The sequence below is a fragment of the Helianthus annuus genome, chromosome 4 (assembly GCF_002127325.2).
Source record: "Helianthus annuus cultivar XRQ/B chromosome 4, HanXRQr2.0-SUNRISE, whole genome shotgun sequence".
NCBI lineage: Eukaryota > Viridiplantae > Streptophyta > Magnoliopsida > Asterales > Asteraceae > Helianthus > Helianthus annuus.
In genome coordinates this window covers 81,507,646-81,579,734 of record NC_035436.2, presented here as the reverse complement: position 1 = coordinate 81,579,734, position 72,089 = coordinate 81,507,646, and the positions used below count along the sequence as shown (strand labels likewise).

At 37.4% G+C, this 72,089-nt stretch overlaps 3 protein-coding genes and 1 long non-coding RNA gene across 4 annotated transcripts; 1 reads left to right on the top strand and 3 right to left on the bottom strand.

Annotated features, from left to right (window-relative positions):
• Positions 1–49,484: 49,484 nt before the first annotated feature.
• LOC110939179 (coiled-coil domain-containing protein 1-like) lies at positions 49,485–50,522 on the bottom strand. The gene is made up of 4 exons (XM_035989366.1): positions 50,488–50,522; positions 49,931–50,191; positions 49,721–49,791; positions 49,485–49,640 (listed from the first exon to the last, which is right to left on the bottom strand). The coding sequence occupies exons 1-3, from the start codon at positions 50,520–50,522 to the stop codon at positions 49,788–49,790; spliced, it is 300 nt and encodes a 99-aa protein (XP_035845259.1). The 3' UTR covers positions 49,485–49,640; positions 49,721–49,787.
• Positions 50,523–50,530: 8 nt separating this feature from the next.
• Positions 50,531–50,965, bottom strand: LOC110939178. The gene is made up of 3 exons (XR_002592040.2): positions 50,919–50,965; positions 50,744–50,837; positions 50,531–50,658 (listed from the first exon to the last, which is right to left on the bottom strand). It is a non-coding gene; the product is annotated as an uncharacterized LOC110939178 (long non-coding RNA).
• A 54-nt stretch (positions 50,966–51,019) lies between these two features.
• LOC110943638 lies at positions 51,020–53,691 on the bottom strand. Its single transcript, XM_035989365.1, has 2 exons — positions 53,572–53,691; positions 51,020–53,470 (listed from the first exon to the last, which is right to left on the bottom strand). Exons 1-2 carry the CDS (start codon positions 53,689–53,691, stop codon positions 51,020–51,022), a joined length of 2,571 nt encoding a protein of 856 aa, XP_035845258.1.
• A 1,554-nt stretch (positions 53,692–55,245) lies between these two features.
• On the top strand, positions 55,246–59,694 carry LOC110933832. Its single transcript, XM_022177036.2, has 7 exons — positions 55,246–55,505; positions 56,603–56,766; positions 57,082–57,344; positions 57,428–57,649; positions 57,827–57,919; positions 58,117–58,221; positions 59,124–59,694. Exons 1-7 carry the CDS (start codon positions 55,246–55,248, stop codon positions 59,538–59,540), a joined length of 1,524 nt encoding a protein of 507 aa, XP_022032728.1. The 3' UTR covers positions 59,541–59,694.
• The last annotated feature ends 12,395 nt before the right edge of the window (positions 59,695–72,089 follow it).

Here is a 72,089-nt window from a genome sequence, read left to right as displayed (position 1 = left end):
TCAACACTAACCTGTTGGAAATCAAAGAGAGAGGGACGATGATCTTCTGTGCCTTGTGCCGTCGGGTTCCAAGCAAACGAGAGAGAGAAAAGTCTAGGGTTCTTGGTGTGTGTTCTTGTGTTGTGTAACAAATGAGAAAAGACCAAGTCCCTAAGGTGTTTACACGGTATAGAGGGGTGGGCCGGCCCCTTAGCTCGGGCTGCCCTTGAGTCCGTTTACAAGTGATATGGCCCAATGGCCTTGTGCGGTCGAGTGGATGTGTGATGTTGTGCGATCGGGTTAATACATACATACATACGTTACATCATGCACTAATAACAAAACATTCATTAATACACATGTCACATAACGTTCAATAATTATTCGCTTAATCAATCAAGTTCACATAGTCGTGCCATAAACGTTACACAAAAATAGATTCAGAATTTCGAGTTGTCACAAAACATCAAAGTGTTATTCAAGTTAAGAAATCCGAGTTATGCAATAATATTTGATATGTAAGGTTTAACAAAACTAATTAATTAGTTAATAGCAAACCACCTAATAGCGTAGATCGAACTAAGGTAGTGTCACTAGTATGCCCACAGTGTCGCTAGTGTCAGCAAAGTTACGAACTTTTAATGTCACCGATCCAATAATGAGCCGACATGAATGAACCAACATGAGAGTCAATTGCTGACTATGTGTTAGCAAACATGATTGTTTCCTAACACAATGCCGACTAACATAAGTGTCGTATGACAACTGATGTTGTTGACTTTAATTATCGACTAATTTGCCTAATTTTGCATTTAGGACTTTAGGAGAAATTCGCCACTACATATTTTTAACACAAACAATTTTTTCTAAACTTAAGGGATTACAAATGCATCTATTTAAAATTTTTTTGGGGTTTTTAGATACATCCAAGATCTTTAAAGATTTCGAAAATTAATTAACGTAATTATATAATTGAAACTTGCAGATAAGGTTACTCAAATAAGGAAAACAAATTTTCATCCAGATTCATCACCTAATTATATGATTTTCATTAGTTTTATGCTGAAGATCATCAAGAATACGAAGAACAATTTCATGAACATTCAAATTGTTCTTGATTTATTTTATCAGATTTTTGTCTCAAATTGAAATCTAAAACCATGGTTATTTCCAGATTTCGAAAAGATCAAACAGCTTTTAATCACATCTAATAATCCATGAAAAGTAAACCATGACACCGGTTCCGAAAACAAACATATTTTTTTGTTGGGATTTCAACAAAACTCCTTGTTTCTAATTTTTAATTCCAGATTTAGGTAAACATAACATAATTGATTTATGAACATATGCTCCAATACCACATGCTAATCAATTCTTTAGTTAACATGAATGAAAGAAGAAGGTGGCACATATGTATTTGTTAATCCAGATATCGTAGAGATGAATGTAGACATGTTCTTAATTGATCGAGTTCCTGTTTAGGGTGTATGGCAAGGATGGCTTAGACGATCTTTGATGATCATGTTTTAGAGAGAGAGAGAGAGAGAGTAGGGGTCGAAATTGGTGATGTTATGATGTGTGTAACCCTTTAACCTCCCTAGTAATCTCTTTATATATACACCGAGGGGAAACCATATGCTTATCTAGTAAGGGTAAATGCGTCTATTGAATAATTATCAGTTATAGAATAATTATCAGCTAATGATATAGGGGTAATAAAGTCAAGGATCACTACACTAAATTAATTTTAATAATGGCCATATATAATATATTTAATAAATACATTCTTACATCTATATCAAACATATATTTTATCTAGAACTATTATTTAGGACTCGCGCTATGCAGTGGGATTGTTTATTCGAACAAAAAGTAGACGTAACAACGTTGAACTAGGCATGCGCATTGCGACTTGTTGACTCACAAAAATTAGACTAAAACATAAAATAAAGAAAACAATAACTTAGTTGACTTAGAACCCGCGCTTTGCAACGAGATCGTTAAACAACAAAAAAAAGACATAAAAACGTTGAACCAAACATGCGCGTAGCGTGTTATGTCGGCGGACCATCTTTTCCGATCTTGTGCGGTGGCTACGGAGGTGTGGCATCTTGTCAGCCGGTGGTGTAAAATAAGCCCGATTTTCGCTTTTTCGTTAGAGGATTTGTTGGAAGTTCATGAATTCTCACGTTTGGGCGGCATATCGAAGAATATTTTAAAAGGTATCATCATGGTGGGCTGGTGGTGTATTTGGAAAGCGAGGAATGATTGTAGATTTTCTAATAAGCAAGTTTCGGCCGCTAGAATTGTTCAAGATATTAAAGCGCTAGGTTACTTGTGGTATAGAAATAGGTCTAAGGATAGGAAGGTCTCATGGGAGAATTGGATCTCTTTTTCTTTTTTGTAATCGGTTCTGTTTTGGTTGTGCCTGCCCTTGTTTTTAGGGGTGTGTCGGTGTCAATAATAGTTACCTTTACAAAAAAAAATGAAATGATAAAGAGAATGTATTGTGGTTTTAAAAGAACAAAAGGAACACATGAGAAAAAGAATATAATAAAAAGGAAATGAAGGAGAAAAGGATTTCAAAAAGTTATAAATCTAATTCTAAACACTTAGGGTCTGTTTGGTATGGGGTAATGGAATAGATGAAGGAATAGAATTGACGAGGTAATGGAATGGACGGGGGAATGCAATGGATCATTACCATTCCATGTCTTGTTTGGTTACCATGTGAATGGAATGAATTATTATTGTGTATTGTTCGGTAGGTAAGAAAAACGGAGTAATAAAATCAGCGGTGAGTGGTGGTGGTGGTGGTGGGTTGTGGCAAAGGTGGTGGGTTATGGTGTTGTTGATGAATGGTGCAAGAGGGGATGGAATGGAAAAAAAACATGGGGGGTGGAAGGAATGATTTTGAGGGAATGGAATGCCTTTTGGAATGGGTGATTCCATTCCATTGACCAACCAAACACTCTTTTCTTTATTCCCTCGTAATCAATCATTCCATTCCACCTCTCATTCTTGCATACCAAACACTACCTTATTGATCTGCCATTTAGTCGGATGTTTACATGAAAATTTGCTCTATCTAGCTAGATATTTTTGTCGCTAAATTTGCTCTATCTAATTAGATATCAATGAAATGCATCCTAGTTGTTTGTCAGAAATCAGAATATATTTAGTCATATAGAATCCAATTTCCTACTTCGAGTTGGGTTCATTTAACAAAACTGGGACCTCTTTTTTTTTAACCGCAAATTTCTTTTATTTTTGTCGTCTGTGTGACTTAAACCCAAGACCTCCCTCTCTCAAGGTGTTTAAAGGTTTTGTCTTTGCCAATGGACCACCACCCCATTGGTGACTGGGACCTCTTACTTGATTGAACGGATTGAACCGCTAAAAATGTTATATAACCCATTTTAGGAATACTTAATTTATGCTTTTATAGTAAGTAATACTGTTAATTTTTGTTTAGCATTAAATGTTTAATACAAACTACGTACACAATAAAAAGTGAAATTAGAAGTTCTATGTTGGTACACATGTTGCTTTCATACAGTGCTCCAGCAAAAAAAGAAATTATGTCTAGGTACATTCAATCATGGAGTTCATGACTTTATCCCAGTTCCACAAACTATCTTACGTACAAGAGATACTGCATAGGACGTTTCGTTTTCTGGTTGGTTAATAACTAGGAAAAGACCAAGGCAACCAATCGAGCAACGAAACATATACGTATAAATATTATACCACTTCTAGCACAACGAAGCGTTGGTGAATTGTGGTATGTTATCAACAGTAACGTAGAAAGCACCATATATTGCAATAACTTTTGTGAGTTATGGTGCGTATGATTGTTATATTGAACACTGCAGATGTTGATGAATGAATAGAAAACTAATTAAGTGTGTCCCATGTCTAAAGTATCAACAAAGGTTTGAAATGAATTATGCGTATTACACCTTTAGTCCATGTGTTTTATGAAAAGTAACTACCATACATGCTAATAGTTTAAAGTAACAATCTGAGTTTTTAACTTTTAATTTTGTAACGTCCTAGGGTCTTAAGGCTAACGGGTGTTAAATACTAACTGAAAACTTAGGATATTTTTGTCAATTAAAAACTTAGCACCCAACCTTGTTACTTTGGAGAAACCACAGGAACTAACCCCGTAACTAACTTTGATAGTATTTAAAACACAAATTTTATTTTTTCTCATTTTCTTTAACTAAGTTTTTTTATTATTTAACTAAAAAATATAAAAAATGAGGACAAACCAAAGGACGATAATTTATAAAATTCAAAATGGTCAATATGAGTTATAAAAAAACTTCTCGAAACTATGGAATAAGTCACTTTTAATTTTAAGTTTTTTTACACATAATTCAATTTTAGTAAAAAAGAAAATTAAAGTTTATATCTATCAATAACTAAATACAACTTTATTAAAAACGCTGCACATGGTTGACCAATATGAAGTGTAGTTTGAAGGTGGTCATCAAACAATAAAGGAAATATGAAGTTTATATCTATCATATACCCATCCATTCATCACACTTTAGTTTGAACTAAATTTCTATAAAGTTTAGCATATCTTTATTCTCATCCATTTATAACTTTATATCCATCAAGAACTAAATTCTCATGTACATGGTGTTCACCAACAAATGGTTTGATGGTTCCACGGCACGATGTCGATGGTGGTTCCAACATGGTGTCGATGGAGGTTCTACGGTACGGTGGTGGTCCGGCATGATGATGCGACAGTGTTGGGTAGTGCAACAATTCGGTGGTGCGACGGTTGGATGCTACGTTGGGTGACGATTGGGTGGTGCGATGGTTCGATGGCATGGTGGTGGCTCAATGGTTAGGTGGTGGTGCGACAGTACTAAATGATCACAATGTTTATCAATTTTTTATTTGATTAACTTTATTTTTCTCTTTTATTAAATAAATTATATCAACATATTTAATAAGTTAAAATAAATGTCACATAAGATAGTTTATCTCCCATTCAGGTTAATTATATAGGATTATAAAATGAAATAAAATTTAATGTGTTAATTAGAACAATTTTTTTATGAGTGACCTAATTGAAACACTCTGAAAACTTGGTTATGGTTTTGTGAAATATTCTCGTTAATTTACTTGTAAGCTAATTACTGAAGTGGCTTCAAATTAGTTTTAATATGTCAATTACGTATAATTATTTAAAGAGTAAATTACAAAAATTGTCCTTTATGTTTACACCATATTGCAAACTATGTCCTTTATCTTCAATATATACAAGAAACGTACTCGATGTTTGCAAATCCTTGTATGTTATGTCCTTTAGCCCTAACTCATTTAGTTTTCATTGTTAAATCTGACCAAATGAACCCCACATAAGGGTATTTTGGTCACTTTACCCTAAATGCTAAAATAAATAATCATAATCTAATCTAAAAACAAAAAATAAAAACAATTGTGTTTATAAATATACATACACAGACAAAACAACCCCAAACTCTCTCTCCATCTCTATCTACCCTACCACCACCACCACCACCACCACCACCGGTCTAATCATCTCCAAGACAGAAATCCTCCGATTTTTCCTTTCTACATCGGCCACCAACACTCACCTCTCTCAAGACCTCCGTCAAATCGCTTCATCTCTATCTCACAATCACTCTTCTGTGCCCTACTAGATGTGTTTTGTTTTGCTGTACATTGTGCATTACTACTTGTACCATCTTTGAGTGTGTCAAACTCCGGCGACCAAGAATCGCCGCCGTAGGCTTATGCGGTGGAACCCTAGCTCGCACCCTCCACTGCCGGTGACCCTCGATCTCCACCTTCTGGTTCATATCGCCACCCTCCATCTGGATCTGGAAGAACAATGGCTTGGAACTGCAGAACAACGGCTTGGATGTGGTATCTTCGACGACGGCTTGGATGTGGTGTTTTCAAGCATCCAAAGCAATGACTGAATGTATATTCAGTACCAAAATTAAAGGGTCGAGTTCGTTTTTAGGGTTTCTTTGACGGTAACCTTTGTTGTACAACCAAGTTTTTTTTTAGGGTGTGGTTGTAATTGGTGTCGTCGGATCTTAAGATAAAAGGGTGTGGGGTAGGGGTAGTGTTTAGTGGTGATGGGTAGAGGATAACTGGTGCTTGATGGTGATGGGTTGAAGATAACACAGAGGGGGTGAAAGGTCATACATATATGAGTTTGGGTGGAAATAGACATTTTTGCTCTCACATGGAGGCCACATGACCTGATTTAACAATGAAAATAAACAAGGTTTAGGCTAAAGGATATAACATGCAAGGATTTGCAAACATCGAGTACGTTTCTTGTATATATTGAAGATAAAGGACATAGTTTGCAATATGGTGTAAACATAAAGGACGATTTTTGTAATTTACTCTTATTTAAAAAATGGTTTACATACATAATTAAAAAGGTTTAATTAAATAATAAGAAAAAAAAAAGAAAAGTTGTGTTTTATATATTACAAGAGTTAATTTTATGGTTAGTCCCTGTGGTTTCTCCAAATTCAAGGTTGGGTACTAAGTTCTCAGTTAGTTTTTAACGGGCGTTAGCCTTAAGGGCCTATGATGTTGCAAAATCAAAAGTTGAAACCTTAGATTGTTACTTCGAACTTTTAGTACTGATGTGTCGCGAGCGTACGGATTTTTCGATACATTTACAAGTACTTTTTACTCTTTTTATCAAGCTTTAAACTTATATAACACGATATAAACTATTACTCTCTACAACACGTTAAGGCAAGTGCACCCATCGTTGGCGTAGTGTAGTGATGGTAAGATACCAAGGTCGTCCAAGGACACAAGAGCTTTTAATACCGGTTTATCGTCAACGTTTAATCGACCCAAATTTTTAGAAAAGGTTTTAAACATGTAAAATAAAGAAAGAAACTAAAATAAATAAAAGAAACAATTGACAAGAAAGAATCACTTGCTTCTGGCTCATCTTTTAAGTATCATTTGATGATTTCCGCACTTTGGGTTTTTTAAGAGATTATCTTAGTTTTAGGGGCATGTCCCTCTTTTGGAGGTAACGCTACCCTTGGCCATATTGGTCTGAGTCAGCAGGGATACAATCCTGCAAGGCCGGATTATTGAAAGATAATTAAGTATGTTATTAATGCAAAATGTAACATGTCCCTATTTTAGAGGCAACGCTACCCTCTGCCATATTGGTCTGAGTCAGCAGGGATACAATCCCGCAAGGCCGGTTTAAAGTTTTAATAGTAGTTTATTTATAAGGGATTACAAGCTGTTCTTACTTCCTCCGATTTGATATTTTCTGCCTTAAAGGAAGTCCTAATAAGCTTGAATCAAGTTCTCGCAAGATTTATACAATGAACGAGGCAATAACTTTATCCAAACCACCCTTCTAACCCCCTTCCAGGCAGTTAACGTGCTTTGTATAGACCGTAAAGACACGGATGAGTGAATCAACAAAACATGAAGAATGATAGAGTAAAAATTCACTTTCAGTATAAAAAACTAATTATTAAAGTTATAAATACATACCCAAATAAAAAGTAACCAAAGGTTGGAAATCAAAAGTAATACATAAAAGATTTCGTCTTCACCAAGTGATGTAAGAGTTTAGCCAAGCATGGCCATAGTTTGACAAATGCTCTTGTAGGATCGTTTTCTGACCCAAACGAGTCGTTCAGAAGAGTTTTTGCTCAATACGAGAGGCGGAAACAAACGTATCAAGTTGATTCAGCTTGCAATTCACTTTAAATGTCTTGTTTATTGATTTGACAAAGATTTACAGCGAGTAGACACTTCGGCAGCAGTTCGGCACTGAAACCGGAAAGTTACAAATGATAAGGCATGACAGGTACTTATAGGCAGAGCTATTTCATGCGAAATCAACTCACACGAAATATCATTTCGTGCGGAATGACCCAAGGCTCTATTTCGTATGAAATGACTATGTCATTTCGTGCGAAATGCTTATAAACACAACTTTGACATTTTTCTCGTATGACGTGCCCTGATCTATCTAATACAATACAAGACAAGACTCGATACAAGATGAAGTTAACAGACATATGCACCAACAGACTCCCCCTTGGATGTTGACGAAGTCTTCAGTGTCGAGTCTTCAATCTTCAATTTTATCAGTCTTCTCGTTCTCTCCCGAAGTATCTGACAATGTAAAGCATCCTCAATCCTTTCTCTTCTCTCTATCAACTAATCTCCCCCTTGGATGTTGATCTATTATCTTCACAGTCTTTGAATCTGAATCTTGAGCTTTCTAATTTTCTTGATCAGATCTCTTGATTCCTTAAGTTCATCAGCATCAGCAACTAGCATGGACTTCAGTTCCAGGATCAGAACTTAGCTCTCACAGAATCAGGAATGTAACCTGGCTCTTTATGACTCTCAGAATCAGGAACCCGGCTAATCCTGTACAAACTCTACATCAAAATAAATTTTCACTAATTTAAAATTTGACAAATTTATATACCACTTGCAGATATTAATCAAGAAATGATTTTACAATGTTAATCTCTGATGAACCACTTGTAGAAATAACATTTTTCTTTTCAAACAATTTTCATCTCAAACAAACTTTCCCAAACCTTTTGTTCATCATATTTAGCACTTGAAATTTTGAACATCAGTTGTCAAAAATAAGATGAAATAAAATATTTTTGGATTTTTCAAAATTTTATGCTAAAACACAATTTTTTTGGATATTTGATTTAATGAAAATCAGTAAAGAAATATTTACAGATATATTTTTGTTTGTGAGTTTGTGTAAGAGGATCATATCAGTTTATGAGAGAAATCACTAACACCGTTAAGCTTTAAACATTTTAAGTTCTAAACAATTCAGTTAGATTGTCAGTATACTGATCCACTTAAATTTTCACACAAAGTTCAACTGTTCCGAGATACGAGATTAGTGTTTTAAGTACTTTAAACTTATTCGAGTTTCCCACATCAGAATACACTCCCGTATCCAGATTTCTATATTCAGTCTTACAGGTGAATGTACACTAATGATATCTGTAGACGGGTCATGCGAGACCATGAGAGCTCAGGTTAGAACTTCTGTTCAGACAAAGAGATGATGGCTCGTCTTTAGGTGTGTCCCGTTTGGGGATCTTTTCTTCAACAACACATGATTAGCATTTTTCAATATTTCATCATTTTTGTACTGAGGGTTGGCTTTAAGATTAAAGCATATGCAAAGTATTATACGAGGACTAGGCTATTGCTCCCGCAAAATCAGAAGTCTTGGTATAATATCCCAGATATCACCACGCACAAAGACCTAGTATGTCAGAAATAGAAAATCTTTCAAACAAGATTTCGGGGGTTACCCATATATCCGAGAGATGTTCCCCACGAGATAAGTAAGTATATTGTATTTAGGTTTATATCTCAAAAACAATCTATTGAATGTGTAAAAACCTACTGGCACGTCGGCAGTGAGATCGTTTATCACTTTTGACTTTTCAAATCTTTAGCGTGCTGTGATAGTCCACTGATGTACTATCATTTCCTCTTCTTGTAACAAAACTCTTTTTCATTTTTCGATGTTTTTGGCTTTTTGGATTTTTATCATGTTTTTGGATTTTTATCATGTTTTTGGATTTTTCAAATTTTTCGAAATTTTCTAAATTTTTACTCCCCCTAAAATCAAAATATGTTTCAATTTTGATTTTCTGAGAAAATTTGAAAACAAACTGTACAAATAAAATGACAACTGTTGTGAATTGCTTCAATTCGCCATTCTCTTGGCATAAACAATCAGAACTCCCCCTTACAACAAACTATTTTTCCATTATGATCTCAAAACACTTAAGTTTGTTTTAATCAACATGGTTTTTCCAGAAAACAAGTTTTGTTGAATTTACCACTTGTAGGGAATGAGGATAAACTCATCACATTGTTTAATCAGCCATTTTGAATGATAGTTAAATCAAGTTCAACTTAATGACTTGACACCACTTGTAGGTTTATCACAAAAATAATTTCCAATAATCATACCACTTGTAAGATAGTTAAATCAAGTACAACTTAGTGTCCTTGATTAACTACTTGTAAGTCGAAATATCACAGATGTGAATTTCTCAAGAAAAATGCCGATTCCTACTCCCCAATTACCAACCTGGGAGTTCCGGCAAGTCCACACTTGTAGGATTTTAACAATTTTAAATTTTCTCAAAAACAAATTTTTTTTAAGAAAGATGCCGATTCATGCTCCACGATTACCAACTTGGGAGCTCCGGCAAGTCAGGATTTTCAGTTAAAGAGATTCTCCCAAGCCTGACAGTCCTTGGGAGATTCCGAGTTATCAATACTCGGTTTCTTTCCTTTCATCTTCTTCTCACAAAATTCCTTTACCCCTTTGGCTTTTCCATCAATCATTTTTTCCAAAAATATGTTTCACTTTAGGGTTAAATGCTTTTTCAACATCAAATTCTTTCTTTTCAGAAAAGAATTGATTTGAAATCTCAACTTTTCCAACTTTTTGTTTAAAATTTTCAGCCCTCAATGGTGGAAAATTTGCATCATCCATTGGTGGTACTGATTTTTCACCTTTTGTTTCAACTTGTGGCTCCTCTGACTTTGTGGAATCAGATTCATCACCAGAACATAGCTCCTCTGATTTTGATGAATCAGAATCATCGCTAGAATTAATCTCAGATTTCTTAACAACCCATTTTTGGTTGTCAAGGTTTGTTTTTCTTTTATAAAACCTTTTTGAACATTCACCAACTTCATACTTTGAGTTTTTGAAAACTACAGACGGTTTAGTTGGTGGTTCATTTTCAACTATTTTCTCTTTCAGTTTAGGAGACACTTCCTGTTTTGATTGAATTGCGTTAGAACAATTTTTGGCAATATGACCAACTATTTTGCATTGAAAACAGGTTCTCGTCTCTTTCTTTTTCTGATCAGATTCATTCTTCATTCCTTCTTGCTTCTTTGCAAGGAATTCTTTGTTAAATTGCTTCCAGAATGAGCTTTTCTCCTCTTCTTCCGAGCTTTCTCCTGAAACAAATACAGTTTTTGGTTTATAAGTTTTCTCATTTTTATGATTTTCTAGTGTAATAAAACCCAAGCCTTTCTTTTTAAAATTACCGTTATGGTTTGGTTTCTTTCGATAACTAGAAACAGAACTATAACCCTTTTTCTTGTTTTCTCGTTGTTGTATTCTTGAGGTGTATTTTTTAGGTTTTTCAGAAAGATTTACATCTTTTATTTCAGAAATATTAAATTCTGTTAGTTTGAAAACTTTTTTAATCATTTCAGTTTTGACACCTCTTATTGGAAATTCTTCATCAGAATATAATTTGTCAGAATCATTCAAAGTATATGCCACTTTGAATGTTTCATCATTCAAATTAGATTTTGATAATAAGAATTCTTTACTGTAAACCCGTTTCCCCTTTTTGACTTGATGTTTCAAACTTTGACTCTGAATTTGACTCCGACTTTGACTCCTCAGTTTCATCATTATCCAACACCTGATCGACCACTTTCTTTATTAATTCAGACTCATGACCAGTATCGGATGATGTGAAAGTGACATCAATGTTGTCTGGCAATTTTTCTGAAGACTCAGACTCCCACTGTAAATTTGTTGCCTTTTTTACTCTTTCTGAATTTGGATTTCGTGGAGAATATCCATTTTCAAGCGGGGGTGGACAATTGTTGTAACTGACACTTTGTTTCTTACCAGAATCTTTCACTTCAGTTTCTTCTTTTGTTTCAGAAATCTTCTTTTCAGATGTTTCTTCTTCAAATGCCTTCGTGCCTTCAACGGTTGGATAAATCCTGTCAATAACATAAGAAGTACATGAGTAACTTTTTAACAACCTGTTTACCCTTTCTGTTTCAATCCTCTGGGTTTCCAGTTTCTGTTCTAGCACAGCACACTTCTCAATATAATTGTTGACGACTTTCTGCTTTGTCTCGAAAGCTCCTTGAAGTGTTTTCATGGCTGTTGCTTGTTCACTGCTTGATTGATTGTACTGATCACTGCTTTGTTTAGAACATCATAAGATTCTTTTAATCTATTCAGGTTATGAATCAATGTACCATTTTGCTTTTTCACAGCTTCACAATTTTCACATATCACAGGAATCTTTTGTGCATCAGCTTCTGCTTCAACTTTGAAAGCTGGAACTTCTTTTACCTTTTTCTTTATCACACGAGCTTCTTCATCATCACTGCTAACTTGTTTTTTAACTTTCTTCTTTTTCTTTTGAACTTCTCCATCATCACTGTCACTCTCTTCTAGCATTCTCAAATGCTCTTTCATTCTGTTAGCATAATAATCATCATTATCACTGTCTTCAACAACTCGTGCAACAAAAGCTTTGGCTTTTAAAATTTCTTTATCCGGACAATAATTATCCCAACTAAAATTTTCCCAGCTAAAACCTTCTGGTAATTTTTCATCATCTTGATCTGTCAGTTTGTTCATCAAATATGCTTTCTTTGATGACTCTTCGATCGCCTTCTTAGCATGTGCAGTTTGTGGTTCTTGTTGTTGATGTGATTGTTGAGCAACTTGATGATAAGTCGCTTTCCGATAATAATCATTGTTGTTTAACAGATTTTGAGCTCCACTTGCTTCGCGGTTTGTACATTCTCTCTTGAAGTGTCCTTTTTCCCTGCAACGAAAACAAGTAACTTTAGATTTATCAAAACCTAAAGTAGAAACATTTGCATCACGGAAATCATCTCTTCCTATGATCTGTTTGAATTTCTCAGCTCTTCTTAAGACACTTGCCATACACCACTTTATATCCATTAACTCCATCTCCTCAGCATCAATCTGATCGTAATCCTCTTTTGTCAACATAGGATTCCCGATCCTTCCTGCAACTAAGCTCCTATATGACTCTAATACAGTCACCAATAAAGACATGTGACTTTTTGCAACTTCTTCTGAGTAATTCTGATCATTTTCAAGATTCAGTGCAATGTTGCATTGTAGAACTTTGCCACTTTTATCTTTGAAAAATTTGGATCAAACGATGGAAATGAAGAAAATCCAATTTTGCTACTAGATCCTTGAGAAGACCCTCCAGATGAATTTTTAGCATTGAATGCAGTTTCGATCTTTGGCGACATGTTGGTTTTATTGTCACACCCTGGCTTTGCGGAAGCGTGGTTATTTTGGTGTGACTTCTTAATACCACAGCTTAACCATAACAAAGCTATATGTAATAAAAATCATGCAAGATCATCCATTTAATTAAGTTTTAAAAAAAAAACCAAATACAACAACATTGTCTCAACAGGAACACATCCTAACGACATAAACATTGTTCAACAAACTCAAACATCAACATAACATAAACACAGTTTAAGGACTGTGACTTGTCCAGGAAAGAGTCACATTCCCTAAACCCGGATGACCTCGTAACTAGTGCAGCGGGAAAACGTGTCATACCGCGCCAGATCCTTTAATTCCCTGAAATACATGTAATTTGAAAAATCAACAATAATGTTGAGCGAGTTCATGTGTAAGTGAGTAAATAAACCTGTGTATGTATAAAAATCCTGGTATGTAGCAAATAAAGAAATTGAGATCACCAATGGTTTGGAAGGCCACTGATATGTGTGAAGTGCAAGTAGGGAGACTCAAACCTAGCGGATTTATGCGTCGGGCACAAAGTCACCCCGAGGTTCGTTTCTAGTTTGGCCTGGGACTGGGCTCGCTACACCCAGATAGATCTACCGCTCCTGTCCCTCGGTCCTACTATGAGGATTAATGACCTCATGTTGCTCCTACCCACTCACATGATCTAAGTAGTAAACCTCCTTACGCTAACCATACCATGTATAAAGTACTTGTAATCATAGTAACATGTATTTCACCCCTGCAGTTTATAAAACTGAAAACAGTTAAGAGAAAAGGGGGACATGAACTCACAGTGGGGCGTCTCTACCAAGTATGTCTCCTGCTCAAGCAGCTGTGTGACGACCTACACGTACTAATTCTATTAGACGGACGGCCGTGCCTTAGCTTTATGGTTTAAGTTTTTGGGAAATAGTTAGACAACTATTTCGTGTATATACTTGGTAATCATTTTCTTTCCCAAGGATGGGGGATTTAATACATGTGTGTTCGAAATATATTATTAAGTCTCACTTAAAATATATTTTATTTCTAACTCCAAATATAAATATTCTTCTCAAAAATATTATATTTTCTATTACATATAATTTTCCCAAAATAATACCTTGACAAAATACGCGTTCGGTCATATTTTCTTAAAATGCGTAAGTTACGTTTTAACGATCGAGTGGTAATAATAATTACCGGTGTAACTTATATATTTAATGTAGTGGCGTTCGTATTATTTTGGATTCGTTAACATTCGATAGTATTATTTTTACCCTAAAAATAATATTTGTGTACTTCACAAAATAATCATAAACATATATCAAGTGACCTCCTGAAAAATATATACTAAATATATATTTACCCAGTTTTATTTTGTGAAATCCCACCTCCGATATTTTGTAAATAAAGTCGTGGCGAAATCTATATTTTGAAAACAAGTCGAAAAGTATTTCTAACACTTGTGGTGGCCACGCTTTCAAGCGTATCATTTTCTTTTACAAATCAATCCAACAATTTTCTTATTCAACCAAAACAATATTCAAAACAACAAACTAGTCAATAAACATGTAAATCGCAAAAATTACATGAACTTGTGATTTACTCAAAAATATGAAGTAAATCCCATTATATTTAGTGGATCTTTATATAAAGCAATCCGATTTCGTAAAAACCTCGTTTTTAGAGAAATTCCGTCTTTACAACTTCTCGTCAACTTTTACAAAAATAGTTATTTTGTCGAAACTTTGTGCTACACAAGTGTTTACACACTTGTGTGTTCTAAAAATCATTCTTGTTAGTGTAAGATCCGTCTTTAGAAAACATGGTTTCTTTGATACTTGGTTCCTTGAAAATACCGCTTGTAGATCCGTAGATCTACTAGTTTTAAACACTATTTCGCAAGTAAAATCATTTTACACAAGTTCAAGTTTGATGTGTGGTAGAGTTTCATCATTTACCCTTGTTTCATCTAAAACAACTCTATGTCATGATCCATGATCATGACCAATCCGGGTTAAACGATGATCCGAGCTACCACAACATAGATTGGGTCCAAACAACTACACAAATCAAATACTACAAGATTTACACAACAAACAAGCTTTTAACCATCACTTTTAGCATTTTTAGTAGACTTTTATGCTTCATCTTGCATGTTTACGAGTTTTAATCGTTACATATCATTTTAACCATCTTAAAATAGTTCGAGAAGGTGATTCAAACAACTTACTACTAGCTCGAGGCTAGGGAAGAATCTAGACGCAAAATGAGAGGATAAAAGCAACGAGAAGAGGTCCTTCGCCTTCCGAATGCACCAAGCCTCCTTATACGTGATCCTTAACGCTTGAATGGTCTTGAAATGTGATGATAAAGCTCGAAAAAATTGATGGATGGATATAGGGGGTTCGGCCGAGAGCTCTTGAGAGGAGAGGGAGGAAGTTTTGTGAAATGTTAAGTGTGAATGATCATGTGGGTTTAGTCTACTACTTATAGACATTTAGAATGTTCATGATCCAATGGTTTGAGTGCCTCCTTGATATTAGACAAGAGGAAATAAAATAATCAAGAAGGACAAAGGGGTGTCCCCCTCTTGGGGCCGGTTTAGTTAGGGAGGGGGGGGGGTAGTTTAGTTGAAATCCAACCATTAGTTAGTTATTAGTTAGGTTAATCTAGTTAAGTTTAGGGATTAACCCGGTTAGTAGTGTGTTGTGTATTACAGTGGGTGTTAGGGTATTCAGGGACCCTAACTGGCTCAGAAAAAGATAAATAATGTAATTGGCAATATTTTCATGTTCCGGTTATTGTCCGGTTGCTCGGTTGGATAGTAATCCGTTAAAGCGCTTAACAAAGCTTTAAAGTGTCGTTGTTATTATTTTTAGTGACACAACTTATTCCCGACACTTTGGAAAGTGTCTAGTAACATTTTTTCCCATGTTTTGGCACTTTATTTGTTAGCTAAAAGCTGAATTTTTAGTTAATGTGCTGAATTTTGTACTTAGAGTACGTTTTAGGCACATCCGATCACTGTAACTTATTCCTAGAGACGCAGTTCTACAACCCTTGTATCCCTACACTCACGATTGGTGTAGTAAAATATTTCTGGCTCATACAGGCCTTAGAGGCAGTATCTGCCTGATGCTGGCTTTATCAGCATGTTCAATAGGTTATCCGTTCATAGTGTTACTGTGCTTTTGTGCATCATGTTTGTCACTAAGGTTCAGCATGTAAATAATGTAGTGACGGTAAACAGAGTATGATGCAAGTATGTACATGTATCAACATTCAAGTAGCAGTTTATCCACAATTTCAGGTAAGCACAGTAATTAAGCAGTAATGAATTATTAATTAAGTCGTACGGATACCTGGTTTAGTGAGGGTTGTCACATTCTCCCCCCGTTAGAAAAATTTCGTCCCGAAATTTTAAGTTCTGCTTCTAGATGTAGGGTTCTTGGGAAATAAGTGGGGGTACTTCTCTTTCATTCGGTCCTCACGCTCCCAGGTGTATTCAGGACCATGTCTGGCATTCCAACGAACCTTGACGAGCTTGACACTGCTCCGGCGGGTCTTGTTCATTTTCCAATCGGTAACCTCAACGGGTTCTTCAACGAAGTGGAGCGTGTCGTCAACATGAATTTCGTCGGTAGGAATGACAACGGTATCTTGCGTTGGACTTTTCTTCAAATTGGATACATGAAATGTATCGTGAACTCCATTTAGTTCAGCAGGTAAGTCCAGCTTGTATGCTACTAGCCTAATTCATTCCAAAATTCTGAACGGACCAATATACCGCGGATTCAACTTCCCATGCTTCCCGAAGCGTGCCACACCCTTCCAGGGTGATACCTTCAACAAAACTATATCACCTACCTCAAACTCTAGAGGTTTCCTTTTTCGATCCGCGTAGGCTTTCTGACGGTCACGAGCCGCACTGATGCGATCTCGGACCTGTGCAATCTTATATGTGGTTTCCTGGACCACATCAGGACCAACCAACTGTCTGTCACCTGCGTCAGACCAACAAAGCGGTGATCTGCACTTGCGGTCATAAAGAGCTTCGAATGGCGCGGCACCAATACTGGTGTGGTAGCTGTTGTTGTATGAAAATTCGACCAGTGGCAAATGTTTATCCCAGCTACCGCCCAAATCCATAACACACGCTCTCAGCATGTCTTCCAAAGTTTGTATCGTCCGTTTGCTTTGACCGTCGGTCTGCGGGTGAAATGCGGTGCTCATATTCACTTGCGAGCCAAAAGCTTCTTGGAAGGATTGCCAAATCCTTGATACGAACCTTCCGTCTCTATCGGAAATGATTGAGAGAGGTACTCCATGGCGTGTAACAATTTCTCTCATGTAAATTTCGGCCAACTTGCTCGTATTATCCTTCTCTCTGATAGGTAAGAAGTGCGCTGACTTCGTTAATCGATCCACTATTACCCAAATAGTGTCATGGCCTTTTGGCGTTCTCGGCAGCTTTGTAACAAAATCCATGGAGATTTGTTCCCACTTCCACTTGGGAATTTCCGGTTGTTGCAGAAGTCCCGAAGTCTTCTGGTATTCGGCTTTAACCTTAGCGCATGTTAGACACTTGCTCACATAAACAGCCACACCGCCTTTCATCCTAGGCCACCAATAATAATCTTTAAGATCTTGGTACATCTTATCCGCTCCTGGGTGGATAGAGTACCGCGATTTGTGAGCTTCATCAAAGATAACTTTCCTCAAACCTCCAAACAAAGGAACCCAAATCCTTTTCTCAAAACATAACGTTCCTTCCTCGTTTGGCACTAATTGGTTCTCTATCCCACGGAGATATTCCTCTTCAAGGTTTCTTTCCTTAAGAGCTTCTTTTTGCGCGGCACGAATGCGCAAGGAAAGATCGGTTTGGATAATCATCTCTAAAGCCCTAACCCTTATGGGCTTGATCCTCTCTTTTCGACTTAGGGCATCGGCGACCACATTCGCCTTCCCTGGATGATACTTTATCTCGCAGTCGTAATCATTTAACAACTCAACCCATCGTCTCTGCCTCATATTCAGCTCCTTCTGGTTGAATATGTGTTGTAGGCTCTTATGATCTGTGAAGATTGTACACTTCGTACCATATAGGTAGTGTCTCCAGATCTTTAAAGCAAAAACCACTGCGCCAAGTACCAAATCATGCGTGGCATAGTTCGTTTCGTGCACTTTCAATTAACGCGATGCGTAAGCAATAACCTTTTGGCGTTACATCAACACGCAACCCAAACCTTGGCGTGAGGCGTCACAGTATACCACAAAATCATCCGTACCTTCCGGTAGTGCTAAGATTGGCGCATTGCAGAGCTTATCCTTCAATATCTGGAACGCTTCTTCCTGTTTGATTCCCCAATCAAACTTCTTATCTTTCTGCGTGAGGAGCGTTAATGGTTGAGCGATTTTTGAAAAATCCTCAATGAATCTCCGATAATAGCCAGCCAAACCCAAGAATTGTCGAATCTCGGTTGGCGTCTTTGGAATTTCCCAATTCTTAATCGCTTCGATCTTGGTGGGATCCACGTGGATTCCATCTCCATTTACCACGTGCCCAAGGAATTGGACTTCTCGTAGCCAAAACTCGCACTTAGAGAACTTGGCATACAGCTGTTCCTTCTTTAGCAATTCCAAAATGGCTCTTAAATACTGTTCGTGCTCAGCTTTCGTCTTTGAATAAATCAACATATCATCGATGAACACAATCACGAACTTATCCAAGTAGGGCTTGCAAACTCTATTCATCAAATCCATGAAGACTGCTGGTGCGTTTGTCAACCCAAACGGCATAACTAGGAACTCGTAGTGTCCATATCGAGTTCTGAAGGCTGTCTTCGGGATACTCTCCTCTTGTATCCTTAACTGATGGTATCCAGATCGAAGATCGATCTTAGAGTAAAAGCTTGAGCCTTGCAGTTGGTCGAACAGATCATCAATCCTTGGTAGAGGGTATCTATTCTTGATCGTCAGCTTGTTCAACTCCCGGTAGTCAATACACATACGGAAACTACCGTCCTTCTTCTTGACAAACAGAACTGGAGCTCCCCAAGGCGAGAAGCTTGGCCGGATAAATCCTTTGTCTAACAACTCTTGAAGTTGTGTCGACAGTTCTTGCATCTCAAACGGAGCAAGTCTATAGGGTGCCTTAGCCACAGGCGCGGCGCCTGGGACTAAATCGATGTGAAACTCTACTTGCCTCTGAGGTGGCAGTCCAGGCAAGTCCTCTGGGAAGACTTCTGGATATTCCCTCACGACAGGGATGTCTTCGATCTTTAGTTCTGCAGCTTTCTTGTCTACAATGTGCGCCAGGAATGCAGCACATCCCTTCTGCAAACACTTTCGTGCTTTGAGGCAGCTGATAATTCTTAACGGCGTATCACGCTTCTCTCTGTGAACCACAATTGTTTCGCCATCTTCGGTTGGGATACGAACGACCTTTTCATGGCAAACTATTTCTGCCTTGTTGCCTGATAACCAATCCATTCCTACCACCACGTCGAAGCTTCCCAACTGGACTGGTAGTAGATCCAGAGCAAACTCACGCTCTCCCAATTCGATCACACAACCTCTGACAACTTCATTGGCTTCTACCAACTTTCCATTAGCCAATTCGATTGTGTACGGAATATCTAACTTACTACCGGCTAAACCAAGCATATTCTTAAATTCTAACGACACGAAGCTATAATCGGCGCCAATATCACATAAAACGGATGCATAGCGTTGGTTTACAGGGAACGTACCAGTAACAACATTGGGATCCTGGCGCGCCTCCCTCGCTTCAATATTAAACACTCTTCCCCGGGCTTAGGTTAACTCTGGGCAGTTCCTCTTGTAGTGCCCAAGATCACCACAGTTGAAGCATCCGGCTCTTTGCCCATTTCCACCAGCTTGATTATTCCTCTGGTTGCGATTCACAGCACCCGCTTGATTAGCATTGTTGCCTCGATTCCTATTACCTCCATTGTTTCCTTGTGGGCGGTTTCCATTCCCGCCCCGGTTATTATTTCTGTTTCCGAATCCTCCCTGGCCTCCCTGGCCAACAGTGGCCCAACAAGAATCCTTCAAGTGGCCAGGTTTCCCATAAGCGTCGCATACTTTCACTGCACAATGGCCAGAGTGGTGTCGTTGGCAGGTATTACACTTGGGCTGGATGCCCATATATCCTTTTCCTTTCTTTCCACTACCAGCTGTAACCTGAGCTGGCATGCTTGTCTCTCCTTTCTTAACCACCCCGCTGGTGCCCTGCTTGAAGTTCGAGAACTTCCGCTTGTTACCTCCTGATGACTCGACGTGAGTCTCTTTCTTCTTAGGCTCAGCATCATCGAACTTGTTCAGGCGAATAGCTTCCTCAGTGAGAGCCACACTCAGATCAATCGCCTCAGTAATTGTCGCAGGCTTGGAGGAGGTCACCATGCTTATGATTTGAGGAGCTAATCCCCAAATAAAATGTTCAATCCGCTTGAACTCTGGAGTGACCATGTAGGGTACCACATGCGATAAGTCATGGAACCTCTGAACGTATTCTGCGATCTTTGGACCTTCCATCTTTAAATGCCAGAATTCGGTCTCCAATTTTCGGATTTCAGCGCGGGAACAGTACTTTTTGCGCATAAGTTCCTTCAGTTCGGTCCAGGTTAGCGCGTAGGCAGCAGCTTCACCAAGTGTCTGTACTTGCAAATTCCACCAAGATAGGGCTCCATCCTAGAATAGCCCAGAGATATAGGTGACCTGCTGGTCTGGTGTACATTTGCTCATGCGAAGAACAGATTCAGTTTTCTCAGCCCAACGGACAAAGGCGACAGCACCTCCTGTGCCATCAAAGTTGACCGGCTTGCAGTCTAGAAACTGCTTATAGGTGCACCCTGCACATACGTTACAACATATGAACGGCATTAGCATCTTTGCTATAGATATCTAATTAGGTCATGGTATGTCTTAATGACTTAGTATTACCATGAGGTGGGTTGTTGTTGCCAGTATTGCCCGAGTTGCTTCCACTAGTCCCTCCTTGAGAGGCGGCGTATTGTGCGATGGCAGCAGCGATGATTTGCTGGAGTTCTGCCTGATTGGTAGGCATTTGCGGTTGTTGACGTCTCGGCGGCATCTTCTAAAAGTTGGGTTTACGTCGGTCAGGCCATAATAAAGCGTATGTATATAATGATAGTAATAATACATAACGTCTCATGTTATCAATATATCATCCACATAACATCCCATGTCACAAATATCAATCACACAACATCCTATGTCATAAAAAAATATAAATAATCAATCAAACATCAAATATGATGAGAATACTGCGATTGCCATATATCGAGACCACATAGTAAGTGTACAAGTACATCACAGTGTCATACAACATCAATCGACTAAGGGCTACATCACCCCAGTCCAAAAACTATATCAAATCAGTGACAATACAACAAATACATGTCAACAAAAGTCAGAATCATAATGTAGTCTCCAAAAATGCTTTGCAGTCAAAAGCAATCGCCGTCTTCTCACCAGCGTCCACCCACACGGTACCGAGGAGCTCTACACTGATGGCGGTGGAGGAGGGGGAAAGTGTGTGTAGAACAAACGACGCAAATGGAGCCAGTCCTCCTCCATGGCTCTCTGGGTACGCACGAAAGAAGCAACCTGCTGCTCTAATGCGAAAAGGCGTGCAACATAATCTGGTGGTAAAGGGCGTGGGTGCTGCAAAGGAGAGTGGGTCTGACCCTGGCACTGACAAGTCGGCGGCTGAGCTCTCTCAAGCTCCTGAATGCGCCGTGTGTGTGCCTCGTGCTAGGCAACAAATGACATCAAAACATCCTCAATAGAGTATCCCATGTGGAAAGGATGGTAGGGGTCGGTCGGTGGCATAACAGGTGGTGACGACCAAAGAAACGGCTCACTGGCTGGATCAAAAGGTGCCACATGAAATGGAGAAACAGGGGGTAAAACAAGTGAAAGCTGTGGCGTAAAGGGAACAGACGTCGGCACGTGTCCAAATGGATGGGCCGAAGAACCCTCTCCAGGTCGCGCTGGAGGTGTAAACTGAGGGAAAGTAAAAGAGGTATCAACGTGACGGGTATCAGTGATCTGAGGGGGATTAAGTGGAACCTCATCATCAGCAGGAATCCACCCATGCTGGGCGTGCTCAACTCGTGGGTCCATCTGTGCCTCAAAAAGTGCACGATCAAACTGAACAGGCATAGGATCATGATGGGGTGCAACAAGAGGGTCAACAGGTGCATCAACAATAAGTGGGGGATCAACATGATCAACAGCAATGACATGATCGCCCTCCAACAACGGTGCATCCACAGGGTGATCATCAAAGGCCATCTCAAAATCAAACTCAGGGTCGATGGGATCAACTGGGTCAACTGGGTCGGCCGGATCCTCCATAGGCTGATCCATAGGTATAAACTCTATATCCTGATCTAGGTCGAATCATGGGGGAAAAACAGGATCGGAATCCTCCTCATCATCACGAAAGCAAAGTTAGGAACAGGGGCAATAGAAGATGCTCTATCTGGATCTGAACCGTGAGAAAAGTGCTGCGCACTCTGAGTGTGTGAAGGTGCGGAAGCCACAGACTCGAAAGAGTCTGGGACCGGAGAGTGAGCAGGTGACTCCTCAGCGGGAGCATCTGCGACCATCAAGAGATCACCAGCAACAAGAAGGGCCTCGCCCTGAACCTCATCCTCTATGGGCTCATCATCAAACAGATCGACGTCGCCATCATCGTGGGCGTCGAGAAGCAAATCGTAAGCAGGATATGAAGCAAGTGGTACGGGAGCAGGGATCTCTACAAGCGGTAGGTCCCCGGCCAAAGGGCCATCAGCGAGCTCATCAGCACCATCAGGTAACGCAAAGGGCTGAAAGTCATCCTCGTCTGTGCTAGTAACGTCGGATGTGTGAACCTCGCGCTCTGAAGACTCTAGGTCATCTGATACTATAGGTCTAGGGCCTGTGGTGTCTGAATCACCAGTGCCGGTCGAGTCCATGTGTCTGTCACATAAATACAAACATGCACAAATAATCAGTCATATAATCAGGTAAACACATTAGTCACCAAGTAAGCAATCAAATAATTCTCCTAGTCCCACTAGCCTCCCAGTCTCCTAGACTGATACTCCTAGTCTCACTAGCCAAATTCTCCCAGCCTCTTAGACTGCTCTTCCTAGTCTCACTAGCCATCTACCTCGATCTCTTAGATCGAGCCTCGGCCTCCAAGACCGAGCCTCAGCCTCCTAGACTGAGCCTAAAAATAATAAATAAATTGTGCTCAACATTTGTTTGTAAAAACGTTTTGGATCTGGACTTAAGTGGTATGCAGTAAAAATGTTTTCGTGAGAGCCCTAGTGATCATAGTCTAGACTCGAGAAGAAATCCTAGTTCGCTATGATCAGAGCTCTGATACCAAGCTGTCACACCCTGGCTTTGCGGAAGCGTTGTTATTTTGGTGTGACTTCTTAATACCATAGCTTAACCATAACAAAGCTATATGTAATAAAAGTCATGCAAGATCATCCATTTAATTAAGTTTTAAAAAAAACCAAATACAACAACATTGTCTCAACAGGAACACATCCTAACGACATAAACATTGTTCAACAAACACAAACATCAACATAACAAAAACACAGTTTAAGGACTGTGACTTGTCCAGGAAAGAGTCACATTCCCTAAACCCGGATGACCTTGTAACTAGTGCAGCGGGAAAACGTGTCATACCGCGCCAGATCCTTTAATTCCCTGAAATACATGTAATTTGAAAAATCAACAATAATGTTGAGCGAGTTCATGTGTAAGTGAGTAAATAAACCTGTGTATGTATAAAAATCCTGGTATGTAGCAAATAAAGGAATTGAGATCACCAATGGTTTGGAAGGCCACTGATATGTGTGAAGTGCAAGTAGGGAGACTCAAACCTAGCGGATTTATGCGTCGGGCACAAAGTCACCCCGAGGTCCGTTTCTAGTTTGGCCTGGGGCTGGGCTCGCTACACCCAGATAGATCTACCGCTCATGTCCCTCGGTCCTACCATGAGGCTTAATGACCTCATGTTGCTCCTACCCACTCACATGATCTAAGTAGTAAACCTCCTTACGCTAACCATACCATGTATAAAGTACTTGTAATCATAGTAACATGTATTTCACCCCCGCAGTTTATAAAACTGAAAACAGTTAAGAGAAAAGGGGGACATGAACTCACAGTGGGGCGTCTCTACCAAGTATGTCTCCTGCTCAAGCAGCTGTGTGACGACCTACACGTACTAATTCTATTAGACGGACGGCCGTGCCTTAGCTTTATGGTTTAAGTTTTTGGGAAATAGTTAGACAACTATTTCGTGTATATACTTGGTAATCATTTTCCTTCCCAAGGATGGGGGATTTAATACATGTGTGTTCGAAATATATTATTAAGTCTCACTTAAAATATATTTTATTTCTAACTCCAAATATAAATATTCTTCTCAAAAATATTATATTTTCTATTACATATAATTTTCCCAAAATAATACCTTGACAAAATACGCGTTCGGTCATATTTTCTTAAAATGCGTAAGTTACGTTTTAACGATCGAGTGGTAATAATAATTACCGGTGTAACTTATATATTTAACGTAGTGGCGTTCGTATTATTTTGGATTCGTTAACATTCGATAGTATTATTTTTACCCTAAAAATAATATTTGTGTACTTCACAAAATAATCATAAACATATATCAAGTGACCTCCTGAAAAATATATACTAAATATATATTTACCCAGTTTTATTTTGTGAAATCCCACCTCCGATATTTTGTAAATAAAGTCGTGGCGAAATCTATATTTTGAAAACAAGTCAAAAAGTATTTCTAACACTTGTGGTGAAATAATTCTAAGTGTTAGGTTTTTAGAAAAATTTCGCCAGAGTTTCCTCTGTAACTGGAGGTGGCCACGCTTTCAAGCGTATCATTTTCTTTTACAAATCAATCCAACAATTTTCTTATTCAACCAAAACAATATTCAAAACAACAAACTAGTCAATAAACATGTAAATCGCAAAAATTACATGAACTTGTGATTTACTCAAAAATATGAAGTAAATCCCATTATATTTAGTGGATCTTTATATAAAGCAATCCGATTTCGTAAAAACCTCGTTTTTAGAGAAATTCCGTCTTTACAACTTCTCGTTAACTTTTACAAAAATAGTTATTTTGTCGAAACTTTGTGCTACACAAGTGTTTACACACTTGTGTGTTCTAAAAATCATTCTTGTTAGTGTAAGATCCGTCTTTAGAAAACATGGTTTCTTTGATACTTGGTTCCTTGAAAATACCGCTTGTAGATTCGTAGATCTACTAGTTTTAAACACTATTTCGCAAGTAAAATCATTTTACACAAGTTCAAGTTTGATGTGTGGTAGAGTTTCATCATTTACCCTTGTTTCATCTAAAACAACTCTATGTCATGATCCATGATCATGACCAATCCGGGTTAAACGATGATCCGAGCTACCACAACATAGATCGGGTCCAAACAACTACACAAATCAAATACTACAAGATTTACACAACAAACAAGCTTTTAACCATCACTTTTAGCATTTTTAGTAGACTTTTATGCTTCGTCTTGCATGTTTACGAGTTTTAATCGTTACATATCATTTTAACCATCTTAAAATAGTTCGAGAAGGTGATTCAAACAACTTACTACTAGCTCGAGGCTAGGGAAGAATCTAGACGCAAAATGAGAGGATAAAAGCAACGAGAAGAGGTCCTTGCCTTCCGAATGCACCAAGCCTCCTTATACGTGATCTTTAACGCTTGAATGGTCTTGAAATGTGATGATCAAGCTCGAAAAAATTGATGGATGGATATAGGGGGTTCGGCCGAGAGCTCTTGAGAGGAGAGGGAGGAAGTTTTGTGAAATGTTAAGTGTGAATGATCATGTGAGTTTAGTCTACTACTTATAGACATTTAGAATGTTCATGATCCAATGGTTTGAGTGCCTCCTTGATATCAGACAAGAGGAAATAAAATAATCAAGAAGGACAAAGGGGTGTCCCCCTCTTGGGGCCGGTTTGGTTGGGGGGGGGGGGGGTAGTTTAGTTGAAATCCAACCATTAGTTAGTTATTAGTTAGGTTAATCTAGTTAAGTTTAGGGATTAACCCGGTTAGTAGTGTGTTGTGTATTACAGTGGGTGTTAGGGTATTCAGGGACCCTAACTGGCTCAGAAAAAGATAAATAATGTAATTGGCAATATTTTCATGTTCCGGGTATAGTCCGGTTGCTCGGTTGGATAGTAATCCGTTAAAGCGCTTAACAAAGCTTTAAAGTGTCGTTGTTATTATTTTTAGTGACACAACTTATTCCCGACACTTTGGAAAGTGTCTAGTAACATTTTTTCCCATGTTTTGGCACTTTATTTGTTAGCTAAAAGCTGAATTTTTAGTTAATGTGCTGAATTTTGTACTTAGAGTACGTTTTAGGCACATCCGATCACTGTAACTTATTCCTAGAGACGCAGTTCTACAACCCTTGTATCCTTACACTCACTATTGGTGTAGTAAAATATTTCTGGCTCATACAGGCCTTAGAGGCAGTATCTGCCTGATGCTGGCTTTATCAGCATGTTCAATAGGTTATCCGTTCATAGTGCTACTGTGCTTTTGTGCATCATGTTTGTCACTAAGGTTCAGCATGTAAATAATGTAGTGACGGTAAACAGAGTATGATGCAAGTATGTACATGTATCAACATTCAAGTAGCAGTTTATCCACAATTTCAGGTAAGCACAGTAATTAAGCAGTAATTAATTATTAATTAAGTTGTACGGATACCTGGTTAAGTGAGGGTTGTCACACTTATCACTGATGTCTCCTTTGTAATAAAGACCAATATCTTGTTCACCATCAAAATCCTTCATTCTTGAGATTTTCCGTTGTTCCATCTCTTGAGCTTCAAGTTTTTCTATGAACTTTCCCAGTGTTAGATTCCCAAAATCTTTCTTGTTCCTTAACATCATAAGGTACGTGCCCCAAGTTTCATGTGGCAACGCATCAGCCAACTTTCCAATCAATTCCTCATTATCTTTTGTGATGATTAATCTTTTCATGTTAACAATCTGATGGCAATATCTTTCAATGATCTGCTTGGTGTTTTCTATTCTTAAACCACGAAATAGATCAAATTCTTTCTGCAAAAGTGATTTTTTATTTTTGATCATTTGGTGCGAAATGAACTTATTCACACGATCATTTGATCATCAAGCGAAATGAACTTTGGAGCGAAATGAACTTATTCACGCGAAATGACCCTGTTCAAACGAGATAACCAATCTGATGCGAAATGACTGATTTCGTGTGAAATAACTGATTTCGTATGAAATGAGAATGTTGTTTCGTACGAAATGAAAATTTGATGAGAAGTTTCAAACGAAATAGCCTTTTCGTGCGAAAAGAGAATCAATCAAGCTATTTCGTACGAAATGAACTTGCTATTTCGTACAAAATGAATGAAACAGAATGATTTCGCGCGAAATGAGTGAAACTAAGTGATTTCGTGCGAAATGAAATCCTTATATCATGCGAAATGCTGCTGATGTCATCATCTCGGCCATGTTTTTGTCAAATTGATCAGGTTTTAGTCTGATTTTAGATCCAATTCTTTCAAGACTTTGTTAAAACACAGTTCCGCATATAATGTGAGAAAATTAAGCCATTGTATCCGTGAAAACTTGTTAATATTGAAAAAGAAGGTGTAGAAATCAGAATTTTGAGCTGAATCGATAAGAACTCTTCCTCCTGAGCTCTGATACCACTTGTAGGATCGTTTTCTGACCCAAACGAGTCGTTCAGAAGAGTTTTTGCTCAATACGAGAGGCGGAAACAAACGTATCAAGTTGATTCAGCTTGCAATTCACTTTAAATATCTTGTTTATTGATTTGACAAAGATTTACAGCGAGTAGACACTTCGGCACTGAAACCAGAAAGTTGCAAATAAGGCATGACAGGTATTTATAGGCAGAGTTATTTCATGCGAAATCAACTCACACGAAATATCATTTCGTGCGGAATGACCCAAGGCTCTATTTCGTACGAAATGACTATGTCATTTCGTGCGAAATGCCTATAAACACAACTTTGACATTTTTCTCGTATGACGTGCCCTGATCTATCTAATACAATACAAGACAAGACTCGATACAAGACGAAGTTGACAGACATATGCACCCACAGCTCTTACTATCAATCTTGGATCCCGAGACTACTCTAATTCTAACTAATGTGGTGGAAGATGATGGTCTTGTGGTCGTAGAAGTGAAAGAAATGGTTTACCAAGGGATGATTTGCAAGTGAGTCAAGCACCTCTATTTATAGTTGGAAACAGGAGATTCACACGGGCTCGTGCCTGGTGGCCACGTCCCCGTGTCCATCACCTTCTCTGTCTTCATTTAATGCACTTGTCAGCTCTTCTACACACACGGCCCCGTTTGTGAAACGCACAGCCTCGTGGCCCTTGTACTTGTTGTACGAACCCAGATTTGCAGATCTGAGAGTTGACCACGGCCTGTGCTTAGGAGACATGGCCCCATGTCCCTTGTCACTTTCTGTTTGTCTTTATCTTTAGGTAATCTTGACTGGGGCATGGCCCCACGCCTGGCAGGCACGGCCCTGTGTTGGGCTTCTTGTTTGTTGCTTTTATTCTTGGGGTGAAGTTTGGAGAGTCAGTATGGTGTGTCAACTTCCTTTCTTTGTATTTATGGTTGTTATTGTTAATTTGTTCCTTTTATTCGTTTAGGCTCTTTTACCCCTGAAAATCAAAAGAAAACAAAGAAACACACTTTATCTAACATTAGTACTGAAAAAAGGTTATTTTTATACCGTATTTGATATGATTTACATGTTGTATTTGGTGCACATAAAATACCCCCACACTTGAATCTCTTCTTGTACTAAACCAAAACTCTTTTAATGTTGCTTACACTCCCTAATGGAATGGGTAGAAGAGAAGCTTAGGGTCTTGTATAGAGTGTCGGGAATCCAAGTTCTTTATTTATTCTCATTTTTTATTTTATTTACAATCCGTTTCGTCATGATTTTATTTAGAAATTTTTAAGAACAATAAATATTTTTAAGCATAACGATTTTTTTTAAATTTCATTTAGTTACATATACATTCGCATACCTCGTAAGTGGTCACTCAACACTCGCCTAAAATGTATAAGTGAAACGCTCATTCCCGCTACGGAACTTACTCCTACCATAAGCTTGACAATTAATCACACCTCCTCATTTTTAACTTAATCCTTGTAAATATCAAGAGGACTTTGAAATGGTAGGTTTTTGGTTAAGGGTAGGGTAGTTTTATTTAAAAGTGGCTAAAGGCGTAAATAGTCGTTTTTCTTCTGAAAATTTATTTTGTGACTTTATGAACTAACTAAGTGCTTATAAGCGATAGATTTGCTTATATTTATTTTAAGCACTAGAGAGTCATATATATAGTGTTATTTTATATAAAGTCATATGCTTTTACATTTTTCAAAAGAACCGATTTTTACTAAAATAAAGGTTGTAAAGATAAAAAAAAATATGGTCTTTAGGTGATGGTGTGATGTGGGTTATGAAATTAAAAGGGTTAGGCTCAACGTGGTTTACTAGGTGAATTTTTGTGTTTTTGTGGGGAGATAAAAAATAAAAATAGGGTTGAAATGGAAAAGGTTTTAAAGTCTTAATGCCTCCATCATATACTTACTTGGATTAGTTGGTAAGGACCGAGAATGTATTGTCTTGTCCAGTTCTAGATTTTGTATGAACCGTACGGGCTATTCACAAAAGAAATGAAAGAATGAGCATTTAGTATAGATATGATAATGGATGCTCGTTAAAGGCTCAAAACTCACAATTTTGTGGGAAAAAAGGGTAAAGATGTGTGTATATATATATATATATACAATCAAATTTTAAATATTTGTCATCCCCTTTTTATGAATTTTTTCTTATATGGTTCCTTATTTTATCACGGCGCTATCAGTTGTAAATTTATAAAAACTTAATCTTTTTAAAACTAGATTTCTTAACTTAAACTATAAACAAGACAAAATATAAATGAGAAGAGAATTTTGAAAAGATTTGGGGTGTTTTAGCAGTTCCAAGAAGAGTTTTGTGTAAAGCTAGTTTTTAGGACGAACAATTTGTCAAGTTATTCAAGTCCCCTCCCCAACACTTAAATTACAAATTGTCCTCAATGTGTCCAAAATAGGTTAGATTGATTATATGTGTAAAACGTGTAATAAAAAAAATCAACTTTTTTCATAAAACAGACACTAGGCATGGGGGCGTGTCTCTGAGGCACGGCCACGTGTGAAAGTGCCAGTATCAGAAAACTTACAGAAGCTGGGCACGGGGGCGTGTCAAGGAGACACGACCCTGTGTGGAAAGTCTAAAAAGAAAAAGTTACAGCCTCCTGTTTCGGGTCGAGGCCTCCTGTTTTGAGAGACACGACCCCGTGTAAAGCTTCTATTTCTTTTTTAAAACAGCTGTTAAAATGTCAGGCCTCCTGTTTCAGATCGAGGAATCTATATGCTTGGTGGATTCAAGCATCCCAATGTACCTGTATACTTATTCACACCACAACAACACAATATAACAAGAAAACATAATATCCTGGGTTACGAAAGTTTAAACGTTAATATCCATCACGACAACCACATAAAAAGAAAATAAAAGTACGAAAAAGTAAATTGTTCTAGCAATATCTATACAATGGACGAGGCAAGAACTTTACCCAAACCACCCTTCTAACCCCCTTCTAGGCAGTTAACATACTTTGTATAGACCGTAAAGACACGAATGAGTGAATCACTCAAACATGAAGAATGATAGAATAAAAATTCACTTTCAATGTAAAAAACTAATTATTAAAGTCATTAATACATACCCAAATAAAATGTAACCAAAGGTTGGAAATCAAAAGTAATACATAAAATATTTCGTCTTCACCAAGTGATGTAAGAGTTTAGCCAAGCATGGCCATAGTTTGATAAAGGCTCTTACTATCAATCTTGGATCCCGAGACTACTCTAACTCTAACTAATGTGGTAGAAGATGATGATGTTGTGGTGGTGGAAATGAGAGAAATGGTTTGCCAAGGGATGATTTGCAAGTGAGACAAGCACCTCTATTTATAGTTGGAAACAGGAGATTCACACGACCTTGTGCCTGGTGGGCACGTCCCCGTGTCCTTCCCCTTCTCTGTCTTCATTTAATGCACTTGTCAGCTCTTCTACACACACGACCCCGTGTGCGAATGACACGGCCTCGTGGCCCTTGTACTTGCTGTACGAACCCAGATTTGCTGATCTTAGAGTTGACCACGTCCCGTGCTTAGGAGACATCGCCCCGTGTCCCTTGTCATTTTCTGTTTGTCTTTATCTTTAAGGAATCTTGACTAGGGCATGACCCCGTGTTGGGCTTCTTGTTTGTTGCTTTTATTCTTGGGGGGAAGTTTGGAGGGTCAGTATAGTGTGTCAACTTCCTTTCTTTGTGTTTATGTTGGTTTTTATTGTTAATTTGTTCCTTTTGTTCGTGTAAGCTATTTAAACCCTGAAAATCAAAAGAAAACAAAGAAATGCACTTTTCCAATATTAGTACTAAAAAGGGTTGTTTTTATACCGTATTTGATATGATTTATATATTGTATTTGGTGCACATCAAATACCCCGACACTTAAATCTTTTCTTGTCCTCAAGCAAAACTCTTTTAATGTTGCTTACACTCCCTAATGGAATGAGTAGAAGAGAAGCTTAGGGTCTTGTATAGTGTGTCGGTGATGTGTGTCGGTGTGTATATATTTTTGATGTATATTTAAGCCCTTTTTACACTTTTAACCAAGTTTTAAATTTATAAAACACGATATTCACTAACACTAAACACACATATGGGCAAGTGCATCCATCGTGGACGTAGTATAGTGTTGGTAAGATACCGAGGTCGTCCAAGGACATAAGAGCTTTTAATACCGGTTTATCCTCAACGTCTAATCAAATCAAAAAGGTTAGAAAAATGTTTTAAACTAAGAAAATAAAAACTAACTAAATGCTGAAAGTAAAAATAAAATAAAAACAGATAGACAAGATGAATCACTTGGATCCGACACGTGTATTAGTATAACCTTTGATTATTTTCGCACTTTTGCACTTGTTTAAGAGATTATCTTAGTTATTGTAGTAGGCCCCTCTTTTGAAGGCGACGTTACCCTCAACCCAGTAGTTTGAGTCAGCAAGGATACAATCCTAAAGGGTCGGATTATTGAAAGATAATGAATTAAGTTATTAATGCAAATTGTGGTAGGCCCCGCTTTTGGCGGTGACGTTACCCTCGGCTAAGTAGTCTGAGTCAGCAGGGATACAGTCCTAAATAGCCGGGTTATAGTATTAATAGTAGTTAACTTATGACGGGGTCAAAGAGTTTGGATCCCCGCCATCCAATACCTATGGGCATTGAAGGAGATCCTACTAAATTTGACCCAGGTCCCAAGCAGGACCTCTAAACGCTGAACAAGGGCAAGATCCTTACCAAACCGTTCCCTTAACCCCCGACCAGGTAGCCAACATACCTCCATATAGACCGTGGAGATATGAATGGTGAAAATCTTTTATTTTATATAGACAGTAAAATAATGCCAAGACACCACGGACAAACGATAAGGAAAGATCACCTTCAACATAAGTAACTAGTTATTAAAGTCATTAATACAAAACCAAATAAAAAGTGCAAAAGATTAAAAATAAAAAGTATTATACTAAACACTTGTCTTCACCAAGTGATGTAAGAGACTTAGGCAAACATGGCCTTGATTGTCAAGAACTCTTACGATCAATCTTGGATCCCGAGACGACTCACACACTCTACGATGGACAATGGATGATGGTGGTGGATGATGGTGTTATGGTGGTGGTGGGTGGTGGATGAGGTGTGAGAGAGGTGGTGTGCCAAGGGATGAGAGAGAATGAAGCCAAGCTCCTCTATTTATAGGCTGAACAGAAGGCTGGACACGGCCCCGTGTCCGCTGGACACGGCCCCGTGCCCGTCTGACATTCTCTTACTTCATTAATTGTAATTGCGAATTACAATTAATGCGCCTGCTGTACTTTCACCATGCCCCCGTGCTCGCTGGACACGGCCCCGTGGTGGGCAATGGAAGCTTCTACTGGTTTGTCTTTTCTGCTGCTTCCTGGGCACGCCCCCGTGTTCGCTGGACACGGGGCGTGTTCAGACTCTGTTTCTTCTCCTTTGCCTTGGGAGGTGCCGTTGAGGGTCCGGGCAGTCCACTTTTGTTCCTTTTTCTTGTATTTATGGTAGAATTAGTTGTCTTTTTGCTTCTTTTGTGATTTTGAGCTTATTTCATCCTGAAAATACAAAAGGAAGACAAAAACACTCTTTTTCCAACATTAGTACTAAAAAAGGGTTAGTTTTATGCCTTAATTGATGTGATTTATATGTTGCATTTTACACACATCAAATACCCCCACACTTGAACTTTTGCTTGTCCTCAAGCAAAACTCTTTAAATGTGGCTTACACTCCCAAATGGAATAGGTAGAAGAGAAGTTTTTTAGCTTGTCCTAGAGTGTCGGGAATCCAAGGTTTTTATAGGTTTTATTTTTATTTATTTACAATCCTATTCGTTATGATTTATTTTGAACGTTTCATAAGATGAATTACTTATTTGGGCATAGCATGCCTTATTAAAATTCCATTTATATACAAGTTCACATACCTCACGGGAGATCACTCAACACTCGGCCGAAGGTGTATATTTTAATGAATCACTCGAGAGCGGCACGGAACTTACGTCTTCCATAGGCTTGCCAAGCAATCAATCCTCCTCCTTTTTAACTTTTTACCTTTGTAAATATCAAGAGGACTTTTTGGGTGAAGGCTTGGGTTTAAAGGTGGGTGGTTGGTTAGTGGTTAGTAAAAAGGGCGAAAATCGTAACAAGCGTCGGTTTTCGTGAAGTACCTTGTTTTTAGTGACTTTTTATTTTGAAGTATTTCTCCAAACAAGCTTTTATAGCTTTTGTTTGTTTTTGACTTCATCATCATATTTTTTTTTTCGATCGTCACATAAAAAGGTGATGTTTACGAAAAAGCGAACTTGTTACTAAAAAAAAAATAAAAAGGTTTTTGGTGGGTAAAAAGGGTTTTGGGGTAATGAAATGAAAGGTTTAGGCTCAAAGGGGCTATCTAGGGGGATTTTGGGTAGGTAAAAAAAAATGAAAAATAATGGTTTTGAAAGAAAAAATGGTTAGTCCTAATGCCTCCATCATTTACTTACTTGGGTTTAAGTTGGTAAGGACCGGGAATGTATCGTCGTGGCAAGTTCTAGATTTGTAAGGACCGAGCGGCTATTCACACAAGAAACGAAAAATGAGCATTTAATCTAAATATGTGTATTTTTATGCTCAATAAAGGCTCAAAACTCACTTTTGTGGGAATGGGTTTTTAATGTGACCAAGCATATATAATCGAATTTTTAACTAGACTTGTTATACCGTTTCATAATTTTCTTATGTTGGTTCTTTTTTTATCACGACGCTATCGGTTGTAAACTTGTAAAAATATAACCTTTTTAGAACTTGTTATTCCCAACTTAAACTAAGACAAGTAAATAAAAAAAAATGAAAAAGTTTTTGAAAAAATTTGGGGTGTTTAGCGGTTCCAATAGAGTTTTGTGTAAGGCTTGTGTTTAGGATTTTGCAAAATTTCAAGGGTTTTAGCATCCCCCCCACACTTAAATTACACATTGTCCTCAATGTGTCCAAAAATAATGTTTTTGGTTGATTAGAATGTATAAAAGTGTGTTAAAAAGCAAAGGTTTATGTTACTGGCAGTCTGGACACGGCCCCGTGCCCATTGGACACGACCCCGTGGTGAACTGCCAGTAACGATAACTTACAGAAGCTGAACACGGGGGCGTGTCGGCTGGACACGACCTCGTGTCTGGCAAAAAATTGCAGGTCAGTAGCCAAACAGCAGATCTGGGAGATGAACACGGGGGCGTGTCGGCTGGACACGTCCCCGTGTGGACAGTCTGTTAGCCTGAAAAATAGGTTTTGTCTCCCGGTTTCTCCATCATGGAGCTGCAAGTGCTAATGTTTAGCACTCTAACCCTCGCCTTGCACCTGTTTAAACACTAAATACCAACCAAACAAGCACAAACCATCCTAAATTACCATTGTCAAGCATCATCCAAACACAAAGTAAAAATAAAACAAAGATAAAAAGTAGTTAGAGAAAGTAAATTGTTCGACAAATGGCACGCAGGCCATGAATTGTTTGATAGATAGAAGGGCACTTAAACCTATGGGCTCATCACCAACCAGCCCCTTGTTCTTCCAAGCCTCCTACTCCATGTCTTCATCACTACCATCACCTCCACCCCCGTGCCTCGCCATGTACTCCCGGATGCTACCGATATCATCTTGTATATCGTTAATGTTGCGTTCGATAGCTCCAACCCGGTGGTGTGTGTTGTTGGCGAGATTGTAGGTGTTCCTTGTGCACATGAGGTTTTCCTGCAAAAGATCATGTAAACTTTGAAAGTTAGGAAAACCACCTCCTTGAGAGGAGGATTGGCCCGCATCGCCTTGGGGTGGATACTGAAAATGGGGATGTGGTGCATGAAGAACTAGAGCCTCTTGCGGGTTCCATGCATAGCCTTGCGTTCTCTGAAAGCTCACCGTCCCGTCCTCCGCTTCATAAAGCAAGTTCATGGATCGGCAAATGTGATAATCGACCCGTCCCGACCATGGACTCCTTTCGAAGGACCTTGGGATATTCGTGAAGTGCTTGAAAAGACGGTACACCCATCCTCCGAAGAAGATCGGTGTAGGAGCATGAGCAAGGCGGTTTAGGTGCATGTTTCGCAGTAGGAGGTACGGAACATCTAGAGGCTTCTGGTTGTGGATGCAGTGAAGGACAACCAAATCTTTCAACCCAACAACGCCACTACTGTTGTGGCATTGGTTCAGCGAGTACGATAGGAGCCTGTGGATGTATCGGTATAGTGGGTCCCTCAGTTTGGTACTTTTGGTGCTGCTCGGGTTGTAGATTCCTTCACCTATTTGAGCCCATGCGGCTTGGCGTTCAGTTGCATCCAAGTCTCGTAACCCCCCTGTATTCTCTTCATTCCCCGCTTCCTCTTCACTATATAGCCCAATGATGGCTCCAAACTGTGCCATGGAGGTTCTAAACGTGGTCCCTCAACATCGAAATTCGACCGCGTCATGATCAAACGGTTCGCGCCTCGAGTTGAAAATGAAGGTGCTGTAGAACTCCATCGTGCATTGATGTACCGACCGTAGTCGGGTGGTCAATGCGACATGCAGTGGACCCCTCACAATGTTGTTGAAGCGGTCAAGTTGGTTCACCATGGTTAGCAAATCAGTACACGCCCGCCTTGGGTATTCTTCCGGTCTTGTTTGTAGAACCTCGTACCGTGCCCTAGCGTCCAGTTCATTTGCGTTAAACCTTGTGAATTTCGACATCTGAAAAGAATACATAAAAAGTTAGTATGAAACAAGGAAAATCAGAGTGAAACTGCAAACAGTGGGCTGGACACGGCCCCGTGTTCAGCGGACACGGCCCCGTGTCCAGGCGTCTGTAACCCAAAAATTCCATTTTTCGTCCCGGTTTCGAAAACCTGAAAATTTTTAGCCCAATAGTAGCGGTTTCCCCCGAAAATGAAACCCTAAGTGTCATTTTTCCCAAAACAAACCGTTTACCCTTTCAATTTCGTGTTTTTCGGTTCAAGAACAAGGGTTTGGGGTTTTATTTGGAAATCGGACAAATCTATCAACAATACATGCTTATTTACTTTCTACTATTCTAATCTAAACTACTACTAACAAATTTCATCAAAAATTTTGAGTTCGATCCGGATGAACATGAAGAACCCTAGATTTTTCCCCAATTTTTGATGTTTTAACTACATGCAAGTAACTAATCTAACTACTAATGAAGATAGAATCATACCTTGACGTTGTTAGATTCGGTGGTGACGTTGAAAAACTGCAGAAAATCGCCTCAAACCAGAGAGTTTTCGGCTAAACGGGGCGTGTGGAATGGTGTAACTGATAGGAAAAGAGGGTTTTATCCCGACAGTCGCCTCGACACGGCCCCGTGCCGGGCAAAGTTTTTGAATTTTTTTTTTTGTGCTCGTGTGCATGCCCCTTATTTCCGAAAAAAAATGGTTAGAAGATTTACCGGCTTTTTAAACGTACACTTACCTGTAACATGTCGGGTATGAGTTTATTCGTTAACCGTTTGAAGTGAGATCTCCTCTTCCTCATCCTCAAATGGATCCTCGGTAGAGTTTCAGCCGTTGGCCATTGACTTTAAATGGTGTCCCATTTCGAGTTTTAATTTCTACTGCACCGTGTGGAAAAACATGGGTGACGGAAAAAGGTCCTGACCACCTAGATTTTAACTTACCAGGAAATAATCGAAGTCGTGAATTAAACAATAGAACTTGGTCTCCAACCCGAAATTTTAATATATTTATCATGCAAATTTTTCATTCTTTCTTTATAAATTTTGGAGTTAGAATATGCACAATTCCTAAGCTCGTCTAATTCGTTTATTTGACAAAATCGATTTTTACCGGCATTTTCCAAATCTAAGTTTACGTTTTTTATTGCCCAGTAGGCTTTGTGAGCTATTTCTACTGGCAAGTGACAACTTTTTCCATAGACGAGTTTATATGGGGTTGTGCCTATAGTGGTTTTATAAGCAGTTCGAAAAGCCCATAGAGCGTCGTCTAATTTGTCGGCCCATTCTTTTTTATTTATTCCTACGGTTTTTTCAAGTATTCGTTTTAAACCTCGATTAGTCACTTCGGCTTGCCCATTTGTTTGAGGATGATATGCTGTTGAGACCCGGTGATAGACCCCATACCTTGTTAATATTTTTTCGAGTTGATGATTGCAAAAATGGGTACCTCTATCACTTATCAAAGCCTTTGGTGTCCCGAAACGAGAGAACAGCTTTTTCAGAAATTTTACCACCACTCTTCAATCATTTGTTGGAAGAGCCTCGGCCTCTGCCCATTTAGACAAGTAATCGACTGCTACAAGTATATATTTGTTTCCCTTTGAAGGTGGGAAAGGACCCATGAAATCGAGTCCCCACACATCAAAGATTTCACAGACGAGAATGCCATTTTGAGGCATTTCGTTTTTGGAAGAAATATTACCTGATCTTTGGCAGGCATCACATGTCTTTACAAGGTTTTGTGCATCCTTGTAAATGGTCGGCCAGTAAAATCCTGAATCAAATACCTTTCGTGCGGTACTTGCGGCACCATGATGTCCTCCGTATGGACCTTCATGACAATGATGGAGAATTCTTCGTGCTTCATTACCATAGACACACCTTCGGATGAGCTGGTCGGCACATATTTTGAAAAGATAGGGGTCTTCCCAAAAGTAATGCTTTACATCAGCAAAGAATTTTTTTCTTTGATGATGTGGCCATCCTTTGGTGACTACACCGCTAGCTAAGAAATTAGCATAGTCGGCATACCATGGTTCTTGTCTACTCTCCATCATTTCCAAGGATTCCGTGGGAAATTTCTCGTTGATTTGCTCGTCTCTGGTTGTCTCCAAAGCTGGGTCTTCTAAGCGTGAGAGATGATTTGCAGCAGTGTTTTCTGCTCCTCTTTTGTCCTTGATTTCAATGTCGAATTCTTGGAGGAGTAGAATCCATCTTATCAAACGGGGTTTTGCGTCTTGCTTCTTGAAGAGGTACCTGATGGCTGCATGGTCTGTATAGACTACTGTTTTAGAAAGAACAAGATAAGAACGAAATTTATCAAAAGCAAATACCACTGCTAGTAATTCTTTTTCTGTAGTTGTATAATTTTCTTGCGCATCATTAAGAGTTTTACTAGCATAATAAATTGGGTGGAAATGTTTTTCTTTTCTTTGTCCCAAGACTGCTCCAACAGCGAAGTCACTTGCATCGCACATGATTTCGAAAGGAAATTTCCAATCTGGCGCTATCATGATAGGTGCATTGACTAGCATTTCCTTGAGGGTTAGAAATGCTTGATTGCATTCCTTGTCAAAGATGAAGGGTGCATCTTTTTCAAGTAATTTTGTTAGAGGCCTTGAAATTTTTGAAAAGTCTTTGATAAACCTTCTATAAAATCCGGCATGTCCTAGGAAACTTCTGATTGCTCGCACGGAGGATGGAGGAGGTAATCGAGAATTAGTCTCTATTTTTGCTCGATCAACTTCCATTCCTTTGCTTGAGATTTTGTGACCGAGTACTATTCCCTCTGTTACCATGAAATGGCATTTTTCCCAGTTAAGGGCGAGGTTAGTTTCCTCACATCGGGATAGCATTCGTTCAAGATTATCGAGGCATTGGTCATATGAGTCTCCAAAGATGGAAAAGTCATCCATGAAAACTTCCATTGTCTTTTCGATCATATCATGGAAAATGGCGACCATACAACGTTGGAATGTTGCAGGCGCATTACATAGACCGAATGGCATGCGTCGATATGCAAAAGTTCCGTAGGGACATGTGAAAGTTGTTTTCTCTTGGTCTTCTGGTGCTATCGGTATTTGAAAGTAACCTGAAAAACCATCTAAGAAACAATAAAATTTATGACTGGATAATCTTTCTAACATTTGATCAATGAAGGGCAAAGGAAAGTGGTCTTTCCTAGTCGCTTCATTTAATCGCCTATAATCTATACAGACTCTCCATCCTGTGACGGTTCTTGTTGGTATTAATTCATTTTTCTCGTTAGTTATTACCGTCATAGCTCCTTTCTTTGGGACTACTTGAACGGGACTTACCCACGGGCTATCGGAGATAGGGTAGATTAGTCCGGCGTCGAGTAGTTTGATGACTTCATTCTTATCCACTTCTTGAACATTGGGGTTCACTCTTCGTTGTGGTTGAATTACCGTCTTGTAGTCATCATTCATTAAAATTTTGTGCGTGCACATGGAAGGGCTTATTCCTTTAATATCTACAAGCTTCCAAGCGATCGCGTTTTTGTGTTTTTTAAGCAGGTTAACTAATTTCTCTTTCTCTATATTACTTAATTTAGATGAAATAATTACGGGTAAACTACCTTCTTTGCCTAGAAAAGCATATTCCAAACCCTTAGGAAGTTCTTTGAGCTTAATGGGTGGGTCTTTAGAAGACACCTTATTTTGTGGCTCATCTAGATCAAGAACCTTAAAAGTTTGTTCTATGGCTATCTCTTCCTCGACAAAGTGGTCCTCTTCGTTGGTTGTATCGGGTGGTTCAGCTTCATCTTCAATTAGGGGGTCATTGTTGCCAAAAGGATATTTCATTGAGCGCTCAAGATCTATGCTCCTTTTGAATGCCCCTAATTGGAGAGGTAGATTGTTAAATTTCCGGTTTTTCAAAGCTCTATGAGTTTGTACAAAAGGTTTTCCCAAGACTAAGGGGGCGTCATCTAGGATGACGAAGTCGGTTGGGATTACCATTTGATTTGTTTGAACCAAAACATCTTCAACTACACCGATTGATTTTATTACTTTCCGATTGGATAGAAAAATGGGTATTTGAAGTGGAGTAAAATCACTAACACTTAATTTTTCAAAAATATAGTTAGGCATTATGTTAACACAAAGATCCTTATCGATGGTGATATTGCTAATAAATGAATTTTGAAAGAAACATGGAACCGGTGTAATGTTAATTTCAAAAGGGTCTTATTTTATTAGCGAGGTTTGATCATTAGTTAACTTAACACTTACTAAGTCTTTGATTTTAGCACTAGTGTTTAACTCTTTTAAAAACTTGGCATGAGGGGTTATTAAACAATGATTTTCGAAAGTAGGTGACAAGAGGTTAATTTCTTCAAAATTAGACTCTTCTTGAATTTTAACATTATCGGACTCACCATTTTCGTTGTTTAACTCATGTGTCGGTTTTTCACTTTCTTGTTCTTCCATTTTTACACTTTCAACTATCTCTACGTTGTTATCATTTTTTAGCTCTTCCCTTGCGCGGGATTCTTTTATGCAACGTTCGATAGTTTTAATGTGTTCTAGTATCCTATTAGTTACTTCGGTGAGATTGAAAGAATTTGGATCCTCAAAGCTTGAATCCGGTTGTTTGATCCTTGGTTCCTCATAATACTCATATGAAGTAGATGGTTCACACCATTGTTCTTCATTGTAAGTATATGATGGATAAGGGTCGAAACTTTGTTCTTCATAGTACTCATATGAGGTGGGTTGTTCACGCCATGGTTCCTCATAATAAGAGTATGAAGGTGGTGGCTCATATGTTGAATCTTCAAAGTATGAGTATGAAGGCTCATACCTTGCTTCCTCAAAATATGAGTATGAGGGAGGAGGTTCATACCTTTGGTCTTCATAGGATGTGTATGAAGTTGATGGCTCGTACCTGGGCTCCTCATAATGGTTGTATGAATTGGATGGTTGATATGAGTTATTATATTGAACCGAGCGTGCATTACGACAATTAGTGCAATAATTACCCCTATAATCATCCTCATCATAGGTGTAGTTGTAACCTCTTGAGTATTGATCCATAAGAATCACTCAACAGACCACAACTGAGTCTCGGGACCAGAAAACAAAAATAAGACTGAAACAGAAGCTGGACACGGCCCCGTGTTGAGTGAACACGGCCCCGTGTTCAGGGTCTGTATCTGGGCGTTTTAATTAAAGTTACTGGTCACGTTGAGCACGGGGGCGTGTTCAGTGAGCACGGCCCCATGTTCAGACTCTGTATCTGGGTATCTAACTAAAAATATGCAGCACGGGGGCGTGTTCAGCGAGCACGGCCCCGTGTTCAGGCTACTGTAAATGCAAACTAAACTAAAATGCAGAAAAATGCGCGCGCGTTTTGAAAAGGTTTTGAAAAACTGATTAGGACGTCGATTTTAAGCTTTCTTAAAATCCTTGTGTCCCCGGCAACGGCGCCAAAAACTTGATGTGTGTCGGTGTGTATATATTTTTGATGTATATTTAAGCCCTTTTTACACTTTTAACCAAGTTTTAAATTTATAAAACACGATATTCACTAACACTAAACACACATATGGGCAGGTGCACCCATCGTGGACGTAGTATAGTGTTGGTAAGATACCGAGGTCGTCCAAGGACACAAGAGCTTTTAATACCGGTTTATCCTCAACGTCTAAAATCAAAAAGGTTAGAAAAATGTTTTAAACTAAGAAAATAAAAACTAACTAAATGCTGAAAATAAAAATAAAATAAAAACAGATAGACAAGATGAATCACTTGGATCCGACACGTGTATTAGTATAACCTTTGATTATTTTCGCACTTTTGCACTTGTTTAAGAGATTATCTTAGTTATTGTAGTAGGCCCCTCTTTTGAAGGCGACGTTACCCTCAACCCAGTAGTTTGAGTCAGCAAGGATACAATCCTAAAGGGTCGGATTATTGAAAGATAATGAATTAAGTTATTAATGCAAATTGTGGTAGGCCCTGCTTTTGGCGGTGACGTTACCCTCGGCTAAGTAGTCTGAGTCAGCAGGGATACAGTCCTAAATAGCCGGGTTATAGTATTAATAGTAGTTAACTTATGAGGGGGTCAAAGAGTTTGGATCCCCGCCATCCAATACCTATGGGCATTGAAGGAGATCCTACTAAATTTGACCCAGGTCCCAAGCAGGACCTCTAAACGCTGAACAAGGGCAAGATCCTTACCAAACCGTTCCCTTAACCCCCGACCAGGTAGCCAACATACCTCCATATAGACCGTGGAGATATGAATGGTGAAAATCTTTTATTTTATATAGACAGTAAAATAATGCCAAGACACCACGGACAAACGATAAGGAAAGATCACCTTCAACATAAGTAACTAGTTATTAAAGTCATTAATACAAAACCAAATAAAAAGTGCAAAAGATTAAAAATAAAAAGTATTATACTAAACACTTGTCTTCACCAAGTGATGTAAGAGACTTAGGCAAACATGGCCTTGATTGTCAAGAACTCTTACGATCAATCTTGGATCCCGAGACGACTCACACACTCTACGATGGACAATGGATGATGGTGTTATGGTGGTGGTGGGTGGTGGATGAGTGTGGGAGAGGTGGTGTGCCAAGGGATGAGAGAGAATGAAGCCAAGCTCCTCTATTTATAGGCTGAACAGAAGGCTGGACATGGCCCCATGTCCGCTGGACACGGCCCCGTGCCCGTCTGACATTCTCTCACTTCATTAATTGTAATTGCGAATTACAATTAATGCGCCTGCTGTACTTTCACCACGCCCCCTTGCTCGCTGGACACGGCCCCGTGGTGGGCAATGGAAGCTTCTACTGGTTTGTCTTTTCTGCTGCTTCCTGGGCACGCCCCCGTGTTCGCTGGACACGGGGCGTGTTCAGACTCTGTTTCTTCTCCTTTGCCTTGGGAGGTGCCGTTGAGGGTCCGGGCAGTCCACTTTTGTTCCTTTTTCTTGTATTTATGGTAGAATTAGTTGTCTTTTTACTTCTTTTGTGATTTTGAGCTCATTTCATCCTGAAAATACAAAAGGAAGACAAAAACACTCTTTTTCCAACATTAGTACTAAAAAAGGGTTAGTTTTATGCCTTAATTGATGTGATTTATATGTTGCATTTTACACACATCAGTCGGGAATCCAAGTTCTTTATTTATTCTCGTTTTTATTTTATTTACAATCTGATTCGTCATGATTTTATTTAGAACTTTTTAAGAACAATAAATATTTTTAAGCATAACGATTTTTTTAAAATTTCATTTAGTAACATATACATTCTCATACCTCACAAGTGGTCACTCAACACTCGCCCAAAATGTATAAGTGAAACGCTCGGTCCCGCTACGGAACTTACTCCTACCATAAGCTTGACAATTAATCAAACCTCCTCCTTTTTAACTTAATCCTTGTAAATATCAAGAGGACTTTGAAATGGTAGGTTTTTGGTTAAGGGTAGGGTAGTTTTATTTAAAAGTGGCTAAAGGCGTAAATAGTCGATTTTCTTTTGAAAATTTATTTTGTGACTTTATGAACTAACTAAGTGCTTATAAGCGATAGATTTGCTTATATTTATTTTAAGCACTAGAGAGTCATATATATAGTGTTATTTTATATAAAGTCATATGCTTTTACATTTTTCAAAAGAACCGATTTTTACTAAAATAAAGGTTGTAAAGATAAAAAAAAATATGGTCTTTAGGTGATGGTGTGATGTGGGTTATGAAATTAAAAGGGTTAGGCTCAACGTGGTTTACTAGGTGAATTTTTGTGTTTTTGTGGGGAGATAAAAAATAAAAATAGGGTTGAAATGGAAAAGGTTTTAAAGTCTTAATGCCTCCATCATATACTTACTTGGATTAGTTGGTAAGGACCGAGAATGTATTGTCTTGTCCAGTTCTAGATTTTGTATGAACCGTACGGGCTATTCACAAAAGAAATGAAAGAATGAGCATTTAGTATAGATATGATAATGGATGCTCGTTAAAGGCTCAAAACTCACAATTTTGTGGGAAAAAAGGGTAAAGATGTGTATATATATATATATATATACAATCAAATTTTAAATATTTGTCATCCCCTTTTTATGAATTTTTTCTTATATGGTTCCTTATTTTATCACGGCGCTATCAGTTGTAAATTTATAAAAACTTAATCTTTTTAAAACTAGATTTCTTAACTTAAACTATAAACAAGACAAAATATAAATGAGAAGAGAATTTTGAAAAGATTTGGGGTGTTTTAGCAGTTCCAAGAAGAGTTTTGTGTAAGGCCCATTTTTAGGACAAACAATTTTTCAAGTTATTCAAGTCCCCTCCCCCACACTTAAATTACACATTATCCTCAATATGTCCAAAATAGGTTAGATTGATTATATGTGTAAAACGTGTAATAAAAAATCATTTTTTTTTCATAAAACTGACACTTGGCATGGGGGCGTGTCTCTGAGGCACGGCCCCGTGTGAAAGTGCCAGTATCAGAAAACTTACAGAAGTTGGGCACGGGGGCGTGTCAAGGGGACACGACCCTGTGTGGCAAGTCTAGAATGAAAAAGTTACAACGAAAAGGAGGCATGGGTGCGTGTGTGAGAGACACGACCCCGTGTAAAGCTTCTATTTCTTTTTTAAAACAACTGTTAAGATGTCGGGCCTTCTGTTTCGGGTGGAGGAATCTATATGCTTGGTGGATTCAAGTAGGGGTGTGCACGGTTCGGTTCGGTTATTAGCATTATCCGTAACCGTAACCGAAGTCATCGGTTAATCGGTTCGGTTAATTCGGTTAATTTGTCGGTTTTCGGTTCGGTTCGGTTAATTTTCGGTTAATAACCAATTCAAATAAGGGCTATTTTTTTTGCTTAGAAATACATGAAATATATGTATAAATACATGAAATATATGTATAAATACATGAAATGGATGTATAAATAAATGAAATGGAGGTATAAATGCATGAATAGATGTTTAAATACATAAAATGGAGGTATAAATAAATGAAATGAAGGTATAAATAAATGAAATGAAGACATAATAAATGAACTATAGGTATTATTACATGAAATGAAAGTATAAAATATGAAATACATGAAATAGAGGTATAAAAACTAGAAATATATAAAAAAAATAAATGATTCGGTGCAGTTCGGTTAATTTCGGTTAACCGATGGGTAAAAAAATTATCCGTTAACCGACGTTCGGTTAATTCGGTTTCGGTTAATTTCGGTTCGGTTTTGTCGGTTTTTGGTTCGGTTTCGGTTAACGGTTCGGTTATTGCACACCCCTAGATTCAAGCATCCCAATGTACCTGTATACTTATTCACACCATAACAACACAATATAACAAGAAAACATAATATCCTAGGTTACGAAAGTTTAAACGTTAATATCCATCACCACAACGACATAAAAAGAAAATAAAAGTACGAAAAAGTAAATTGTTCTAGCAAGATATATACACTTGACGAGGCAAGAACTTTACCCAAACCACCCTTCTAACCCCCTTCCAGGCAGTTAACATGCTTTGTATAGACCGCAAAGACACAAATGAGTGAATCAATGAAACATGAAGAATGATAGAATAAATTCACTTTCAATATAAAAAAAACTAATTATTAAAGTCATTAATACATACCCAAATAAAAAGTAACCAAAGGTTGGAAATGAAAAGTAATACATAAAAGATTTCGTCTTCACCAAGTGATGTAAGAGTTTAGCCAAGCAAGGCCATTGTTTGATAAAGGCTCTTACTATCAATCTTGGATCCCGAGACTACTCTAACTCTAACTAATGTGGTGGAAGATGATGGTGTTGTGGTGGTGGAAGTGAGAGAAATGGTTTGCCAAGGGATGATTTGCAAGTGAGACAAACACCTCTATTTATAATTGGAAAGAAGAGATTCACACGACCTCATGCCTGGTGGGCACGTCCCCGTGTCCTTCCCCTTCTCTCTCTTCATTTAATGCACTTGTTAGCTCTTCTACACTCACGACCCCGTGTGTGAACGACACTGCCCCGTGGCCCATGTACTTGATGTATGAACCCAGATTTGCTGATCTTAGGGTTGACCACGTCCCATGCTTAGGAGACACCGCCCCGTGTCCCTTGTCATTTATTGTTTGTCTTTATCTTTAAGGAATCTTGACTGGGGCATGACCCCGTGTTGGGCTTCTTGTTTGTTGCTTTCATTCTTGGGGTGAAGTTTGGAGGGTTAGTATAGTGTGTCAACTTCCTTTCTTTGTGTTTATGTTGGTTTTTGTTGTTAATTTGTTCCTTTTGTTCGTGTAAGCTATTTTAACCCTGAAAATCAAAAGAAAACAAAGAAATGCACTTTTCCAATATTAGTACTGAAAAAGGGTTGTTTTATACCGTATTTGTTGGACTCTGTATGCCCAAGACACATATTAAATTGATGTGGCTAGTACGTTATGATCCAAGTCGGGTCATACCCAATAACAAGCTAGACAAACACCTATAATATTTGTTTATGATATGATCAAACAAATGAATATTAACACTTACAATATTAAAAATCGATTTTCTAAATAATTGCACTTGACAAACTAATAAATTATATGGATAATTTATTTTGAGAGAATATTTTATTTTGTTATTTAATGGGTTAAATGACTTAATAAAAGTTGTATAAGTCTTAAAACATGTGATGTTATAATTTTATAAAAGTTATAAAATTATATAAGACTTAAATTGTTATCATAAGAAAGTTATTGAAACTTTTTTATAAAAATAAAAGCTAGGCCGCCCCCCTCATGGGAACTCACAAAAGTTTTTTGGTCCAATCATAATGCATGCATTTTGCATGTTTAGATGATGCTTGATTGGCCAATTTGGGTGGCAACTTTCTCTCTCATCCTTTTAAGAAAAGTTGTTGCAAGACTTGTAAAGATCGATCATTTTTTTTTCTTTCAAGAATTCAAGTGCATGAACACACAAAACACTCTCTAATTTTCGGCTAAAGGTGGTTGATCAAGAGGAATTTTTCAAGTGTGTTTCAAGTGTATAAATCCTAGCAACATAAGGTGTTCGTTGGAGGCTTGGGGTATACTAGCTTGAGGCTTTCTCGTTTGGAAGCTACCATTCAAGAATCATCATCATCTTCCATCTCCTTGCTCCTTGAAAGGTTGTTTCTTAAAACACCCTATGGTTGCATTTTGATAGCATGCATGTCATATATGGATCCGGTTATTGGGTTTTGCATTTAAAATGGTTTTAAATCTTGTAAAGTAACATGTTTTAAATATATTTTCCGCTGCGTTTTAATTTCATTCGGATAAAATTACTTTCATAAACATGTGAAAAAACCCAACAATGGTATCAGAGCCTGGTTATATGAGTGCATGCTCATCGGATTTAAAAATTCCGGGTTTTCGGGTTTGTAGAAACCCTATGGCCGAAATTTTATCCTTGGTTTTCCTTTGTTTTTTCAAGATTTATTTCCTACATGCATAAAGGAATCTTGAAAAATCATGTCATGTGGATGCTTTGTTTTGTTTGGACAAAAACCCACATTTTTCGGTTTTTTCATTCTTGACCGAAAATGTAGGTTGTAAAAGGAAACCATTTTTGCTCTTGAAATTTATATATATGTGGATATATATTTCGGTGTTCATAACCTAGCCATGACCTTGTGTGAATATGCACTACAAGAAAAATGACCATTTGTGACTAAATTATGAGGGACTGATCTATCAGTCTCGGATACATAGTATCTGGGACTAATTTATTAGTTACTAATTGTATTAGAGACTGATTTTTTTGTGACTGATACCCGTGACTAATAATCAGTCCTTAATACTTGGTCCACTTATCTGAGACTGAATTTTAGTCACAAATATGTTTGTCTAAAAATAATTTTTGGAGGGAAACTTATTGGTTACTGAAATTCAGTCCTAAATAACTGCCCCCATTTATAAAAATGGCGCCATTTTATTGGTCACTAATATTCAGTCACTAATATATTAACACCTAGGGACTAAATTATGAGGGACTGATCTATCAGTCTCGAATACATAGTATCCGGGACTAATTTATTAGTTACTAATTGTATTAGTGGTTGATTTTTTTGTGACTGATGTCCGTGACTAATAATCAGTCCTTAATACTTGGACCATTTATCCGAGACTGAATTTTAGTCACAAATATGTTAGTCTAAAAATAAATTTTGGGGGAAACTTATTGGTTACTGAAATTCAGTCCTAAATAACTGTCCCATTAATAAAAATAGCGTCATTTTATTGGTCACTAATATTCAGTCACTAATATATTGACACCTAGAGACTAAATTATGAAGGACTGATCTATGAGTCTCGGATGCATGGTATCCAGACTAATTTCTCAGTTACTAATTGTATTAGAGACTGATTTTTTTCGGATGATCTTTGTGACAGATAATCAGTCCCTAATACTTTGACCACTTGTTTGAAACTAAATTTTAGTCTCAAACATTTTTGCCAAAAAAATGGATGGAAACCTATTGGTTACTGAAATTCAGTCCCAAATAAGTGCCCAATTAATAAAAAAGGCACAATTTTATTGATCACTAATATTCAGTCACTAATATATTGACATCTTATTGGTAGCTGAATTTTAATCTCAATTATGTTTCATTCGTAACACCATATATGACACGTAAAATGAAATGATACATTGATACACAATCCAATTAGATCCAAATATGGACATATGGTATAAGCTTTGGACCGGGTTCAATACTTAAAAAGTTAAAAAAAAAAGGAGTATTTTTCTTCGATGAACATATGTATTATTGAATAATTTTAAAAAACATATTACGTTTAACATAATACATTATATGTCCAAATCAATTCTAACAAAATATAAAAGAAGTTCAAAGTTCAACAAAGTACAAAATAAGATCATTAGCATCCAAATTAACCTACTACAACATATCAACAACCTTCATAAGTCCATGTAGCACAAGCCTCTAAGATAAGCTTCTTCCAAATTCATCCTTCTGAAAACATTTATACTAAGTTATCTTAAATTTTAATAGATACTAGCCAAATTAGAAAAAAAAGCTTTATTAAATACTACCTGTAATTCCTTTCTTGATACTTCTACTTTTTCCTTCAATGTAATTCCTTTCTTGATACTTCTACTTTTACCTGCAAACACAATATCCATAGTAAATGCTTAGATAATGTGAAACAATGCTACTTTTACATGTATATTAGTAAGAATAAAACTAGTCTTTGTAAAGCTTAATAATTGAAACTCTTACAAATGTTACATACTGAACATTACCAATCATCATCGTCTGACTCATCATTTTCCATTTCATCATTGGGTTTATCAGTGTCTGTGTCTGAATCATCCAGATTTGACTTTGAACCAAAATCTTCCATGCTATGATCAGAATCATCTAGCTTGTCATGGATAAAATCATCTATAGTGCCATCAACATCAACGTTTTCAACAATTTCTTCTTCAACATCTTTACGGTGAAGGTTGACATCTTCTAACAAATCTTCTGCATTCTTGTCTTCTGGAATATCCCACAAGTGTCTGTAGGTAATTCTTTCAATGATTTTCCATTGTGAATTTGGTTTAAGTGGATCATTTATGTAAAACACTTGTTTAGCTTGGTTTGCACAGATGAAAGGATCCTCCTTGTAAGCATGTCGAGACGTGTCTTTGCTTATAAAATGAGGTTCAAATATCACGTTCTTTCTTCGACGATCAGTATCAAACCATGTGCATTTGAATAATATTATACGATAACCTCTTATAAATGACAATTCATTGACTTCGTCAAGAAATCCATAATAGTCATCTTCGATATCATTATGAACGCCCGGTACCGTAACTCCACAATTTTGTGTTTGTCTACCGTCATCGTTTGATTTAACTATAAATTTTACCCCGTTCACGATATAACCCCTGTGTGACGATACTCGATTATCAGGAAGGCAAGACAATGCATATAACTCTTCATTAATTTGAGATGGATTTAGCGCATACATCTCTTGAATCTGTACCCAATTTTCAACATAGTAATCATGTTATCAGAGTGCAATGTCACAAAGTAAAGTAAGTAAAATAGAGTGTTAGCATTACCCGTTTTGCAAACCAAGTCGAGAATGTAGATTGCTGCATCTCGTAAAAATCTGATGATTCCGGATGTTGCATTTGTAAAAACCGCAAGTGTTCTCTGCCACATGTAGTATACTATAAATTTAGTGACATATGATAGTTAATACCAATTCACAACCAAATATAAAAAAAAACTTACTCTAAGTACGGCTGAACCTCTTGACAATTGTTGAAGATAAATCATATTGCTTTTTTCATAAGATTACTAGGAAGGATATGTACTTCTTTCTTCCCAATACCTCAACCATTCAATCTAAAAACATCCAACACACAACTTTGAGCATCACTAGAGGTTTTGTCATCATTTCTGTCACGTTTGTCTAACTTGGATTCAACACCTCGTAAATAGTGTGAACAAAATGTTATAGCTTCTTCAACAACATAAGCTTCTGCTATCGAGCCTTCGGGTTTAGCTAAGTTTTTAACATATTTTTTTAAATGGCCAAGGTATCTTTCGATTGGATACATCCACCTCGATTGTACAGGTCCTCCCAAAATTGCCTCTTGAGGAAGATGCACACACAAGTGCACCATAACTGTAAAAAATGATGGGGGAAATATACGTTCAAGCTTGCACAAAATCTTAACTACATCTTCTTGCAACGTTTCCAACTCATTCACGTGTAATGTGACTTGAGTAAGTTTCTTGAAAAACTGAGACAACTCCACTAATGCCTCACGAATCTGTTTTGTCATAAAGGGACGGATTGCAATAGGAATTAGGCGTTGTATTAAGACGTGACAATCATGTGATTTTAGCCCATGTACCTTACCTTGCTCAGCAATCACATTTTTAGCTAAATTTCCAGCATACCCATCTGGGAAACGCACAGAGCTAAGTAAATTACAAAATTGTTTTCTCTCATCTCGAGTTAAAACATACAAAGCATGTGGTTTAACCCAATGATCATTCTTTCTAACCAAGTGAAGCTCTTTACATATGTTCATATCTTCCAAATCTAGTCGGGCTTTGTCAGTGTCTTTGGTCTTTCCTTCTATGTTTAATAGGGTTCCCAACACATTCTCACACACATTTTTTTCCACATGCATCACGTCAATGTTGTGACGAATCAATAACTTAGGCCAATATGGGAGTTCGAAGAAGATGCTTTTCTTTGACCAGTTTATATCATGTGAGTTTCGTTTTCTCTTTTTACCTACATGATCCGGATGTTTTCCATGCTGATGTATAGGGAGATGTTTCAACTGATGTAAGCAATCATCTCCGTTGACAATTTTAGGTGCAAGCCTAGTCTCTCTCTGTCCATTAAAATCTCGTGCTTTCCTCCAAGAGTGATCGGTCGGGAGAAATCGCCTATGACCTACATATCCTATTCTATCTCGTAAACGTATACTGCTCGCATCTTCATTGCATATTGGACATGCCTTATATCCACTCGTGCTCCATCCAGACAAATAACCGTACGCAGGAAAATCATTAATTGCCCATAGAAGTGCAACACGCATGTTGAATTTCTGTTTTGATTCACAATCATATGTTTCAACACCCTTATCCCATAGAGGTTTCAACTCATCTATTAGTGGACGCAAAAATACATGAATATCATTACCTGGTGAATTGCTTCCAGGAATCAGCAATGTCAACATAAATGAAGCATCGACCATAGACTTCCAAGGAGGCATATTGTATGGTATGAGCACAACAGGCCACATACTATATGAGAGACTCTTTGCACCAAACGGATTGAAACCATCACTTGCAAGCCCTAGGCGAACATTTCTAGGATCCTTTGCAAAATCAGGAAACATTGTATCAAAGTGTTTCCATGCCTTTCCATCTGCTGGATGTCTAAGAACCCCCTCCTCTTTGGTTCTGTATTTATCGTGCCACAACATTTCCTTAGCAGTGTGTCTTGAGGCATATAAGCGCTTAAGTCTACTTGTGATGGGAAAGTAACGCAAAATTTTTACCGGTTTTTTCTTCCCTTTACTATTTTCCTTATAACGACTAGTGCCACACACGGGGCAATTTTGTAATTCTGCATTTTCTTTCCAAAATAATGCACAATCATGTTTACAAGCATGAATAGATTCGTATCCTAGTCCAAGAGTACGTAAATACTTTTTCGCCTCATAATGGTTCTTCGGCAAGTTTGCATCCTTGAAGGCCCGACTAAATAAATTGAGAATCATATCCATTGACACATTTGTCATTTTGCATGTTACCTTCACGTTCATCAACTCTAGTAAAAAGCCTAGTACAGAAAACTCATCACACCCGGGGTATAAAGGCTTCTCCATATCGACAAATAACTTCTCCACCTTTGGGTTATTACGTAGTTTGGCATCGTCCATGAAGTTTTCAGCTTCAGTTTCGCCGCCCGTAGGAAAAACATCATCAAGTAACTCATTGACACCATCATTAGATTCGTTTTCACTTTCTTCATAGTCACTATCTGTATCATCTGTTTCATAACCCGGAAGATGTTCACCATGATGAATCCATACATTGTATGATGGTTCAAAACCATTATAGATGATATGATCAGCAACGACTGTGGGAACATGTCTTCTTGCATTCACACACTTTTTACACGGGCAATGTATCCTACCTTCACTATCAACATATGTTTTACCCCTTTCTGCAAAAGCTATCGCTCCATTAATGAACACTGGATCTACCTTATTAGTGATTTTAGTCCAGCTCATATCCAATGTCATTGCAAAATCCTGGTCAACAACAAACATAAACAAATTAACAAAATATTAGATCAACAATTTTGCAGAAAACTGTTCAAAAGAGAAGAGCATACTAATTTTATTTTTGGTACCTGGGACTTAAATTGGATAAACAAATAGAATGTTTCAGCAAGTAGTTTAGCAGAACCGTGATACGGTGTCGAGTTGGCGGTGTGGCAGAATCTGTTAATCAAAAGGGAAGAATTGGTCATTTAGGGCTTCAAATATTAGTTTCAACTTTCAAAGATGTAGTTCTGATTTGATTTATGTAATAATCTTGGTATAATTTATATATCTGATTATCAAAAGTTCTTGTCTTCGGTATTCAAATTTAATCACTATGCTACTTCAACCAGTTATCGGTATAGGAACAGATGTTAGAACAGTATTTTCCGGTCCCAGCGCGAATGCGTTGTTTAAAGCCATAAAATTTGGGGAGGTATCTTTGCCGAATCCCATTTTGGTCCACTGTAAAAAATCCGGGAAGCCGTTTTAAGCAATTTCGAGCCCGTTATACCTAATGAAACCCCAACGACAGCTGTGGGTTCTCTACAGTCTTACAAATACGCAGGCAAAGCGATAGCTAGGTTACAGTCTTTGCCTAGTGGCAGCATTGAACGGCTATGTGACATGATGGTCCAGAAGGGTTTTGAGCTCACAGGTTATGACCTGGTCATGGCTTATAAGTTCCATGATGATGAAAAGTCTAGGATTCCCCTTCTTGCGAGGAGTTGCAATTAAATGAATAAAATAATCAAGACTACCTGATCACTTAAATGAATTTGCATAATTAAACGATCACAGAGAAAGTGATTACTTTTTCATGTTCTTTTTCTAGGAGGATACTGAGTTTTTTTAGATGTTAAAAAGCGTTATGTTTGACTTTAAAAGTCAACAATGAGTAATTAGTTCCTACGACTAATCAAGAGCATGATGTTGGTGTAACCGAATAAATTAGATGTCGGGTCAGGGGTCGGAATGGGTTATGGGTCAGAATGGGCTGGTTAAAAAACAGTTATGCAGAAATATTGTTCAAAAAGAGAAGCATACTAATTTTATTTTTGGTACCTGGGACTTGAACCGAATAAACAAATATAGACCTTGCAAACAGGTCGGATCAGGTCATGAGTCAAAATGGGTCAATAATAAAGAAGGGTTGTTTTGGTTCGTGTCAAAACGGGTCCGGGTCGGAACGGGTCCGGTTCAGAACGGGTTCGGGTCGGGTCGGGTCTTTTTTTTTAGAATGGCCATCGGCTGAAAATATATCAACTGCACTTGAAAATCACAAACTGAAACTGAACAAGTAAACAACTAAACTCGATTCGAACAGGTGGTCAAAACAAAAAGCAAGCTAACTCCGATTCTTATTCGATTAACCAATAAACTTCTAAAAAAATTCATATAAATGACCACTTACGGTTATTGCTAAAATTTACAGTATCCGACAAAATAAGCTGATACTAGCTATTTTATTATCATCTTATTCTAATCGCACCATCATAATGCTTGACCATATAGGCGCGACCTTGTTTGATTCTAGTGGTTCTATTTTAGATCATCAATGCCACTTTGCTCCTAAGTTGTTTGTTTTGGATATCCTGAACCACCCGACCCATATACAACCCTTCCTTCAGACTTTTTGAATAATGTGTAGAATGCATATAATTTTAGTTATGATCCTATGTCAGAGTATTTTAATTTTGTTGACAATGGGATCGTTATGAAGCTTCCACATTTTGGTCCGAATGTCCGATTAGGGACGCTCAATGACTGATCCTGATGCCACTGATTCTTCTAGTGACGATGAAGACGAGCTTTTTGGACGGAGGCGGGTTAAGAAGTATGTGAACGAGGTTAATATTCAAACCTCTATGGTGATTAAAAAGGTGGGGAGAAACGGCGAGGGTAGGCTGCAAGCTAAACAGATAGCAATGAAGGCGGCTGGTGCTCAGGCAGTTCCGGCGGGTGGTGTTAGGAAGTTCCGTGGAGTACGACAACGGCCATGGGGCAAGTGCTCTCTCAAGTGGTATCAGAGCTATGGAAGCTCTGCGTGTATTCGTTTGTGAAATCGAACGAGTTTCGATGTAATCGAATCGGATTTCGGTTGAGTTCGGATTGTTTCGGTTAATTTTCGATGAATTTCAGACATCTCAAATGTGTTTTGATTGATTGTTGATGTGTTTCGAACAAGTGTTGATCTGATTCGACTGTTTCGAATCGAATTTTGTTTGTTTCTAACTGTTTCGGTGAATTCGGACTGAATTCGTTTGTGATTTCAGTGCAAGTTTCAATCATTTCGAACATAATTCATTAAGTTACAGTATGTTTTTAAGATGAACTGAGATAAAATTTATGAACATTGTATGATCACTATATTGATTCTTATCACTTTAGTTGAAATATACATGTGATACTCAAGATACAAAACGAGAAAAAGATTAAAAAAACAGTAGGTTTTGCGCTGATTGTTTGAATCTGAAACAAAAAAAAATTTGTTGTTCGTATTATGAAGATAGTAGCTTATGCGTTCTAGATCTGAAAACAAATTTTGGTGTTAATTAGATCTGAATAGGTATTGTGTTGTCGTTTCTTGTTGAGAGAAAGAAATAACGATGATAGAACACGAAGTCGGATTTCAATTGTTATGAAATAACGATGAGAGAGAAAGAAACCTTGATGTACAATCTCTTTAAAAAATATTTTTAACCAACCCGACCCGAAATCCGTTCCGACTAGAAACCCTTTCCGACTCGAAACCCGTTCTAACCCGAACCTATTTTGGACCCGAACCAAAACAACCCCTTTTTTAATTGACCCATTTTGACCCATGACCCGACCCGACCCAACCCAACCCGACCCGTTTGCCAGGTCTAGTTAATACCATTTCCAATCCAACACAAGCATTTGAGTTGGAATGTGTAATTCAGCTACCATACGCACATTCCCAACTTGTTTATCCTAATTCATACCTGCCATCCTCATGTGTCTTTAACGACGATGTTTTCCAAAGCATGCATCAAATTGAAATTTATGTATATCTTTCGTATGTTTATGTTCTGGTTGAAAAATGACTAGTTGTGTAATGTATATATCTTTAAGTAACTGACTATTAATTTGTTGTAGCATAATGTGGAAGTTTATGTTTTTGGTGATGATGGTCCTTACAAGAACGAGACCTGAAGAAGATTCTAGAGGACCTACAAATCAGTCGGTGGCCATTGGAAGTGCATCTGATATGGTACCGCGCTCGACCCGTAGACGCAAGCGTAACGCCACTACAACTACTGGTAATTATCATAGACTTTTGATTATTTAAATTTTATAGCATACTCGTGTTTTACTTATAACTACGCCTGGAAATCTTGACCCGTTGTTCCAAATCTGTGTTGGTATGAGCAGTTTTCAAACTTTGGGTTGATATGATTGGGTTTATTGAGATAACCCTTTCCAATTTAACGGGTTAAACTGGGCTGATCTTAATTTTTTACTGGATCAGATGGGTTAATAAAAAAGATGAATCAAAATTATTTAAAGTAAAATTATTATGTTTGTTTGTTTATATTGAAATAGTCTGAGCTCCCCTAATTGTAAAAAATGTACAGATTCAAATCAAACCCAGGTTGATCCACCAAAAAGGCGTGGTCCAAATCTCAATCTTAGCGCTACAAAAGACTTTGAGAATTTGCCTGAGGGTTCCAAAATTTCTTTAACAATGGCTGGCGGTACGAAAGGATTTGTTGGGCGTACAGCTACTCAGTTTGCAAATGAGTGTGGGATTGTAATGCGTAGTGTATGTCCAATGAACTTTCATAAATGGGAGTCTGTACCTGCTGATATAAAAAATCTGATGTATGAAAAGTTACAAGTAAGTTGGATATACTTTTTTTATTAATTATTGAAGAGTACTCACATTTTAATTTGCATTGTTAACATACAAATTCAATGCAGGGAAAATTCAATTTGTTGCGAACAGATAGAGTTTTCATGGGATATGTGGATTCTCGACTACATTACCAATGGAAACGTACCAGAGGTGAGTTGAGTGCCCACTGGAAGAATAATGGAGGAAAAACCAATCCTCGGTTGGCTAGATCAATGATGAAATCCAATTGTCGGAGTCCGGAAGATTGGAACCATTTATGCGATTATTGGGAGTTAGAATCAACTCGGGTAAGTTTGTTGAATGCTTGAAACAAATTTATGCAAACTTTATGTTAACATCATATATACATACATACACAAAGTAGTTTACATACATATAAGGTCCTACATATTGATGTAAATGCTATTGGATCATAGTGATTTGATTGCATATAACTCACTAGCCTATTCTTCTTAACTTTATAGAGATACAGTGATCAAATGGAATGTAATCGTGGAAAACAAGTTGTTACAAGTAGAGGAGGCTCTCGGTCAATAGCCAATCACGTATACCACATGGTAAGTTTTGAAGATTTATTGTTTAAACTTAAAGGGTTTTATTTGATTTAGTGAATTAGTTTAGTACTCTCTTTTCATTTATGGACCATTTATGTTCATATCTAGATTATTAACCATTATTTGTTAGTTCCAACTTCAATGTTTTCTAAACACATTTATCAAGCCCTATGTTATATTATTGCTTTTTGTTGTCACAGACAAATCGCGAGACTCAAACGCCGCCTAGCCCCTTTGAAGTCTATTACAAGTTGCATTATAATGCTAAAAAAGGATGGCAAAATGAGGAGGCAGAAACTGAATATGTAAGTTATTACTCTCTTTGAAACAACCCATTTTTTAGAACTAGATTTCTTATAGATGCAAGTTAGGTTTAGAGATATATAGGCTGAATTTTGAGCGGCAATACGTAAGGATATCCAAGTTTCTTTTTCTTTGCGTATTGCGATCCATAATCATCATCAGACCAAGACAACAACTTAGCCACATTCTGGTTCCATTTTTTTTTTGATTTTTTAGCATATGATGTGAATGATGAGAGCCTATTGTTTATCAAATATAATGTGAATGATCCCTTTTTTAGAAAATTTCAAACCATACCAAACTGGTTGGTTTATGCTTTCGTGTGAAAACTGGCTGAAAGAAAATAACCCGAGACTGTAGGTTATATAACTGTGAGTTGGGCTATGCTAATGTAGGTTTTGCATTCGTAAATTGTATGTTATTTTCAAGTTCATTATCTAACATGTATATTGTTGATAGGTTAGTCAATCTTACAAGCACTAGGATCAGTTTTGTTTCTGTGATTTGCTTTTTATGATTTAGTGATTTGGTAGCACATAAATTAATCTATGTTTTCAATTGATTTTAAGATCAATTAATGACAGCTTCTTGCATTCTGTGTATGCTTCTTTTTTTTTTGGTTGGGGGGGGGGGGATTCAATGATATGTTATCAAAGGATCAGTCATGCTTAGTTCTATTAGATAATCCTGACTTTTGGTGAGATGTTTGTGACTTTCAAACCTGATGATATTGTTACAATCTCATCAATTTTATTTTTTTAGAGGCTAAGCCATATAGTTATCAAAGATTTTAATTTAAAATAGTCATGTTATTTGTTTGAAAGTTGAGTCATATTATCAAAGTCATATTATTTGTTTAACTGTTTACTAATTATTGATGATATTGTTACACTCTCTTTGTTAGGCGAATATTATTCAACATAAAGAGGAGGCGGTGGCGAAGTTAATTTCTAATGGGACAACGATAACTACTACCATGGATCACGAGCTCGAAAAGGAGGCAATTGAAAGTGTATGTGCCAAGAAAAAACCAACAAAATCTGCATGGAAGGTAGGCGTTGGACCGGTTTTCAGAAAAAAAGATTTTTGGATGACATCGGAAGCTGGATCGTCTCAACCATCTTCAAGCGAGACGGAAGCACTTAGAAATCAAGTGGCTTTACTAGAAGAGAAATTGAAACAAAGCAATGAGAACTCGGAAAAAATGTTGATGTTCATGAGCTCAAAGTTTCCGGATTTTGAGAGTTCAATATCCGCACATGTGAGTGGTGGAGCAAATGATTTGGATGGGCAACTCAATGTTAATGATAGTTTGATCTAGGATGTGACTTAGTTTAACTTACTTTGTTGGTGTTTGTTTGATTACTATTTTGAAGTTTAGGATTGATCTACTAACTATTTTTACTTATATGTTTGACTGTTAACTTTATTAAAGTTTAGAATTAACATGCTATAATGTTATGGATTAAATTTGTTGAGAATGTCATTGTATTTAAGACTCTTATTAGTCCTAAAAAGTAAATATATTACCAAATGTGCATGCATACTATCGACTATCAAATGTAGTATTAAAGACTATTTTTTAGTCTTAAAAAAACTCATAACTAGAAACAGTCATAGCATCGGCGACTATTTTTTAGTTACAAAATTAACATATTAGGGATTGATTATCGGTCTCTAAAAAACATATTCGGGATTGAAAAAGTTCTTAAAAGATACAAAATTTCAGTCTTAAAGACATATTCGCGACTAAATAATGACATCTAAGATTATTATTTTAGTCCTAAAAGATAAATTGAATATGTTATCAGGGACTGATTCTCAGTCTCTAAAAGAACATATTATTAGGGACTGATTCTTAGTCTCTAAAAGAACATATTCAGGACTGAAAAAGTTCTTAAAAGCTATATATTTTCAGTCCCTAAAAACATATTCGAAACTAAAATAAGATGACATCTAAGACTATTTTTCAGTCCCTAAAAAATATATTAAGGAATGAAATGGCATGTTATCAGGGATTAATTCTTAGTCTCAACAAAGTCTATTAGAGACTGAATTTTCATGGAACCCAAATCTAAGTAAATGTATTTGGGACAAAATAGACAAGGTTCAAGTACTGATTTTCAGTCCTGAAAGGCCTAGTATCAAGGACTGATTTTCAGTCACCGACGAAATGTATTCGAGACTGAAATGATGTTGTACCACAACGTATATTGAGGACTGATTTTTATGTGTATAGGAGACTGAATATCAGTCTCTATTGGTGTCATACAATCGGGACTGAAATTTAGTTACTAATGAAAGTATCTAGGACTAAGCAATTAGGACTGACTTGGGACTGGCAAAATCAGTCCCTAATAACCATTAGGGACTGATTTAGGAGTTTTAGAGACTGATATTTCAGTCTCCAATTGCGATCTTTTTTGTAGAGTTATATTTAATTATTTCAAAGGTTGTAATAATTATTATTTTTTTTCTTCCATTTGTAAAGTTATGTAATTTATTTATTTTCATTTGGCATGTAAATAAATAGATTAGGTGCATTTTCATTTTACTAGAAAAATGTATTAGGATATTTTTTTTTTGTAAAAGAAGATGCACACAAAATTGTGTTTTTGTTTTTGGCCAATTTCGGGCCTAAAGAACTTCATAGTTCTTAACGGGATTTTAGCCCAATAACCAAAACACATTTTCGGAGTCCAAAGGAGTTTGGAGCTGAATTTAAAAGACATTTGGAAGCTCAAAGAATGTGAAGAAATCACAACACAAGATGAATACTTGAAGCATTTGGATGCGGGATCAAGTGGGAGTTCAATGACACATTATTGTGTTAATATTCACCCTTAGGAAGGACCTTTTGACACACTTGTTTCGGTTAACAAGTGTGGTCAAAATAGTTGGCTATGGTTATGCACCTTTTAACATATGTGTTGTGTGCTTGTATGGTTATATTTTATTTATGGTTGTTTGGATGATATTTGGATATGCATATTTAACAACTAATAATCCGTAACAAGCTTAAAATTGGTTCTTACAAAATCATTAAGACGGTTAATAAAAGGTATTATTAAAAATTGATGATTTTATAATAAAATGGGTTTTATTAAAAGAACCTTGAAATTTGGTTTTCACTAAAGTACCATTGATTTGAATGCATGCAAATATATGGTACATAAAATTTTTCTAAACTAGAATTTTGAAAAATAAAATGTCTTTTATAAAACAAGTCAAACACCATCCTTTTATACAACACTCAAATTACTTGGGAACTCTTTGTGGGATAAAGGTTACCTAACCACATTTGAGGAAACTTGTATATTTGAGGTGGGTTCACCATGTTTGTGGGATAAAGGTCACCTAACCACTTATGTGTGTAAACTCACATGTGTGTGTAAGTTGGACGACTTGATTTGGAAACCATGAACTTAGGGTCACCGAAGCATGGGGAACAAAGGTGTTGATGGGATTATGTAGGATCGTGTTTCGCGACCTGAATGAGTCCGTTAGAAGAGCTCTCGTATGTTTCAGAGGCGGAATACTAAGAAACACACTTCAAAACAGCTTGAATTCACTTTAAACCTCTTTTCTATTAATATGACAGTGATTACAGTCAGAGAAACAACCGGCAGCACTTCGGTATCAAGTTTCTCAATCCTTACAAATGAAAACTGTTTGAGATCTATTTATGCTAGTGACCTGACCGTTTGAACAGACTCAAACGATCACTATACATTCAAACGAGCACACTCAAACGGACACCTCTCAAATGGACAGGCTTTATTCAAACGGCCAGCTCTCCTTCAAACGATCAGACTTTCAAATCTCTTGACTTCTTGTCCAATCTGATCTGCAATGAACCTGAGACTCGATATAAGACGAAGACGACAGATGACTGCACCAACAGACTCCCCCTCAGATGTTGACGAGTCTTAAAGGTCGAGTATTTTTCAATCTTCAGTCTTTATCAGTCCTCTGAACTTCTCTCTCTCTCTCTCTATCTTCAGTCTCCCCCTCTCGATTTGCTGGTATTTCTTTGATCTTCAGCAATATCTTCAGGATCGTTGTCTGACTCTACTTGGTTTTTCAGGATCAATCAATCTGGCTTTCCTGCACATTCTTAACCCAGAAATAAATCTCTAATTTTATCACTTTACGTGCACCAACACTTGACTCCCTCTCATGTGCATCAACTAACACTCTCCTTTAAATCTCTTTTTTCTGTGATGAACCACTTAGGAAGATTAGAAAAACATTTAATTCCAAACTTACACTCCCCCTCAAATTTTGATCATCATGTTTAGCACTCGGAATTTTGAAAATCTGTTTTTCAATACCAGTTGTCAAAAATCTTTTTGAATTTTCAAAATTTTATGCTAAAACACACAGAAAATCTTTTTGGATTTTGGAATGAAAGAAAATATGTAAAGCAGTAAAGAAATATTTACAAACAATATTTTTGTGAGTTCGTGTAAGAGGATCATATCAGTTTATGAGACATGCCACCAACAACGTTAAGCTTCATTTCATTTTAAGTTCTAAACAATTCACCTAGATTGTCAGTATATTTGTCCACTTAAATTTTCACACAAAATTCAATTGATCCGAGATACGATATTAATGTTTTAGATACTAACTTATCCGTGTGTCCCACTACTTGAATATACTCCCGTATCCAGATCCCAATATTCAGTCTTACAGGTGAGTATACCACAGCTGATATCTGTAAGGGGTTAGGTGCGAAACCGTGAGAGCTCAGGTCAGAACTTCCGTTCAGCAGAGAGATGACGGCTCGACTTTTGGTGTGTCCCCTTTAGAGGATCTTTTAGTTTCAACAGCAGCGACTATCAGTTTTATTGTTTCATCAGCATGCTGAGGGCGATGCTTTTTCAAGCATTTGCAGAAAGTATTATCCGGGGACTAGGTCAGTATTTCCATACAGCAGAAGTCCCGGGATAATACCCCAGATATCACTGAGCATAAAGACCTAGTATCTCAGAATAAGGGACCTTTCAAACAAGATTTCAGGGGTTACCTATATATCCAAGTTTGTGTTAACCCACAGAACAAGCAAGTTTGAAATTTAGGTTTATATCTCGTCACAATTTTACTAAATGTGAAAAAACCTACTGACATATCCACAGTAAGACTGTTTATCACAGATTATCTTTCCAGTTATTTAGCATGTTGTGACAGCCTACTGACGTACTATCATTTCCTCTTTTCCCAACGAAACTCATTTTTGAATTTTATCATGTTTTTGTGTTTTTCAAATTTTCTAATGTTTTTGGATTTTCTGAAATTTTCTACTCCCCCTAAAATGCAAACACATTTCAAAGGAAATTTGAAAACTACTAGACTATTGACCCACTTGAAAATATAGAAATCAACACAAACTGTACAGAAACTTGACAACTGATATCGAATCACATCAAATCTCCATTCACTAGGCATAAACAATCAGAATGACCATTTGATATCCATGAGTTCCATCTCTTTGGCGTCTATTTGATCGTAATCCTCTTTGGTGAGCATAGGATTTCCGATCCGACCAGCAACCAGACCTTCACAGGATAACAAAACAGAACCCAGAAGTGCCATATGGTCTTTTGTAGTGTCTTCAGAGAAGCTTTGACCTTCTGGAAGGTTGAGGGCTATATTGCATTGAATCACATATCCATTTCCTGTTTTTGTACTCTGAGACTGAAAACTTGTGTTTGTCTCTTTAGGATTTACACTCAGAAATGATGAAAACCCGCTGCTACTAATGTTTGAACCCTGATCAGCTTTGTTAGATGAATCACCAGCACTGAATGCTGTCTGAATTTTTAGACTTCTTTCAGATTCTGAAACTGGAGTGCTACCTTTGTAGTACATCTTCACATCTTGTTGACCACTCGGACTACTCATCCTGATGATCTTTTGCTGTTCCAGATTCTGAGCCTCTAATTTTTCGATAAACTGTCCAATTGTCAGTCCGTCACAAACACCCGTGTTTTTCAATATCATCAAATACGTTCCCCACTCCTTCTGAGGTAACGCATCAGCCAACTTATCCACATACTCTTCATGACTTTTATTAACACCAATCATTGTCAATGATCGCACTAAGTGACAGTATCTCTCAATCAGCTTCTTAGTATCCTCTCCTGGTAAGCTGCTAAAAAGATCAAACTCTTTCTTAAGCAATGCCTTTTTGCTTTTAATCATACTCTCACATCCCTCGAATTTGACTTTAAGAGCATCCCATATCGACTTAGCAGTTTTGTCGTGCTCTAACAGAATGAATATATCTTCCTTAATCGCTTGTTGCAATAAACTAATCATCATTTTCTCCGCTCTGTACATTGCCCTTTTCTGATCTGTGAATTCGGATATCTGTTTGATAACATTCACCTCCGTTCTCGGTAACACATACTTCTTCAAGATACATTCCCATGATCTAAGATGATTTGCTTGAACCCAGTTTTCAAATCTGTATTTCCACCCGTAGTATTCTTCGATACTCATCAATTTCGGGGGTTTTTGAGTGGTTCCCGTCTCATTTTCTAAATTCATGGCTTGAGCAATCGCAGCTGGACTTGACGGTGTTGCAAATGCGTTGTAGAACTCGGTACTCATGTTTCACAAACTAAACAACTTTCAAACGAACTACACAGTTCAAACGGTGGTGTTTCAAACGGTGGACTTTTCAAACGGAACAGATTCAAACGATTAGTGAACTTTTCAAACGACAGGACACTTTTCAAACGGACTTACAGTAAAGAATTTTTGTTATCAAAGGCAGATTTGATTGATGAAACATTCGAAGTTGTTTATACTTTGAATGGTTCTGACAAACTATATTACAACAAAGAGTTTCCTATTATGAGTATTAAAATAGAATTGATTAACAAAATTTTCAAACTCATAGAGATTAATATTCCTGAATTAAAAGTTTTGAAAAATTTTGAAAAACCTAAAAAATATACTTCTAGAGTTCAACAACATTTAAATAAGAAAAAGGGTTACAATCCAGGTTCTGGTTTTCAAAAGAAACCTAACCAAAATCGTAGCTACAAAAAGAAAGGTTTAGGTTATGTTCCACCAGAAAATGATAAAAATATGAAAAATTCTAAAATCAAAACTGAATTTGTGTCAGGTGGAAGCTCGGAAGAAGAACAGAAGAAACCATTCTGGAGACAGTCAAACCAAGAGTTTCTTGCTGAGCGAAAGAAGAATGGAACTGAAGTGTTTTATCAAAGGGAGACTCGTACTTGTTACAGATGCAATGAAACTGGTCACATTGCATGGAATTGTTCTGCAAATGCAAAAACAAAACAGGGAGTTTCTCAGAAACTAAAAGAAAAAGTTGTTGATGTTGAACCACCAACCGATAGACTTAAATGTTTTGAAAATTCTAAATATGAGGTTGGTGAGTGTTCGGAAAAGAATTTTTACAAAAAGAAAGAAAAAGACAACCAGGTGTGGGTTGTTAAAAAGGTTGATGTGAATATCGGCGATGAATCTGGTTCCACAAAGCCAGAAGAGCCACAGACTGAGGAGAAAATTTCAGTGACTGATGATGATTTTCCATCACTGAAATTTGAGGAGATTAAAAAGAAAGTTGGAAAAACTGAGATTTCAAATCAGTTTTACAATGAGAAAAAAGATTTTGATGTCGAGAAAACATTCAACGGGAATGTTAAAAAGAGTTTTGGGAAAATGTTGAGTGGGAGAGCTAAGGGGGTAAAAGATTTTTATGCAACTAAAAAGGCAACATACAACCCTACTGCTCAAGAGCTGAAAGCCATCAAGTCTGAGAAGACTTGGATGGAAGTGTGTTTCCCATGAAGTCTTAGGACTACACCGGAGATCCCAAGTTTATATCGTGGATCAGGAATCGGCATCATTTTAGTGTTTGAAGTTTTTATTTGAAAGAATTTGAATAGTGTTTGAATTTTACAGGTGAAAGGACTACGCTGGAGCTTCCAGGTTGATAATTGAGAAGCAGGAATCGGCATCTTTCTGTCTAATTCAACAAGTGGTAAAGAGGTTTCTGTAGATGTGTCATTCCTACAGTAAAACCTACATATGGTATTTTGATCTAAAATTGGTATTTGTGGTTTTATGTTTGAGATGGTTATATTCTACAATTGGTACAGAGGCTGTTTAACTGCAAATGATAAATCAAGGATATTAAGTTGTACTTGATTTATTATTCATATGAGATTGATAAACAAGATGATGAACCATATCCCCATGCTTCATAAGTGGTACACTTAAAAATGAGAAACACAAACTCATTTTCTGGAAAAATCATTTTGATTAAAACAAACTTAAGTGTTTTGAAATCTAAATGAGAAAATGGTTTGTTGAAAGGGGGAGTTCTGATTGTTTATGCCTAGTGAATGGAGATTTGATGTGATTCGATATCAGTTGTCAAGTTTCTGTACAGTTTGTGTTGATTTCTATATTTTCAAGTGGGTCAATAGTCTAGTAGTTTTCAAATTTCCTTTGAAATGTGTTTGCATTTTAGGGGGAGTAGAAAATTTCAGAAAATCCAAAAACATTAGAAAATTTGAAAAAGACAAAAACATGATAAAATTCAAAAATAAGTTTCATTGTGAAAAGAGGAAATGATAGTACGTCAGTAGGCTGTCACAACATGCTAAAGAATTGGAAAGATAATCTGTGATAAACAGTCTTACTGTGGATATGTCAGTAGGTTTTTACACATTTAGTAAAATTGTGACGAGATATAAACCTAAATTTCAAACTTGCTTGTTCTGTGGGTTAACACAAACTTGTATATATAGGTAACCCCTGAAATCTTGTTTGAAAGGTCCCTTATTCTGAGATACTAGGTCTTTATGCTTAGTGATATCTGGGGTATTATCCCGGGACTTCTGCTGTATGGAAGTACTGACCTAGTCCCCGGATAATACTTTCCGCAAAGCTTGAAAAAGCATCGCCCTCAGCATGCTGATGAAACAATAAAATTGATAGTCGCTGCTGTTGAAATTAAAAGATCCTCTAAAGGGGACACACCAAAAGTCGAGCCGTCATCTCTCTGCTGAACGGAAGTTCTGACCTGAGCTCTCACGGTTTCGCACCTAACCCATTACAGATATCATCTAGGTATACTCACCTGTAAGACTGAATATTGGGATCTGGATACGGGAGTATATTCAAGTAGTGGGACACACGGATAAGTTTAAGTTCTTAAAACATTAATATCGTATCTCGGATCAGTTGAACTTTGTATGAAAATTTCAGTGGACCGATATACTGACAATCTAGGTAAATTGTTTAGAACTTAAAATGAAATTAAGCTTAACGGTGTTAGTGACATGTCTCATAAACTGATATGATCCTCTTACACGATCTCACAAAAATAGTGTATGTAAATATTTCTTCTCTGCATTTCATTTCTTTACATTGAAAAATCCAAAAAGATTTTGTGTGTGTTTTAGCATAAATTTTAAAAAAATTCAAAAATATTTTCGACAAACTGATGTTGGAAAGCTGATTATCAAAATTCCGAGTGCTAAACATGATGACATTGTTGTGAGGGGGAGTGCTTCTAATTGTCAAGATATAGTTTTTTAAATCAACAAGTGGTTCATCATGTGTGGATGATTTGAGAGAGAGTTAGTGATGCAAATTGTTAAAATTAGAAAATTTATTTCCGGGTTAAGTATATGCAGGAATTGCCAGGTTTCAATCTTGGATCTAAAGATAGAAAGCCAGGTTACAATATCCGTTGAAGAAAGCCAAGTTTCGATCCTAGAAATAAAATTTTGGAAAGCCAGACATCGATCCTGAAGATGTTGCTGAAGAACAAAGGAATACCAGCAAATCGAGAGGGGGAGACTGAAGATAGAGAGAGAGAAGTTCAGAGGACTGATAAAGACTGAAGATTGAAAAAGACTCGACCTTTAAGACTCGTCAACATCTGAGGGGGAGTCTGTTGGTGCAGTCATCTGTCTTCTTCGTCTTATGTCGAGTCTCAGGTTCATTGCAGATCAGATTGGACAAAAAATCAAGACATTTGAAAGGCTGGCCGTTTGAAGGAGAGCTGGTCGTTTGAAAGGAGCCTGTCCGTTTGAAGACGTGTCCGTTTGTATCTTGGCCGTTTGAAGGCTGACCGTTTGAAGCATGTTTCAAACGGTCAGGGACTAGTATATATAGGCTCTCAAACGAGTTCATTTGTAACGATTGAGAAACTTGATACCGAAGTGCTGCCGATTGTTTCTCTGACTGTAATCACTGTCATATTAATAGAAAAGAGGTTTAAAGTGAATTCAAGCTGTTTTGAAGTGTGTTTCTTAGTATTCCGCCTCTGAAACATACGAGAGCTCTTCTAACCGACTCATTCAGGTCGCAAAACACAATCCTACAATTGGTATCAGAATGATATCGAATCACATCAAATCTCCATTCACATCAAATCTCCACTAAATGAGAAAACAAACCATTTTCTCATTTAGATTTCAAAACACTTAAGTTTGTTTTAATCAAAATGATTTTTCCGGAAAATGAGTTTGTGTTTCTCATTTTTAAGTTTACCACTTATGAAGCATGGGGATATGGTTCATCATCTTGTTTATCAATCTCATATGAATAATAAATCAAGTACAACTTAATGTCCCTGATTTATCATTTGCAGTTAAACAGCCTCTGTACCAATTGTAGAATATAACCATCTCAAACATAAAACCACAAATACCAATTTTAGATCAAAATACCATATGTAGGTTTTACTGTAGGAATGACACATCTACAGAAACCTGTTTACCACTTGTCGAATTAAACAGAAAGATGCCGATTCCTGCTTCTCAATTACCAACCTGGAAGCTCCGGCGTAGTCCTTTCACCTGTAAACATTCAAACACTATTCAAAATTTTTCAAACAAACTTTTCAAACACTAGAATGATGCCGATTCCTGATCCACGATATAAACTTGGGATCTCCGGCATAGTCCTAAGACTATCATGGAAAGCATACATCCATCCAAGTCTTCTCAGACTTGATGGATTTCAACTCTTGAGAAGTAGGGTTGTATGTTGCGTTTTTCGTTGCATTAAAATCTTTAACCCCCTTTGCTCTCCCACTCAGCATTTTCCCAAAAATCTTTTTAACATTCCCGTTGAATGTTTTCTCGACATCAAAATCTTTTTTCTCAATGTAAAACTGATTTGAAATCTCAGTTTTTCCAATTTTCTTCTTAACTTCCTCAAATTTTAGTGACGGAAACTCTTCAACATTCACTAAAATTTTCTTCTCAACTTGTGGCTCTTCTGGCTTTGTGGAACCAGATTCATCGCCGACATTCACATCAACCTTTTTAACAACCGACACCTGGTTGTCTTTTTCTTTCTTTTTGTAAAAATTCTTTTCCGAACACTCACCAACCTCATATTTAGAATTTTCAAAACATTTAAGTCTATCGGTTGGTGGTTCAACATCAACAACTTTTTCTTTTAGTTTCTGAGAAACTCCCTGTTTTGTTTTTGCATTTGAAGAACAGTTCCATGCAATGTGACCAGTTTCATTGCATCTGTAACAGGTACGAGTCTCCCTTTGATAAAACACTTCAGTTCCATTCTTCTTTCGCTCAGCAAGAAACTCTTGGTTTGACTGTCTCCAGAATGGTTTCTTCTGTTCTTCTTCCGAGCTTCCACCTGACACAATTTCAGTTTTGATTTTAGAATTTTTCATATTTTTATCATTTTCTGGTGGAACATAACCTAAACCTTTCTTTTTGTAGCTACGATTTTGGTTAGGTTTCTTTTGAAAACCAGAACCTGAATTGTAACCCTTTTTCTTATTTAAACGTTGTTGAACTCTAGAAGTATATTTTTTAGGTTTTTCAAAATATTTCACAACTTTTAATTCAGGAATATTAATCTCTATGAGTTTGAAAATTTTGTTAATCAATTCTGTTTTAATACTCATAATAGGAAACTCTTTGTTGTAATATAGTTTGTCAGAACCATTCAAAGTATAAACAACTTCGAATGTTTCATCATTCAAATCTGCCTTTGATAACAAAAATTCTTTACTGTAAGACCGTTTGACCGACAACTTTTCACTGTTGACTGATGAATTTGACTCTCCAGACCCAGATTTTGACTCGGACTCTTCATCAGTATCCAACACCTGATCGACCACCTTTTTAATAAGCTCAGACTCATGATCAGTATCGGATGAGGTAAACGTGACATCAATGTTATCTGCTAAAACGTCAGTTGTGTCGGTTTTAAGCTTTATATTGACTGCTTTCTTAAGTTGTTCCTCGTTTGGTTTCCTAGGACAATACCCATCCCAAATAGGAGGCGGACACTTGTTATAGCTAACAGTCGGTTTCTTACCACAGTCTTTCTTTTCCTTCGGCTTTTCATCCTAAAAGCTTCCATACCTGCAACAGTTGGGTAAATACGATCAATGAGATAATCAGAACTAGAATAACTTTGCAGTAAACGTCTAATTCTCTCATTCTCAATTTTCTCGGTTTCCAACTCTTGCTTCCACTTAGCACTTTCTTCGATGTAGAAATTTATAGCTTTCTGCTTTGACATCATGACTGCATTCATCATCGTTAGTGCTTGTTCTCGTTCTGAGTTTGTCTTTTGGAGGCCAGTTACTGTTTTGTTCAAGACATCATATGATTCTTTCACGTAGTTGAGGTTGAACAATAACTGCTCCTTCTTTTTCTCGTACTCAGCTATAATGTCGTCCTTTGCTGCACAATCTTTGCAAGCTTCTAAACACTTCTCACAAGGCTTGACGACTTCAACAATCTTCTCAACTTCGATTGTTTTTACAACTTCAATCACCTTCTTAGCTTCAGTCACCTTTTCTTCTGCTTTCTCAACTTCGGTAACCTTCTCAGCAACGCTTTCACCATTTTGAACATCAACATCAGACTTCTTTTGTTGATCTTTAGCAACTCTTTTCTCCTTTAGCTTTTCCATGCGATCTGCAAAATAGAAATGAAAACTCTCAGGAGAAAGATGAGATTTAGCAACATTTATATGTTTCTCCTCCTCATCATCACTGTTACTGTCAACTGGTGATTGATCAAATTGTACAGATTTTTCAGAATTAGCATCTGATACACCAGAATCAGACGGTGTTTTATCAAATACAACTTCTTTTTCTGAAACAATCTCATTCTGTACACTCTCATCAGAACTCGATAAACTCTCATCTGAACCCTCTGAAATTTCTCCAGATCTTTCTGAAAGTTCATCGGTACTTTCTGAGTTTTCATCAGACGAAACAGACTTTTCATCCTCACTAGACACATTTACACCAATCGATTTCATCCAAGTAGCAAACCAATCTGGCTCTCGGACGATTTTGGCAATGAAAGCTTTAAACTCTCCCTTCTCATCCACGAACATATCCCAACTAAAACCTTCTGGTAGTTTCTCATCATCTTGATCGATTATGCGTGCTACTGCTTTATCATCAGATGATATGTAATCACTCCAGCTGAAATCTACCAAACATGCTCTCTTGGGATCTTCAATCTTCTTCCCATGAGCCGTCTGTGGTTCTTGAGATTGACCAACTTGTTGATAGATAGCTTTGCGGTAGTAGTCGTCTTTTCCGAATGGATTCTGTGCTCCACTAGCTTCTCTACCTTTGCACTCCCGTTTGAAATGGCCTTTCTCCCTGCATCGAAAACAAGTAACTTTAGATTTGTCAAAACCTAAAGTAGATACATGAGCATCAAGAAAGTCATTTCTCCCGGTGATGGTTTTGAATTTCTCAGCACGTCGAAGAACACTTGCAAGACACCATTTGATATCCATGAGTTCCATCTCTTCGGCGTCTATTTGATCATAATCCTCTTTGGTGAGCATAGGATTTCTGATCCGA

What these genes read in the sequence shown, in the direction of transcription:
- LOC110943638 (XM_035989365.1), bottom strand. Translation starts at nt 53,691, where the DNA reads ATGACCAATTCTTCCCTTTTGATTAACAGATTCTGCCACACCGCCAAC. An exon ending in TTATCCAATTTAAGTCCCAG is followed by an intron (nt 53,471 to 53,571) that starts GTACCAAAAATA and finishes GTTGTTGACCAG; the next exon opens with GATTTTGCAATGACATTGGA.
- LOC110939179 (XM_035989366.1), bottom strand. Translation starts at nt 50,522, where the DNA reads ATGACGGTAGACAAACACAAAATTGTGGAGTTACG. An exon ending in CACAAAATTGTGGAGTTACG is followed by an intron (nt 50,192 to 50,487) that starts GTACCGGGCGTT and finishes AATTACCTACAG; the next exon opens with ACACTTGTGGGATATTCCAG.
- LOC110933832 (XM_022177036.2), top strand. Translation starts at nt 55,246, where the DNA reads ATGACTGATCCTGATGCCACTGATTCTTCTAGTGACGATGAAGACGAG. An exon ending in GGCAAGTGCTCTCTCAAGTG is followed by an intron (nt 55,506 to 56,602) that starts GTATCAGAGCTA and finishes AATTTGTTGTAG; the next exon opens with CATAATGTGGAAGTTTATGT. An exon ending in CCAATCACGTATACCACATG is followed by an intron (nt 57,920 to 58,116) that starts GTAAGTTTTGAA and finishes TTGTTGTCACAG; the next exon opens with ACAAATCGCGAGACTCAAAC.